Source organism: Rhipicephalus microplus, chromosome 3 (genome assembly GCF_043290135.1).
Source record: "Rhipicephalus microplus isolate Deutch F79 chromosome 3, USDA_Rmic, whole genome shotgun sequence".
Lineage (NCBI taxonomy): Eukaryota > Metazoa > Arthropoda > Arachnida > Ixodida > Ixodidae > Rhipicephalus > Rhipicephalus microplus.
The window spans coordinates 16,356,079-16,408,698 of record NC_134702.1 but is presented as its reverse complement, the minus strand read 5'-3'; the positions used below and the strand labels follow the sequence as shown (position 1 = coordinate 16,408,698).

The following is a 52,620-nucleotide window of genomic DNA, read 5'->3' as shown; positions in this document are numbered from 1 at the left end:
CATAGTATCAATGCTTGTCCGTTGTTCGTCCGGCACAGCATATTCATGAAGTAGGGAAGCACCCGCCGTGCCGCCATGCTATTGTCATTCTGCTGTGTTCACGTGGTATTTGTTCGTATTATATATATATATATATATATATATATATATATATATATATATATATATATATATATATATATATGAGAAGACGCCGAAGTAGATCTTGAACAACATTTATAAGAACAAGGAACTCGATCGACTATCACAAAGACTAAGCACAGAAGTACACACCAAAACTGCCAAAAGTCCAAGCGGCTACTGTCCAATCTACGTGCCTACACGATAGCTCACAGTTGGTTGAACCGTCGTCCCGAGGAGGTGACAGTCTACGCACGGCAATGCCCCTTGTCCGTAGCGAGCTCGGGCACGCATAAGGTACGTGCGATCGCAGCAGAAGACAAGGCCTCAGTCAGGCCTCACGTTCGTAGACGGCTTTCAGCCGTCTCAGGTGGCGGTGGCGATCCGGAACCCATCGTCCCTGTCGCGCATGCCGACGTAGCAGGAGCCGCAACCGGTGTCGGTAGCCATGTACAGGTACCTCTGCTCCCGGATTTCGATCCCCAGGAAACAGACAGGAGGATCTCTACGGACAGCGCCCTGGCCCGGCGTGTTCCAGCTGGAGCCATCGTCAGGACCACTAGGCGAGCATCGGATCCTCTGTTAGCAGGCCACAAGGACAGCGCCCTGGTCCGGCGTGTGATGATGATGATGATGATGATGGTTCCACAGCCATGGCTCGTACCCACTCAGGGGGATCGGCCAAAAATCGATGACTTAATTCAGTAAGATTTTTTTTTATTTCTTGAGCTAGGTCTTCTTCTTTTACCTCTTGTGTCACCACCGCACGTTCCACCTGATGATGATAATGATCCTTATGTTTTGCTGGTACTCGCCCTCAAAAGGGGATCCTCCAAGAACCGGGCGGCAGGATCATCAAGTTGTCGCTGGTTAGGCTTCTTGTCACCGTCCTTCTCTCCCTCGGGCGCCCGCACAAACATTTCGAAATTCCGCCAAAGTTCACACGCTCACGTGATTACGCCACACAAAGTTCGTCCGTGCATTACAAGAACAAAGGCTATTCGCTCTCACATTTATAATATTTTGTACGAAAAAAAAAATCATGAGAAAAAGAATGGCAGACAGAAAAAAAAGAAAAAAATTGCAGGGGTCACTGCGCTACGCGAGTGGCGTCGTCGTGAGTTCCTATCGCGTTCGGTGCGTTCGAGTGGTGGTCCCTTTTGTGTAAACGGTGGCCGGCTAAGGTAAGGGCTTGCGTGTCGCGGAAGCCCTTTATTTTTTGACCGGCCGTCACCAATCAGGCGTCGATGGCATAGGCTGTGGTGGGTCTATCGGTTGGCGTATTTCTTCTACCGCGTGTTACCGCGATTCTACAAGAATTGCGGTAACGCGCATATTTCAGGAGCTCAAGCCGCGCCTCCGCCAGTTCTTCCAACGATTCGTCAAATAAACGAACAAAAATTAAGAACAGCGTCGACTGCCTTAACATTTTCCTTACGAGTGCAAATAAATGCTATTACTACATGCGTGCAACGTTATCATTAGAAGCCTTAGATGCCACATCAAGCGCGAAAAGTGACCGTCAGCGTGGTCAACAAGAGTAACTAAAAAAAAAAAACACCCGATGACGTCACCTTACGCTCGTAATTGCGCCACTGGCCACCTAAATATGTGAGTCATCGTGGCTTAACTTATTACGTCTTCACACCGCACCATCACTTGGTCACTTGACCGATCTCGGAGGCACTGCAAAAGAGCCCTGGGCGCAGAAAGCTGCCACTTTCTCCGATCTCGGAGCCAGTGAAAACCACGTTGGAATATCGGAAAACTTTCAAGCGTGATCAATGCATTCTTCGGAGAAGATAATTAAGAAGATGGTTTTCACCTTCCGGTTTATTGGTTGCATAAATGATTACGCGATTGAAAAAAAAAAAAAACGATGTCGAAGACGACGGCAGTGCGTTTGGAGCGTGGTGGAGGGAACCGATGTCTGCAACACGAGACAAACATCCATACTTCCCAACCCGCGGAGCTGTTGACCTCCCCGTGTACACAGAGCTTCCGCATGCTTGCGCCTCGCATTTTTACGTTCAAGGACACAGTTTTCCTAGCTGACACGTACACAGCCAGGCGCGTTGTTGTCTAAAAGTGGCGCTGTAAAAATCAGCCTCTTCACACGTGCCCCGCACGTGAAGCTTGAGCCGGGTTCACTTGCGATGGCCGCCGGCCGTCGCGGTTCTTGTGACGGGCGCTATCAGGGCAAGAGCTTTTCTTTCCCATGTTTTCAGTCATAGTTGTGTACATACGTGGTCGCACTTTTGTGATGACGTAAAACAATAAGACGACAAAAAAAAAAAAAAAACTAGCTGCACGCTCTCGACTGTGCCAAAAGGTCAGCTTTGGCTAGTTAGACCGTTTGAACTAACTCTGCAGCAGAACAAAAAAAAAAAATGCCCCTTAACACGTCACGAAATGTTGACACATTAGTGCTATTATACCAAACTGCAAAATAAGTTCGGCTGGTATTTGAACTACTTTGATTTTCCTTAAATTCTCGGCAAACTTATCGTCCATCACGGCACAGTTCTCAAAAGCGTCAGGGGACAGTCCGGTTCCAGTCCAGCCTTTCTGACCGCAGTGTGGCAACTTGGGCTAGTTTGTATGACATGACGATTGTTATAGCGCGAGAACAGAACAACGACACAGAGACAAGAATGACACGAAGGAGACGCAGCTGCGTTCGTCGTTCTAAAGGTTAAGCAGGCGAAAGAGAAATGCGTTAGACCTTTTCACAGGAAAGAAAAAAAAAAGACGCCGACATGCAGGGCTGAGCACGGTTGTACAAGGGAGGACGTCACAACCTCGAAAGTGCACTTAGTGAGAAGGGGGGGGGGGGGAGACACGCCTGCTTAGCCCAGCCCAGAGAAGTCACGGAAGCGCTCAGAGAGCCGTCTGTGAAAAGTTAAACAGGAAAAGGAAGAACGGGCCGCTAACTTAACGCGAGCACATTGTTTTCAGGCAGTTTCTAAGGTGTTTATACAGACAGTGCCCCCCTTACCCGGTCGGTGCTCACGCCTATGCCAGTAATAATATTGTTGTTGTTACACGTAATACCTCGAAAATTATTATGATAATGAAGGCGAAAGCCTCACACGTTTCGGCACACAGCGCACAAGATCCGCGCTGCCCACTATGGATTTAGGTGCGCGTTAAAAACCAGACTGAGATTACCGAAGCCTTCCATTAAGGCGTCCTTTAACAGCATATCGTGGTTTTGGCACACCTGAGACTCACGACAGCGTACCGTTGGCGTACAGTCAAAAGTCAATCGGTCACAGTTTGCTTTGGCAAGAATTTCGCACAGCGCAGACGTCCCAAACGACGTTCGTAACGTCGCAGTGTTACAACAGCGAGTGAAAATGCACGGCGCGTGTCAGCGCAGATAAGACAGGCCCTTCCTTTTACGTCACTACTTGCTGTGTTGCCGCTCTTGGCTGCAGAAGCGTCGCAGTACCTTCACAACACCGATTCCCAGAAAGAAAAATTAATACAGCTGGGCACTCAAGCGAAACAATGTATCGGTTAAAGGGGCCCTGAAACACTTCTTCAAGTAGCCATGGAATGAATTCACCGGAAGAGCTCATCGCTTCACGAATTCAGCACCGCAAAAAATTTAAGAACCCGCCCAGTGCGAGTAGAGTTACAAAGATGGAATGAATTCACCGGAAGAGCTTATTGCTTCACGAATTCAGCGCCGCAAAAATTTTAAGAACCCGTCCAGTGCGAATAGAGTTACAAAGATGTGTCGCATGCTGCAACTGCATTCTTCCTTCTATCGCCCCGTGAAAGCGTTGGAAGCTAAGCAGGAAGGGATGGCAGGGCCACAGAAAAACGTCACGCGCGCCTTGTGGCCTTGAGCACTTTTTTTTTCTTCGAATGCAGGGCTTTTCAGTGCGATAGCGCGCGCATAGATGGATGGATCGATGGATGTGGCTGTACCCTTCAGATCGGGCGGCGGCCAACTCCACCTAGCCGTAATACTTAGTGAACTAACTATCAGATTTATCTTTTTTTTCCCCTTTATATAGTGAGGTTGAGGATTCGTACTTTGCAGTAAAGGGTTTCATTTTCACTCGTGCCTTGACTTTAGCCACCAATCAGATAACCTCCTTCTAGTTAAGTTTACCCGCTTAAAGACTATTTTGCCCTCCCTGTCCCTAAACCCCAGTGCTTTGAAAAACTCTGCGCCATCATCCTGAACTATAGGGTGAAGCCGTTTACATAACATTATCAAGTGTTCGACAGTTTCTTCTTCCTCTCCACACGCACTGCATACTGTGTCTACCTCTTCGTATTTGGCCCGATATGTCTTGGTTCGCAATACCCCCGTCCTGGCCTCAAACAGTAGAGAACTACCCCGAGTATTATCATAGAACCTTTCCTTGGCAATTTCCTGCTTAAAAGTTCAATAGATCTCTAGTGCGGACTTCTTAATCATGCCAATTTTCCACATACCGGTCTCAGCTTCCTTCACCTTCTTCTTAACCGATAATTCTATTTGGTTTCGCCACCTGCTGTTTTCTAAGTATTTACCAGTCAATTTTCTGGTTCGCTTCCTTCCATTTTGTATGGACATTCTTCATGTACAAGTAGCTAAATACCTTCCCAGCCCAACGCTCCTCCCCCATTTCTCTCAATCGCTTCTCAAATTTTATCTTGCTGCTAGCTTCCCTGCCCTCAAATGATATCCATGCCATATCACCTTGTACTGCCTGATTTGGTGTATTCCCGTGAGCTCCTAAAGCAAGCCTACCTATTCCACGTTGCTTAATTTCTAATCTCGCTTGAACTTCTGAACTCATGCACAAGACCGCATTGCCGAACGTCAGCCCAGGAACCATGACCCCTTTCCATATTCCTCTCACAACATCATACCTATTGTAATTCCACAGTGCCCTATTTTTCCTCACTGCTGCATTCCTGTTACCTTTAGTCGTCACGTATATTTTGTGTTCCCTTAGGTACTCGGTCCCATTGCTTATCCATACGCCCAGATATTTGTACTTATTTATTATCTCTAGCGTGACCTCCAGTATTCTAAGCTCACTACCTTCGCTATCATTAAAAATAATGACTGCTGATTTTTCTTTACTGAATCTAAAATCTAACCTATTTCCCTCATTACCGCAGATGTCCATCAATCTCTGCAAATCTTCCTTGTAGTCAGCCATTAGCACTATATCATCTGCGTACACTAATGCTGGTAGTGCCTGATCAATGAGTTTTCTTTGACTAAAGAGAGGTTGAAGCCAAGTCCACTTCCCTCTGATTTGGCCTCTAATCCTTGTAGGTACATCATTAATAACAAGGGTGACATTAGACACCCCTGCCTAAGTCCCCGTTTCCCCTCTGTAGGCTTGGATACCTGTTTTTCCCACTTTATAACTACCTTGTTACTTTTATAGATTTCTTTTAAAAGATTAGTGACTCCATCTTCCACACCCAGTGTGTCTAGTATTCCCCACAAGTCATCTTGAACCACGCTATCATACGCTCCCTTGATATCCAAAAATGCTAGCCACAGGGGCCTGAGTTCCTTTTCTGCTATTTCCATGCACTGCGTCAGTGAGAACAGATTGTCTTCCAACCTCCTGTGTTTCCGAAACCCATTCTGCACTTCCCCCATTCTGCACTTCCCTCATCCTCTATCCATGCCTGCAGTCTTTCCTTTATAATCTGGATCGCCAGCCTGTAGACCACTGATGTCCCTGCTATAGGACGGTAGTTGTTTACGTAATCTTTGCCCCCTTTCCTTTATCGATCATGCTCATCCTGCTAAGTTTCCATCCATCAGAGACTTCACCATCGATTATTGTTCTGCTCACTGCCTCTCTCAAAGTCTGTTTAGACTTCGAACCCAATGTCTTTATCAGCATAATTGGAATGTCATCTGGGCCTGTTGATGCACTACTTGGAACCCTCTTCTCAGCCCTTTCCCACTCTCGTTGTGAAAATGGAGTCATTGTGCCACTTGATCGATCCCTGTCTATTGTGGTGCATAAGGCACTTCTTCGTTGAAATTTTTCTGTCACCCTTGTTCTTATATATTCAATAGCATCGTCCCCTTCTAGCCTAGCACCTTGAGCTGTAGTCATAAACCTCTGCTCTTGGTTTGTTTCATTTCTTAGCGAGTTTAGATGGTTCCAAAATTTCGCAGCTGCCTTTCTGTCCTTTTTATGTGCGTCTGCCAGCCACTGAGCATCTTTTCTTCTAATCTTTTCATTGATCAGGAGAGATGCTTCCCTTTTAAAGCTTAGAAAGATTTCCCATTTTCTTTCAACATCATCTGTCGGTTCACCTCGTTGCTTAGCATGTCTTTGTTCACTAGAGGCTTCCTGACGCTTTGCTATGGCTCTCTCAACTTCCTCATCCCACCAACTCTTGGGCTTGTGTCTTCTTTTCCGAGGTGACTTGTCACGTGCCTTAGCAAGCTCTAGCCCAAACAGTCTAATTAGATTTGTCTATGTCCACACATTCTTATTATCCTCAGTGATTACTTTCTCAATTTGTTTAGTACATAGCGATTTCTATTTGCCTTTCTGAATGAAAATTTTCCTGTAGTTGCTCATCTTGTCTCCTTCCCACTTTCGCTGCTCTTCCAAAACTCGCGCACAAAACACGTGTGCAACTTGCACACACGTGTGCGCAAAACTCGCGCACACGTGGACATGTAGCGGCCTCCCACGGCGACCTCTGTAACGAGCGAGCGCGCCATGTTTAAATCAGCCAATGGCCGATAGATGGGCTTACTACGAGGGATTTTTGGGCCTATTGCGTGATTTGTCGAGAGAAGAGAAAGCAATTTTTAGCTGACTTTGATAATTTATTGTGAATTTTAGGCCGCGTGCTGCACTATATTTGGCTCGCGTGTTGTCTGGAGCCTCTACTACCAATCGGCAGAGTTTTCTGACCATGCTCAAAAAGTGTTACAGGGCCTTTTGTACTCTAGCAATTATAATATCCTTTATTACTAGCGCAAACTCCTGCACTAAGCTACATAATGAGTGTTATACACATTTCTCTAAAACAGTAATGAAACTCGTTCCTCCTTTCTTTCCAATTTTGGAATGAATTCCCATGACAAGCTTCTCAAATTCAAAGGAACTCGTTACAGTTATATTTTGAGAATTCGGAAGTGTCGTTACATTACCATTACAATCGACTTTTCAATAAAAATATATTGACGGATGATCCTGAGGTGAGCAAACTATATAAAGTGAGAAATATAAAGCTGGGATCTAGTTACATATATTATACAAATGTGACGTCCCCAACAGCAGGTTAAATGAAGAAAAACATTTCAAGAATTTCTATAAACACCACGGACCATACTACCGGCATGTCTAACTTTAACTTTCGTGTTCGTTCATTATAAGTGGAACTCGAGTGGCATTCTCCACGTCAGCTTGAAAAACAAAACAGTGCGAAATACGGTGCACTGGAAATGGGGGGGGGGGGGGGGGACACAAACGATATCGCTGACTTAACAGAAAACATTGACATGTAAAGAAATTGGTTATCGATGAGATGATTGCATGTGCAATGCAGATGGTTGGCAGTGATGAAGCCAATTGTTTTCTTTGATGATGAGGGTGACATTTTATACCATTTTATCATTGTATTCTTGTTTAGCATTGTTCTTTCTTCCTTTCGTTTAGATACACGGTAATATAAATTGCCCGGCATTGACGGATAAACATTGTTGTAAGTCAGCGGTGGTATTCGTGTCCTCGCCCCCCCCCCCCCCCCTTTTTTTTTTGTGCTCCGTCGTTCACGCTGTTTTACTTGGTTATATGTTGCATCAACATGCCCAAGCATCTACTTTACTTCCAGGTCAGTTTTCGAATAGGCAGTCTGGATACTGCGCTTCAGATATTTAAATCGACATCTCAACACATGCACAAATGTACTTGAACTTTTGCATGATAAGCCAAATGAAAAGGAGCAACACTTAAGCTTTTAATGAGATCTCATTCAATATTCCTGTATGAGAAGAAAATGATGTTCGGGAAACAGCAACTTTGTAAAGTACCCTGTTTGCAGTCAAAGCACATATTTTCGTATATTTCCTATTTTTTTTTCTTTTATTGTCCCCTCCTCTTCACCCTAACTTCCCTTTACTACACAAGTCTATGCTATGCTATGCTCTTTAGTGTGTGTGCATGTTGCAGAAAAACGCAGATCCATTATTTTCCTCGACGACCCACTTCAGTAGGATGGTCTCTCAGGTAACAATGGTATAAGAGTAAATGGAAAATAAGATGCAGTGGTATATTGCATAGGCGAGGTGTTAACTTCGATCGTGGTGTATAATTGGAAAAGCCTTTTACTTGATGTATTCGCTCCAGAGCTGGATGCGAATTCTTCACTGCTATATGTTTATTGTAGTACCTCTATAATAGCAGAATGAATAGTTCTCTGACTGTTTTGAACTTGTTTACAAGTGCCCTACTTATGATAAGTAAATACAACAAACTAAACAAACTAGATAGCCGAGTGGTTACGACGCTCCCATTCGGGCCGGTACGCAGATTCTAATTTCGCCTCGCCAAGATTTTTTTTTATGCTATGGATTTTTTCCTCTCTCTTCCTATATGATTCTTTCCATCTCTCTCTTAGTGGCAGTTCTCTCGCCCATCAGAGTTACTGCATCCCACATCGAACAAATTGGGACACATGTTCTGAGAATTAAGCAAAACAGGACGAAGGTAGCAAGTGCCAGTTCATGATCACGATAACTTTATATATATTCGACACAGGCCAATGTCAAGCATAACCGCTCCGTTGTAAAAAGCAAAAAAAGCAGAAAAAAGCTCTTCTCGATATTGCGCCCTTCCCTGCGCTTCCGGCAGGCACCTTAAAAAAAAAATAGGATGCACCATAGTCGCGTGACACGCGAGAAGCACATTTATTACGCCTCGGGCGGTCCCTCATCCGCACTGTTCTGCAAGATGTGCCGCTTTTGTGCACCTGTTCAATGATATTAAACATTCACAGAAGTAACGCCATTCCCTCTATCGTTCTTTCATAAACGTAACATGTCACCGGTAAAGTTCTACCGATCCTGAACGGAACAGTGGCGTTCCTCCGAAAAGGAACTTAGAATGTCGTTCTTTTGAATGCTGTTCCGTACAACACTGTACATAATACATAAAACTTGTTATGGCTAAAGAAACCAATCTGTGTTTTATAAAATAAATTTGATTGCATGAACTGTATTGAACTTTATGTAGTACTAAATTACAAGTTACTTTCTGCCTGTTTACTTAAACATATGAATTTGCAAGATGCAATTTGGGTTATCACCTAAATTCTGCTATAAGACGTTTCAGGAATTGCAGTTACGGTGACATCAGCCCCAAAATAAACAAAAAAAGGCCATCACACCGAAAACCAGCTGTGGCAGAAAAATATTTGTGGCTACAATCATGTTGCCATGTTAGAAGAAAGACTGTGGCTACAATCATGTTGCCATGTTAGAAGAAAGACTTCTTTATGTTGCAAATATAGCGACAAATCTATGAATCACTCAAAGATGTAGATAGACATAATATTTAGGTTGCTTAATGCATTTTATCAAATAGGGGCAGAGTAGCAACATTTTGTTGTGTTTCTGCAATTTGCAAGCATTGTCAGAGGTCTCTGTTACATCAAGTGCACAAGTATAAGATCACTGCATGTTAGATCTTTTTTCCCTCATTTCTGCAAACAAGAAGGGACAACAGGAGACCTCACATCCATATTCAATAACAGTTTTTACTCGAGATAAAGAACACGTCGTGTGCAGATTCAGGTAACAATCACTAGTGACGTCCATGCCCTTCAGCTTTATCATACACGTTGTATGTACACTGAAGCAGTCGAGATAAATTAGAAGATGCTATGCGGGGTGAAGCTTCCTTTCAGGATTCTTCGTCAGAGCTCAGCTCTTCGTCCTCAAGCTCGGGCATCGGGTACCTCAGGATGGCTGCCACTCCGGTCAGTTGGTCCAGCTCTGAGAGTTTTGAATTGAAACAATGTCAGAGGGCACACAGGCAAGCCTCAAATTGTGCCCAAGATTGGATGTTTAGCTACTATACAAAAGACGGGCACATTTCTATGCCGTTTTAATTGTGAGGTGCAACCCTAAAGAAGCTAGATACGTTCGCGCTAAGAAAAAATTCAATTATTTTAACACCAGTAATGTGATTAAAGGGCAGAGCTGTTATGCCCACTGTCTGTCTGGGTCGTGATGTAGACAAGAAGCTATCATCATCATGCTGGTCTGCACTTGCTTCATCACCTGCTTCACTCTCCAACTGTGCCAATTGGTCGGGCATGAGATGAAATAGCTCAGACAGGCAAGAGAACAAGGACGAAGAGGTAGAAAGGAAGAGGTAGTGAGATATGAAGAAAGAAAGGGACGGAATAGAAAAATCATAGAAAGAATGAGGAAGCAATAAGGAGTGAGAGAAATTGAAAGTAACAAAGACCTACAACCAAACATGGTTGGCACCTAGCCAATATTTGCGATTTACAATGCGATCACAAAAACAGTTCATGCACCGAGTTGTGAATGCACATGTGCTTAGTCATGCCAGGACCAGCAAAGTGCCGACCAGCTCTGCTTTGTCCAGCTTTGTGCAACTGAGTGCCAGCTGTACGAACTTTGTTCACTTTTTTTTTCTTTTTAGAACGAGTAATAGACAAAGATACTTTATGCCTTAGAAATACACAAATCCCGTTATATATATGTTTGCTAATAGGTTGCTCTCAATCACTTAGAGTTTGTTTTTGCATTGTGGCTTCTGCAAATAGTTCTGGTAGCCTACAGCCAAAACCAATTACAGAGCGCATGTTTACAGCGAGAAGTTCAAACGCGATACATACGAACTTAGACATCTTGCTGACCAAACTTGTTGCACAGTTTCCACACTTTTGCTTTTTGTGGGGGTGCTATACTCTCCAGTAGAGATAGTTACCATAAAGACCGGAATATAGATCAGACCAGAATATAAGTCGACCCAAAAAAGAAATTTTCGAAAATTGCGAAGTATCACAGCGTACCCTTTCCTTGGTAAATACACAACACAACCAGCTGCTCTGTGGTAACATTTCTTTTTATTTGGACACCAATCTTATGTAGCTAAACGCCAGAAGGCCACAAAGTGCTTTCACTCAGACTCGGCCAAAATTGAGTTCGACGACATCTGTTTTTCACTAGTGACGTCCTAGAGTGCATCGTTGCCCGTTCCATCCAATGCGTTACTGATGCAGCATTTGTGGAAAGACGGCAGTGCGACGCCTCAGCGTAAAGCTCTACCGCTTCATGAATCGGCGCACCCATAATAGTGATCCCTTGAATTGCACCCTCATGAGCCCAGAGTCACAGACTATCTCGATAGCTTTCGCGCGGTTGCACTGCGCTGTCACGAGTAGCAACCTTGCACGCAGCTCCCAGACGAATTCGGCAAGTAGCGTTTCCAGTTTGGGATGCACTTCAGGCGATACACGAAACGATGTTTTTTTTTGTTGTTGCAAGATGTGATGCACTGCTTTAGGCGCCTCTGGTATCGCATGCTTTTTTCCAACGCACTAAATTCTTGTCGTGCTGCCAGTCTGCCGTGCACTCTGGCATACTCTATAACTTTTTCTCAAACGACTACCACTCATCTCTGAAGGAAATAAAAAAGACAAAACAGCAGACTGACAGCAGATAACCAAGGCAAAATGGCGTTGCTAGAACGCTGTAGGCCTTGCCCAACGGCGCCTCTGCTGATGCTGATGATGGCAATGGAAGCTTTCGACTTCAGCTGCCCCTTATTGCGAGACTTGCACATTTTTTTTTCTGCCAATGACTGGTACATAAGACTAGGGTCGACTTTTCATTGCGCTTTTTGAAACAAAAAAAAAAATTCAACTTATACAGTCGCTGATTGTTTATCCAGACCCTGAAAATTCGGACATGCCCATTTATTTGGACATCTTCGTGGCACTGCCACTCGCCCCATTGATCCTAATGTAAACTCACGGCCGAAAACTCGGACGCCCCGCTGTGCGCCATTTGATTATTCGGACTCCGTTTGACTGCCCGGATGCGTCGCCGTACACCATTACCTGCTGACGGCGACGTTAACAATATGTTTGCTAGGTTGCCAGCACTGATATGCTGCACTTGCTATGGATGGACGTCGGGCCAGTGTCAAAATGCACGCAGAAATCTCCATTGCCGATCTCAAAGACTATGCATGGTGACACATTGGTTTTTTTTTTTTTTTTTTTAGCTAGTCGAGCGGCCAAGCCAAGCCACCTACAGAGTCTGTTCGCTGTGGCATTTGGTGTGTGTCAGCGTGTCAGTCAGTTGCTTCTGTGGCTAGGCCTAGTTCGTCTTGTTGTTTGTGTTCTCGCTCTCTTGCATGATCCGTGGCGTACCGAAATGGCTCCGACACCACCCGTTGCTGCGCCGTGAGGAGTGAAGAAACGCGGCCAATGTGGGAGCTACAAGACGGCAGACCACAGTCTGAAGTTGCTCGGGATTTTTCTATTTCCGAGCAAACCGTCTCGGGCTACTTAAAGCAGTAGGCTAGGATCCTGGAGGCAGCTGAGAAAGCGTCTGCGAGTACGCAGAAAAATTTTCGGGACGGCAGCCACCCGCATCTTGAAGAGGCGCTGAACATGTGGTTGTGTGCCACGGTGGCTAGGAAAATACCCGTATCTGACGATATGCTGAGACAAAAAGCAGAGAAACTTGCCCTGCGTGTGGGTATTACCAGCTGCAAGTTCAATGATGGCTGGTTGCGCAACTTTAAGAAAAGGTACGACCTGGCCTTCCAAGCGAATGCGCGACGAGAGTGTTTTCGTCGACCAAACGCTCGTGACCAACTACCGCGCCGACAAGCTGTGCGCACTGCTGCGCTAGTATCCTCCAGAAAACGTCTTTAATTGTGACGAGACGGGACTTTTCTATAAAACGCTGCCCGACAAGACGCTAGCTTTGTCTGGTGAATCATGTCATGGAGGGAAGCATAGCAAAGAGCGACTGACAGTTTTTGTAGGAGGCAAGATGACAGGGACGGAGAAACTTCTGCTTCTCGTGATAGAGAGATCAAAGAATTCGAGATATTTCAAGGGCGTCAAATTACTCCCTGTATGGTATGAAGCAAATTCGAAGGCATGAATTACGCAAAACCTCTTCGAACAGTACCTTCCCAAGCTCAACTTCCGGTACGAACAGCAAAATCGCAAGGTGCTGATGTTCATTGACAACTGTGGTGCCGATGGGCATATCGACAACTTGAAGGCTATGAAAGTGGAGCTTTTGCTGCCTAACATAACAAGCGTGTTGCAGCCAATGGACCAGGGCGTGATGAATTCGCTAGTTATGAACTTGAAAGTTCATAACTTTCAGCCACGGCCGGTTATGAACTTGAAAGTTCATAACCGGCCGTGTTTCTTGAATCGCATGCTGTTATGCGTCGACAGTAACAAAAACTATGTCGCGGATGTTCTGACGGCCATCAGCATGTTGTCCAATGCCTGGGAGTCAGTGACTCAGGAAACGATCCACAACTGCTTCCGTCACGCAGGATTTATGATTGTGACTAAGGAAGACTGCCACAGGTATGAACCCCGCGGTTGAGAGTCTGCCTATCTCAGCAGCGGACATTTTGGACGACCTCCGTGCTAGCGAGGTCAATGTGGAAGCGAGTAAGTTTGAAGAGTTCGCCAACTTCAACAGTGCCGTTTTGCCTTGCGCAGAGTTGGACGATGACGAGATCGTCCATCAGGTCTGCGAACCGGCGCTGGGGGACAGTGACTCCGACGATGACGCGCCACCCGCACCACAACCATCAAATGCGGACTTAGCGCAGGCCATATCGACGCTGTTGTCTGTCTACAGCGACGGCCAGACACTCGCAGAGGTACAGGCCGATGTGGCCGCGCGTAAGCATGCGTGTGTGCAGACGCACATAGACAGTTTTTTTGGGGCCATCGGACCTATAAAAGTGCTTTTTTCGAGTGAATCCGTTTTTTCGTACTCCTGATTATTCGGACTTTTTGGCGGTTCCCGTCGAGTCCGAACAAACGGTCGGCGACTTATTCCAGTTCTTACGATAACTTCGTCGCCGAGTAAGGAATGCTGCTGTCGTTGTGCAGTGGCACCGGCTATCTGGGAGCGTATGCGGGCACACAAAAATGAGCTCTATTGCTCTTTTAGGGCTTAGTGCGGGAGGTTCATGGGGACGATTTCATGCCTCAGTTTCAGTGGCTTCAGTGACGAGCCGAACATCAGTGATAATATGGTACATTATATGTACTATTAAGTTATTTGTGTGTGTAAGGTTCTCTGCACATTCTGAGAATGATGCTATTTTCAGATTCCAGAATCTGATGCATAAAACAGAGTATAAGATGGGCTACTATAGAATCATGCACAAAGTCAACAATCTATTGTCGATTACAGCCCAAAGTCTTAAGTCTATAGTCGATTACAACCTAATAAAAAATGCAAGCTCCAAACACAGCAGTGTGCCTGCTCTTCTCCTCCGAACGTCGTGCCAGCCTGTTTCCGTTCCAAGTGTGTTTCACAATATTTAATTGTACCAGTTCATTTAGTAAAGCATGCTTCATAACTAGCAGTGTAACAAAGAACACCAGATGCTGCAAATACAATGGCATAAGCACATTTATACATTAAATTATTGATTCCTGCAGTAAACATGCAGCTTACATTCAACCAATACCTGACAGTTGCATTTCACACAGCCCTACCAATAACATCATTTAGAGACGTTACTCACGTTCTCCAGATATGTGCAAGCTGGAGAAGATCTTCACATCGCCTCCATTTTCTCGCACAGAGTCAACAAGTGCAACATAACGTTTCCTTTGCTTAACATCCTGACAGCTGGAACAGGAAAAAAAAACTTAGATAGCTTCACATACTGTCATTTATTGAATAGCACTGTGATCAATGTTTTCAAAGTTAGGAAAAAATTGCTGACTGAAAACAGTAGCATGTCCGTACACATCCTAGAGAGAGCACCCTTCTGCCTCTCAAATAAGTCACTAAACAGCGAATGTAAAGGGCTGGAACTTCATCAATAATACCAGAATCTATTTTGAAAGAAGGTGCCCGAGGACTGCATGGGTCATATGACAGGCAAGATTGCTAAATGAAGACACTACAATCTTGTAAACACATTCGCATTATGAGCTCGTAGCACGCATAGGTGTGCGCAAGGTTCTACAATGCATGGGGAAAGCCACAATGCAGCCCCCACTCCTGCTATTCGAGTGGGACAGAAAAAAGTGCCACAATGGATGCAAAAATGAAAATGAAGCAATGATGCGCTTCGCACAATGACCTACTTTTGGTCCCTAGCTTTCAAGGTGTAAAGGTGGGAAGTGAACAGTTTGTGCAATTACAGCCAACAGACAATCAGGCCAAGAAAAGTACAGGAAATGTCATTTGTAGTAAGTGTCAAATAAATGTGAAGAAATTAAAATAAAATTAATTAAAATACAACTTGCCCCGGGCAGGGCCTGAATGCGTCAACTTCGAATAATGTGTCCGATGCCCTACCGATAGAGCTACACTTGCGGTTGTCTTCATGTACGCATTATTCGGTTTATCTGAGTGATTTATTAACCTGGGAATATTAGTCAAACCTGGGAGTGTCACGCCATCAGGCAAAAAATTTTTTTTCACACTCACAATCATTGCTACGATGTTCCCATGCTAAAAAAAAAGCACAGATAAGCCCAATAAAGTGAAGGTGAGGATGACCACAGCTCAATTGGACGCTATAATCGAAGGCTGCATTTGTAGGCTTTTTTTCAACTAGTGGTCCTTTTGCAAACGTTTTCCCAGTTATACCATTACAACAAGTGACTGCAAATTACATCTTCTATTACTAGAAATCACATCTGCTATACTTTCTTTGGTTTAATTGTCTGATAGTTCTAATAAACATTCTGTCTCACAAAGAAAATGGGCCCTTAAATTCTTCTTCCTAGTGCAATTCATGGAATGCTACACCAGCGGTCCTCAACTACCATTATTGTTAGAGCCTGCTGCATGGCCATAACTAGGCAGATGAGTAGGTCTGACTGAGTGAAGGAATGGGACAGACTCGGCACCCGCCTTCGAAGATTACACAAAAAGAGGGATGGGCTGCCCCCCTTGCGTGCAAGCCTATGATTGCAAGTTTTCCCATCTTTTGTGCTGTACGTAATACATTCATAAAAACACGGCTAAGAATGCAGTCAGTTACAAAGCTTGTAATGTACCACTTGTATATTGCAGTGTGAGACAACCAAAAAAGCCAACACCATTATAAGACGCACTGTAAGGTAAAAAGCTGTCGAAATGCTCACCGAAAAAGGTTGTCTGAAATCAGCAACGTCTCAATGGCCTGTCCCTCATTGGCACGCTCCACATGCTTGGTGCCATAGAAAGCTCGGCTGGGCTCATTCTGCAGTATCTGATAGAACTGCTCCAGGGCTTTCACTTCCCCAGCCGCTTTGGTGTCGCTCAGCCTGGACTGCACCGAGGGGTCTTGCAGGATTTCTGCAAACAGATCAGCTTATTATGCCAAAAGTTACACTTTCAAAAGCTTCTTGTATTCTAAAATAGTAATCTGCACGCAGTTTATTGAAAGTGAGGAAGCGGCAAGCAGTTTTATGTCCCAGAGAAACCACCTTTCCAGATGGTTTACAAGAGATAAAATACATCTACCGTAAAATTTTGAAGAAGCCCACCCCTTCTCCCTTATGGTGGAGATAACAAAGAAAGATTTCGATGGGAAGCCCCTGCTTCTAACGTAAGCATGCGTGAATATTCGAATGAATATTACAGTATTTGAATTAGCTTCCATTCAAATTTAAATTATTGACATTTTAAACTATTCCAAATGAATGAATACAGTTGATCCCAGATATATCGAACTCCAAGGGGACTATGAAGTGCCGTTCGATATACGGCACTTCAATCCTCGAAGGTCTTTACAAGCGCTAACATAAGAATTCGCTCACAGTATACTGAAAAACAAGGTGTGAACTGCATGTTACCACACTTTATTTCGCGCGAAAATAGTTCGTAAACTTGTCTTGCTTCTTGCGCACCATCAAGTTCCAGTCATCCTATAAATCATTGGAGCTTTTCAAATAAGCGAATTAAGCTCCTACGACCACAACAGCAATGATTAACGCAGAACGCCGATGCAAGCTTTGAAGCGCGGCGGCAGCAAAGGTGTTGGCATATCCATAACCACACCGGTAGAATTCCGCGGCACCGGCAATGGCAGTCAAGATCTCGGCATTGATGCGGTCAGAAACAGCTAGATCATGACCTGCATAGATGAAATCCCTCACTGTGCGAGATAGTGTCCGGAAACGCTGTGATAAGTCGCAGAATTCGCTGAGGTACTGTACGTCGTTGTCGGCGGCCATGACGCATTCGAATTGGTCACCTGGCCCGCAAAGAAAGTTCAAGACTGCGTGAAAATGTTAAATATTGGGTTTACTGTATAGCCGCAGACGATCTGAAGCTTAGCTGCTTAGTTCATGGTTTCCTCCGCGCAGTTGCTGGGTGCATCTGTGGAACGATACCTTTTCCGATTCCAATGCTTATTATTTTGTTTGCGCTTGGCCAGTGTGGTAACTAACGAGAGCGGCTGTTCGTCCGCATTATAAACAAAATCAGCCATCCGCGAGTGATGGATGATAGGAATGGCATAAAATAAGGCAAAAGTCACCGCGCCACGGTACCCTGCTGCCATCTCGGCGTTTTGACGGCGGACGGCTGCTGGTGTTAACGTGTTAATGCAACTGTTTGGTTCGTTCACGAAAGCGATAGTAGTCATTGTTTCAGCGTGCTTTTTACCATGGCCACGCTAAGCATGGGTGAGAATCGCATTGTGGCGCTGCTGGGATAGAATAAAGAGCAGCGGACACTTTTTGCATTCCGAGAATAAACGTTCCTTTGTTTTGCTAGTTCAGATCGGCTATATTTTCTCTACTTCACTACAACAAAATGCTCGCTTTAACGAAATTTTTTCTGTGCCCCTTCAGTTTAGTTGTAGCGGGGTTCAACTGTATTTGAATTCGATTACCAACTATTCGACTAAAATCATTACAGTAAAAGCTCGTTAATTCGAATTCCACGGGAATGCTGAGCAATTTCGAATTAAACAAAACTCGAAATAATGAAAGTGAGCAAAAATGGGTGGATTTCGGGGGTGGGGGCACAAAAAATATTTATTGGCCAAAAAAGTCGGTGAAGACCATCTGCTTCTTTTCTCTGAATGCCACAGCTGCGGCTCTCTGTTCCAGCGCGCGGACGCGGCGCAGGGAGTCCTCTTCACCCTCTTCAAAGCTGAAGAAGAGACGCGCCACATTAAGTGCCTCCATCACCGCAGAAGCTGACGGACGCAGGCGCTTCATCATTTTCGTCTTCCTCACCTTCTGGCTCTTCAGCATCAGGCTGCGCACCGGCTACATGAGCGATAATGTCCTCATCAGTCAGGGCACTACACACCGATGCACCGGTGTCAACTTCAACATAATCGGCAAAACTTACGCCCCGAAGAGTGCCGCGCAATGCCACTGGCATGAGCTCCTCAGCCCCATCCACGTCGACGTCACAACTATCCTGCCCACTTCCAGCTGCAAATCCACTGTGGGGGAAACAGTTTGCGATTGTGGTCGCGGTCACCTGTTCCCATGCGCGCACAAACATGTGCATGGCAGTGAGCAGCGTAATGCCGAAGTCCTTCCTGTCGCCCGCGCACAAAATCATTCTCTCCAGCACGTGACGCCTATAAAAGCACTTAATGTTCCTTATCACACACTGGTCCATTGGCTGTAGGGCCGCAGTCGTATTTGCCGGAAGGAACACCAACTTAGTTGCTCTCAGCTCAACGTCGACTTTGTGCGCCGAACAGTTGTCGACAACAAGAAGAACGCGTCTGCCACCCAGTTCCATTCGGCTGTCGAATTTCAGTAGCCATTTCCTGAATAGGTCACCTGTCATGCAGGCTTTCTTGTTTGCGGCGTACTCCGTCGGCAGTGAGCGAATGTTTTTCAAGAACCGTGGCTTGAGTGCTTTGCCAATGACAAAAAGGGGGACCTTTTCCGTATCGGTCATATTTGCGGCGACCAGAACAGTGACACGCTCTTTGCTGCGCTTGCCGCCAGCACAGCTGTCTCCCTTGTAGGTGATCGTCTTGTCTGGCTGCAACTTGAAAAATAACGCTGTCTCGTCAGCGTTAAACACATCCTGTGGTAAGTAGCTCTCCAAGTACTGCTGCAGGGTGCCGCTTCTCCAAGTAGCGCATGTTTCGGTGTTCACTTCCATTGCCTCGCCGGATAACGTGCGGAATACGGGATTGTGCCGCTCCCTGAAACGATAAAACCATACCTCGGAGGCGACAAAGCCTTCAATGTCCAAGCGCAGGGTGAAATCGGCTGCTTTGGCCACGATGATAGGGCCGCTCAATGCGATACTCTGGGCTCTCATTTCTTTAACCCAGATAATCAAAGCTGACGCCAGTTCCAGGAACTTCGCTGTCCTTAGCCTTTTTCGACTGGCACCAATATCCTCGGCTTCATAGGCGTTTTCAATGGCCGTCCTGTTGCAAATGTAGGTTGACAACGTGCTCGGAGGTATGCCGTGCTTCCTCGCAATTTCGTATTTGCTCGAGTTCCCTTGGTCAACCTTTCGCAAAATCTCCACCTTCTCCTTGACAGTCTTCGCGCAGTAGTTTCCCCGCGGCATCTTGCAACTTCTATGCGGAATAAGACATTTTGACGGCGTGAACTAACAACGTGCGCCTAGGACTGCTAGGACTACTCCGCCGACTCCTCAGCGTCTCGTGGGTCCCGCGTACAAGTGGCGCCAGGCGCTGAGATAGCGGGAGGGCTACGAAGAAAAAAAAAAATTGCTCCCTGGATTTTGGAGGCCATACTTTGCTCCCCCTTTGCTTGGAGGCCACTTGAAGCTCGAAAAAACTGGTCGTGTCAGCTATCGTTTGACTGTAAAAGCTTCCATTAGTGTTTGATGATGATGATGCTCGGCGGCGCGCGCTTCGGATTATCCGTAGAGGCAGCAATTTCTGTTCGAATTAACGAATTGTTTTACACATGGTCTCCTATGCACTGCGGACCGGACTGCGGCGACCATTTCGAATTATCCAAAATTTCGAATTAATGAGGTGTGAATGAACGAGCTTTCACTGTATTAGCTTCGAACTTAAAGTTCACTATTTGCACAAGCCTATTTTAACGAAACTCCTTATTGAATATGCATGCATTAACTGTCTTCCCTGCATTAGAAGGATGCTTCGTGTGAAAGTTCATGTGCTATAACACGGGGAGAAAGACGTTCTTGAAATGTTTCAATATTTCTTGAAATATAAGAATGCAATCTCGAGGCACTCACAGTTAAAGTATTACTATATTGTGCACATATCTAGAGACTCTCAGAACTTGGGTTCTCAGGAATTCATGCTCAAGATTTGGGAGTGGAAAAATGGTTGAAAAAAAAAAAAATGCGGGGAATGACACTTGCTTGGTGATTGGTGCATATTTCAAGTTCAAAAAAAAAAAAAAAAAAAAAAAAAAAAAAAAAACGCTCTTACTCAGAATTGCACAGATTGTGCAATTCAAATGCTTAGAAGCTTAGGAAATTCTAAAGCATACTGAAATGCCGTAACATTTGTTTGAGTACTTGAAATGTGTGAATATTTGCACAGGCCTATCACATTTGTCCAGAACAGAAATGCCAATACCAGCAAACACAAGCTTGCATACCTTTCAAGGAGTGCTTGAAACCCGACGAAGCGTGAGTAAGCACAAACTTTCCTTTGTTCTCGAGGAGCACTTTAAGGTCAAGCTTTGTCGCAGCTTGGGACATGTACTCGAAGAACTGATCCTGAAAAAGAGGCAAACATGAGCACATGGTTATATTAACGGCAGAACACCCTCAAGAAAGGGCTGAACAGGCACTACAGAATTCAATAGCACATTTGCAGATGCAACATTGAAAAGGACCAAAATAAATTTTTGTGCTGCAACTGAATAAATGACAATACGATGTGTCGCATGACTTGTCTCCTCATTACAAGAACTGAAATTTAGGCGAGCCTGCAGGAATTCATAACTGAACAAGTGAAGCAAGAGACGAGGACAGAGGAAAGAACAGGATGACCTGATTAGCACAACCTTAAACTCAATCATTTCTGTATCTACAAAAGAAAATACAAGAATATTTTAACATACCTTGACAAAACCAGGACTGGCAACTAATACACACTTCACAACTGAAAAAAAAAAAGCAAGAATATTGTAGCAAGACGGTGCAATGGTACTTTCATCAGTGGGCTCGTAGATGGAGAAATAACTTACCATCAAAGTTCACATGCCGCAAAATTGCTTGCATCACCGCTTCGTAAAATCTCTGCAAACCCTAAAACCAAGAAAGTCGGAGAGTGAGCCAAGAAAGGAACATAATTAACAGCATTCTCTTAGCTTCATGTGATGTAGAATTTATGCAGGAGAGCAAAAGCCACTTGATATAAGATTGTATGGACAAAATCAGGTGTTTTGTGGCAGCTGCAATCCTGCGTGGTATTTTCTGAGAAGCCACTACAGGGCCAGTAACTATCTCCTTTATATACTAAGTGGCACTGGTGTGACGATGCCAATAGTTCAGAACTGGCATTGTTTATCATATTGTCTACCATGTAAAAATGTCAGCGAAAATGATGTCCCTCTGAATACGCCCCCTACTGTACAGACTGCAAATAAAAAAACCCAAAAAGTCCTCGTTTTTGTCCTCCTAAGCGCATAACTAACAGGACCCTCGCTACAGACGTGTTCAGGCTTCGGTAACTGTTGTGGTCCCAGCGACTCCAATATAGTACCAATGTCCTGAGCTTATCATGCTGTCAAATTCAAGATAACTAAATGTATCTTCCTGACCTTGTCATGCTGCGAGCAGCTTCCCTTCCGTTTTCTAGGAATGCTGACGTCAATCTTCGCTCGCACCAATGTCATGGAAGACGTGACGAGACAGACATGGGCCAGCCCCTCTTGCATCACCACTGCTGCCAGGTCAGCGTGTTGAGTGACATCACATGCCATGTCTGGAACAAAGCAAGGAAAACATATGTTAAATATAATTCTTCAAGTTTTGTGTCCTAAAGCCACAATATGGTTATGAAGGGCACCATAGTGGAGTGCTTTAGAAATTTCGACCATCCAGTGCTGTTTTAGATGCACCTAAATCTAAGTACGTGAGCCTCTAGCATTTCTCCGCCATTAAAATGCAGCTGGCGTAGCCGGGATTTGATCCTGCGACCTTCGTGTCGGAAGATGAGTGCCATAACCACTAGACCACTGCAACAGGCACTCAGAGGACAAAAATGTATAATGTCCACCCAATATAAAAAGCAAAATATGAAGCCATATTTCTAGTAGTACAACAATGTAAATCAAAAAGACACCAGACCCCTCCCTAGTAAAGTGCAATTTCAGGTACCCCTTGGTGCATTTACTTGGCAACAAACTAAACAGCCTCTTTGATGAGGTGTCTTCATTCGTATTCCACCCCAAAAAAGTAGTCAAAAATGAAAAGTCCAATCAGAACTTCTGTGCAAACATTTTCCCTGCAGAGCCAACAAGTACTAAATGCTGTAAGGACATAATAATTTGCTGTATATACTCACGCAGTAATCAGATCTTTTTCTATAAAAATTGACTGAGATTCGGGAACATGACTATTATGTGGTACAAATGAAAAAATTTTGTGTGATAAATCAAGCCGCAGGTCGTAATTCTTACGACCTGCAGCTGAGTATGCAAAACGAAGGATTCTGGCTAAATAAGGCCTTTTTTTTTTCCAGATTAAGGCACACATTCACTGCACTTTGCATGAATTGTTTCATAGATAGCACAGCGCCTACATGGGCGATCGCAAGAACTGGAAAAAATGGCAGGGTAATAAACCACCCTTTTTGTCACCTTCATGACGGTGCATCTAATTTCACCAAAGGAGAAGCAATGTAGGACAGTCCCTTCCATGAGCGCCATTTTAATAGTTTTCAACATCCCACGTGAGTACCGCACACTGAATTCATGGCACAACAGGGCAAAGCAAGGTGCGATCGCTCTTTTTCACACAGTGGCCGCCCTACAAAACAGTGAACATGTGGCATCATAACAGAAATACCCATGGGGTGCAATAATTATGTGTGAAGAAAAAAAAATTTGGTAACAACATTCAGGGGTGCCATGATTATGCAAGTAGATATGGCAAAGCGATATGCAATAATGCCAGCATTATGAAGTTTCACTACGCGTCCTTTTAATGAAGCACACGTGGCGTGATAAAAGTTGTCTAGTACAGGGCTACTGTGTTGCGGCAATTAATAATGTTTGTAATAAATGCTGTAAATACCCATTACTAAGTTGTACTCTGCTTTCATTTCTATCACTTACAAGCACAGCTGCCATCTGAAAATCTTACCGTTATCTACAGGGTTTCAGAATAGCTCAAGCATTCCTTTAGACAGCTCTTATGATGATGCCCATTATCACACTCTAGCCCACTAAATTATTGATAATGCCCATTATCGCACTCCCACTTAAAGCCCACAAAATTATTAAATCCTTGACAACGTCACAGCAAGTAGTTGATTACATTCAGAGTCTTCTACGTAGTACAAGGATTCAGCCTTACCTAGCCTCTCTAAATGCACACTGTCCCAATGTTGTTTGGCAAGGGTGAACTTTCTGTTCATTTCTAAGTCCAACGTATGATAAGCACCCATCTGCAAGAGTGACAAATAACAGTTGTGAGTATAAACACCTTAGTAATATCTTCTAAAGAGTCCAGACACTCGGAGCGTAGGTCAGAAACTGAAGCCGTACCTTGACGTACTGGTTCTCCTGAATATTGCGGCCCTTGACGCGAAGCACACATGCCTGTGTGTCAAAATCAATGCTCTCGATGCAGATGACGAGTGTAGTCCGAACTCTGTTGCTTCCGGTACTTCCAGTTGCCGACTCTGTAGTGACCTTTCTGCAATTACAGAACATTTCGGCACTGTCAATGAATAACTTTTGGAATAACTTTTGTCGAAAACAGTTTAAAGCTTTCTCCCCAATTCGGGTGGCAGTGATTTTACGACCTGACCACCCAACTTTGTGGCAAGTGTATAGCACAACTCATCTGTGCATGACTAGTGCGCTAGCTTCTGCACCTATGGCCCACTATGTCTGGAGCACACGGGAGCACAGAGGGTCACGCAACATTTTCGTTCCTACATGCGAGTAACACTTTAGCCGCACTCTCCAATGTATTATTTGCCTTAACTGTGGACCCCACGCAGATGCCACATGGCACTGGATAATGTAGCAATTTGATGCAGAGAATTTAAAGGTTTGATAGATGGCCCAATGAAAACTGATAGAACATAGATGTGAACAGAGTGCTGTTCACTTCTTGAAACTTGGGCCATGTTCTACGAACAAGCTCAATTGTTCAACATTCTGATATTCTTGTACATCAGGCTCATTTAATCTTAGCGCACAGTTAATTTCTACATTTCCTTCGTTTTGTGCTATCGATCAAAGCTTATGTCAAGCCGTAGCATCAAGCCTAATCGCTTACTGTTCTAGAGGGTGCTTTACACCTGACATGTGAAAGAGGCAACACTTCACCTACAACTCTATGATCAACTGCATAATTCCATGACCAGTGACTATTGTGCAGCAGGTTGATGGCAAAGTCTACAAAAACAGCCAGTCAACGCTTAGAAAGAGATGCTGGCAGCTTAGGCTGTTCTAAAAATATAAAAGCAAGTGTTTCAGAATGTAGCAGTTCTTGCTACACTATATAGTTGTACTTTTGGTTACTGTTGCATTCCTACAAAAAGCGAATTAATTTTTCTGGCATGCGAGTGTGAGCTCTGGTGTGGTAAAACACTGACTTGGGGTGTGTGCGGTGGTGTTTATGTGTATGTGTTTGGTATGCAAGGCTGATTCGAAGTGCACGAGAATCGCTGTGATGGTTATTGTGGCGTGGAGTTGAAGAAGCGAGACTATGTGTGTGGTCGTGCACGGGCTTCGAGAGAAGGGCTTGAGCAATGGAGATAGCTCGGCGAGTAGCAGAGACGCATCGGATATTGAACACTAAAGATTGAACATTGGGCCAAAGCCCAACGTCTCGATCCGACCTGCTGGTCCGGGCATGCCCCATCTGTCTCCAGATGATGTCTCATGCGAAGTTCCAGGCAGCTGGCTCGCGTTGTTCCTGCCGCAGTTCGAGGCGCTGTCCGAGGAGTTGCCCTGGTACTGTTCATGGCACCTTTCCTGACACTGTTCCCGTTGTCACTCCAGGCGTGGTTACAGATGTCGACTGGCGCGCCACGATGTTTCCTGGCATTTATTTTCTAGGCCGGACAATTCCTCGGTACTAACTAAGAGGAGCTCAACGCACCTGCCTCCTGGCGCTGAGTGATTGTGCCCCTGTCTCTACCACTAGGAGACCCCACCGTGCCCACCATCGACTCGATCCTGAGCGCAAGTGTGACCCACTCTCTGTTCCGGCAACGCCAGACGAGTGCTCGGAGCTTTCCCTTTTGACTAAACCGATTGACGCACTAAGACAGACTGCAGTGTAGTGTGAGTGGTCAAACTTAAATGTTTGGCCACTCCCTGCATAAGCCCGCGAACCTGCATGTGTTCGTGTAGTGTAGTTTTATGGCTGTTGATTTGTTCAAAAAGATGTGTCTCTTTGGTGGTCCCCATGCACGTCTGGCTAGCCTGCACCCGCACTTGCCCACACTAGTAACAAGCGTACAATAAAGAATTACAGCCCAAAACAAACCTGATTGTAGAAGCCTTGAGACTGTCTCCCTCGGACATCAGGTTGTAGGCATGCCACATGTCCTCGGCTTCTTCGGGAATTAGGGTGACATTCCTGAAATCACACCATCATCAGACTAGCAAAGGTAAACACACCTGCTACCATAAACGCTCAAGCTTCTCGCAGCCAATCCCAGTACTGTGACTGGATATGTACTCCCATTTCTGTAACAGTGCCCGGCACTTTTACAAAGATGTAAGGCGAGAAAGAATATGCATCTGTTTAGCCAGGCGAACATGTATGTTTCAGAGGCACCATAGACAAGAACATAAAGTGAGCACTAAGAAAGGATGTAGCAGGAATGGAGAGACAAGGTAGGAAAGTGACTAAACTAAAAATGTTTACATTCCACTTTGCGTAAAGAAATGATTAATAATGAGGAGAAACGGCTCCTTTTTACAAGGGGATGAAGCACAAGTTATAGCGTGCAGCCTGGTGTCTGCAGCAAAGGGTACAAGGAAGAAAGTTCATCGAAGTGCACCTTACGCAGTGCGGCAATAGCAGTTTCAGAAGTTATGAAGAAAAGAACAAACTACATTCATAGACTCGCAAAACTAGGTGACACTATGTAGGCTGCAATAATACGACGTGCACTGATCATATGGTTCCATAAAAAACATTGACAGTGGTTTACCCACTCCTCAAATGAGAAGTCCTCAGGGTAATCGAACCTCAAACCTTCTAACCAGCTTTCTTTAGCAAGGCTGAACTAAAGTAACGCCTTTGAACCAGATAAATGAATCGTTTAGATTACTGAACATTTAAATCAGAAACTTGGTTAACGACGTATCCTAGAAGTACCTACATGTTCAGATCCTCGCAAGAATTTCGAAAATTATAATTCGCGGCAAAAGAGTAGCGCTTGCAGTTAAGATAGATGTAAACCGATCCGCCTGTCAAGCGACCAATTTACGACTGGGATTGAGATAGTCGCTTTACCAGCGAAATGACCTTGGCAAAGCGTTACTTGTCAAGTGGCGTCACTACGAATATGTACAATGCTTAAATGTTCGTGTACAGAATCGCTTCCACAGTGGAATTAACGGGTTGTTAAAATTCTGACAAAAGGTGAGGAGTATGGGGGAGCTCGGGGTCTACGATCGTGTGTTGATCGAGCGCAACATAAAGCTATCAGTTTCCGACCAGCTGGCCACGTAAATATACAGGTAGCTACAGAGTGGAGTTTTACGTATAACACCACCGCCCACATTTTTTTTCGTGATTTGTCAGAGTACAGTGCGGTAAATCAAGTCCCGGCTGCCACGACTCCGGCGATGGTGCCAGTCCGAGATGGCGATTTTTCGGATTCGCTTACCCGCTTCCGTCCTTTTCGATAAACTTGTGAACAAGCTTCATCGTTGGGAGCTTTGAAGCCTTCGTCAGTCTATAAACAAACGGTTGAACCTGATGAATGGGAAGTAGATAAAATCAGTTCCGAACGTCAGGCGTTTACCGAGCTCGCCAACTTCCATGATTTCTGCTCCACGTAGCCGCCTCGTGGCGAGCGTCAGAGGTTTAGAAACAATTTCGTTAATTTATTATAGGTGCTAATCAATAAATAAAACTTTTTCACTGTTTATACTTGTAGTTTGAGTACACAAGTAAGGGTAACTTTTAGTTAACATAAAAATTTTATTTTCGTCTAAAGCGCGAAGTTTGAATTTAGTTACGGGAGACTAGTTCGTTGACGCCCGTGAACTCGCCCGTGAACTACGTACGCTCAGCGATGTAATTGTGTTGCCTTGAAATTTATTTATTCCTTTAAAGCATGAGACGTCGTAATCAGCCCACACTCTGACACAAATATAGGATGCGACGTATCTAGCACGAGAACATACACACCATGTGAAGCCGAGACTTCATTATCCGTTCGCTTGACATGAATGAAAGTTACCCAGAATGTAAGTTACCCAGATTCTTCAGCTAACAGGACCAAATAAGATATCGTGAAACACAGGGCAGCTGTATAATGTCTTATTAATCGGGTTATTACAGATACCCTCAGAATAGACATGAGTACATTTTGCAGGGAAGGAGCAACACAACGCCCAGCTTAATACTCTTGAAATATAATATCATAACACAGTAGGTTTTTTTTTTTCAGAATAAGTTTACCGAGACTTTCATAGCATATTTATAAAGGATACAGGTTAATAATAATTATTGTTGAAGTTTAACGTTTCAAAACTCTGGTATGATTAAGGCAGAATATTAATAAGATCTAACAGATAATGCAAGGAAAGTATAGGGGAAGTTATTAGACCTAATTGTAATGAAAATGTGAAGGAAAAAAAGTGGCTCAAAAGATAACTTGCCGTGGGCATGGACCAAACCTATGGCCTTCGAATAACGTGTTCGATGCTCTACCAACTGAGCTACCACGGCGGCTATAGGCGAATCTAAAACAGATCCCGCTTATTTACTTTATATATGCATTAAACGGACGGACGGACGGACGGATGGACGGATGGACCGATGCACGGATGGATGGATGGATGGATGGGTCGATGGATGGATGGATGGATGGATGGATGGATGGATGGATGGATGGATGGATGGATGGATGGATGGATGGACGGATGGATGGATGGATGGATGGATGGATGGATGGATCCGGCTGTGCTCGTCTGATCAAACAGTGGCTTACGCCACCTAGCCATAAAATTAAGTACTATCACTATGTGTTTAAGCCGGGTGCACGTTAAAGAACCCCAGGTGGTCTAAATTTCCGGAGCCCTCCACTACGGCGTCTCTCATAATCATATAGTGGTTTTGGGACGTTAAACCCCACATATCAATCAATCAATTATGTGTTTAAGCATTGAGTTTCACTCGCGCCTTGATTGTAGCCACCAATCATTTAGCCTCCTCCTAGTTATTTCTACCCGTTTAAAGTCTATTTTGCCTTCACTGTCCCTAAACACCAATGCTCTGAAAAAATCCAAGCCATTATCTTGGACTATATAGGGTGGAGCCCATTACAGAACATTATCAAATGTTCAACCATTTCCTCCTCCCCTCCACACGCACTACATACCGTGTCTGTGCCTTCATATTTGGCTCGGTACGTCTTGGTCCACAACACTCCCGTTCTGGCATTGAACAGCAGAAAACTACCCCGAGAATTATCGTAGATTTTTTCTTTTGCAATTTTCTGCTTAAAAGTTCGGTAGGTCTCCAGTGATGATTTCATAAGCATTCCAGTCTTCCACATGTCTTTATCTGTTTCCTTCACCTTCTTAACCGATGTTGCTTTTTGGCTTAGTATTTTGCTGTTGTCTAAATACTTGCTTGACAATTTTAGAGCTCCCTTCCTCCATTTAGTATCAACGTTCTTCACGTACAAGTATAGCTGATAACTTTCCTAGCCCAACGCTTCTCTCGCATTTTTCTCAATCGCTCCTCACATTCTATCTTGCTGCTAGCTTCCCTGCACTCAAACGATGTCCATCCCATGTCACCCATACCCCCTGATCTGGGGTATTCCCGTGTGCTCCCAAAGCAAGTCTACCTATGCCACGCTGTTTAATTTCCAATCTCGCTTGAACTTCTGATTTCATGCACAAGAAGTGATTGCCAAACGTCAAACCCGGGGCCATGACACCTTTCCGAATCCCTCTCACAACGTAATACCTATTGTAGTTCCACAGTGCCCTATGTTTCATTACAGCTGCATTCCTGTTACCCCTAGTCATTACCTATCTTTCGTGCTCCCTTAGGTTCTCAGTCCCGTTATTTATCTATATACCCAAGTATTTGTATTTATCCACACGCGGGAGCATCAGTCAGCGCCACCAGTAGCCATGGCGGCGAGTGTGGAACACTCTTTTGCTGCCTGTTTGGCGTCACGTAGTAACACGTGATCTCATTACGAGCTGGCAGCTGACCAATAATCTCTCACACTTATTATTCGAAGTTCGCAGGTTAGGTTCCTGCCCGTGACAAGTTATCTTTCAGTCAACTTTTCTATCTTCACATTTACATTACGATTACTTCTAAGAGCATCCCCTACGCCATAGCCCCCCGATACTTGACCATGTCTTTACTTTCCTTTACATTAGTGTCTTGTTTTTTTTTTGTTTTGTTTCCCTGGGAGGTTGGCTCATACCCACTCAGGGGGATTGGCCAAGAAAGTGTAGTGCAGTTTTTCTGTGATCATTTTAACTATGTGTAATGAATTGGTATTATAATAAGACTAATGTAAAAATAAAAACAACATAAGGAGAGCAAACGAAAAAAAAATCAAGTTGAGCAATTTTGAGATTTGAGGTGTTATGATTACCACTCAGCTGCGTTTACTTCACTCCGCCCTGGGGAGTAATAAATAATTTTCTTGATTGAAGATCACAAAGCTATACGCTTGTTTGCCTGAATATAATCGCAAACGGCATTGAAAGCATCCCTGTGGCAATGTCCCAAAGCTGAGGCGCCAAAGCTTAGCGCCGTTTCCGCCGTCAATCTAAGGCCTATTTTCCGAAATGGCATAACTAGTAACCTTTTTCTAAGTATCTCGTAGCGGCGACAGTCCGATCACAGTAATACCTCTTCTTTTTTCTCCCGCTGCGCGTGTTCTTCATTGTTCTCTTGGTGCTGCATATTCAATGCGGCAATATTGTGTCTAACAAAAAACGCGAGCCCTAAGCCGTACACTTCTTTATTTCATTGGTATGATTATGAGAAACACTATAGTAGATCGAGGGCTCCGGAAATTTCGACCACCTAAGTTCTTTAACGCGCACCTTAACCTAACTGCATGGGTCTCGCACCCTTGCCTCCATCAAAAATGGGGCCGCCGCATTCGCGATTCAATACCGTTACCTCCGGGTCAGCAACACTAGGCCAAAGGAATACAGGTTCACATGATAATGACACTTACTTGTACCACTATGATTGCACTATTGCTCGATTGTCGCGCAGTGAATGAGTGTGGGCTTGTTACAACAGTACTGAAAGTTGGGCAAGTTGGTACTCATTCATGACTTCTTTGCGCAAACACGTACACGGACACAAGGAAAAGAGGCAAACAAGGAGTTTGCGCCCGTGTTGTTTGCCTCTTTTCCTTGTGTCCGTGTACGTGTTTGCGCAAAAAAGTCATGAGTGGGCTTGTTACTGTGTTTTATCTGATTGCACCAACCTTGTGGTGTCATCTTTTTTTTTGTTTTTTGCTATGAGCTTAGGTGTGTGACGCAGGGTGAACGCACAACATGTGCTGTAAAATCGCCTTAGTGTCTTGGGAGCGCATCCCCCATCTTTCTGTTCGGGATTATTCTTAATGCGAAAGCCTTAGATGCCGAGTCATCAATCGCGCAAATTGAGCATCGGGGTCAACACGAGTGATGCAAAAAAAAAGAAAAAACTTCACGGAATGGCGTCACCTTATGACAACATCGTGACGTCACAGATCGCATTAAAATGTGACGCACCCTGGTGGTGTATTGACATGTCATTGTCGTTTGGTGGTCCGATCACCGAGGTGATGCAAGGTGACGTGCGGAACGCCTGCGATGACTCTGTTCGGGGACAGTGCAAAACGCGTGGAACAAAAAGCTTTTTGAGGGGGTAGGGACGCGGGAGGATAACTACGATCGACATAGAACAAGGAGACAACTTTCTCATTTGAGCCATCTTAGACGAATGCATATGATACCTTTCGAGTCCTTCTGTTTCTGTTGTTTTGTTTTTTCGTAAGCGAATAAACCCGCCTACGGGTTCACGTACGCTCTCCAAGAACATGTCCGTGCCGTGACTCAGCGATTCTGCGCACCTTCATGACTCGTAAAACTTTCCCATAGTTCAATTTCCGCACGTAGTACACATTTATGTGAAGTACAAAGAATACGTGCTCGCCCGAATTGGCGCCTCTGTTTTGTCGTTTGTCCGAAAGGAGATCATCATATCAAAACACCTGTTTCTGACGAAGCGTGGCGCAATCTGGGGCGTCCCGCAAACACGTCAACTTGTGTGCTTAAAAAGGCGTCGCACGATGTTCGCTGCTGTAGTGGTCACGTGTCTTATTTCGCGCACATCGCACCCTCACCGTGTGCCGATATTTATTGAGCGTTGTTACGGCGTACATCCACCAGCCCGCATCTGCGGTCCTCTCAAAGGCAACGTTACAGCCAGGGTGGAAAGAGCCGAGTCTCCCGGCGTTGTGCAATCTGAGCTGCTGTGATCGACTCTTCAGGGTGCACAGGTTGTTCAATAAAGTGACGCCGTGAGTAAATGGGTCCTGCAAAGTGCGTTTCTGTATTGGCTGGATACACTTTAATCCCAGTTAAACAACTAATGTCTTAGCATTATATGCTTCATTAGGCACGACATTCAATTACAGTAAAATTCGTCGATTAATTATTTACAAAGATATCGATAAATCAAATGGTGGTTTAAATATGTAACGAAAATACAAGCGAGTACTATTGAACTTGGTTGGGATTATTAACTGTTTGCCTTCTATGGACTCTCTGGAGCTCGAACTATGGCCTCGCAGCTGCATCACTTTATTTTCGTTTATTATAATTCATATAGGGAATATAAATGAGGTAAATGTTCGGGGAAAGATGAAATTATTAAGCTATAAGAAATCATTCGAACACTGTTTGTCGCTGTAGCCCATTTCGACTAGCGGACTTGCCTTGATTAAGGGGATGTTTTGAGAAACATGATGCAACCAGCGTTCAATGTGGTATTTGGCGTTGCTACAAACTGACTGCCTACAAACTGACCACAAACTGATCTCTAAGTGCCAGTTGTCAGCCTGGGCCCCATACGTCCTCTGTGCCCTTTGTATGCTTGTGTTTACATGCTACTACTACTACTACTACTACTACTACTACTACTACTACTACTACTACTGCTGCTGCTGCTGCTACTACTACTACTACTACTACTACTACTACTACTACTACTACTACTAATAATAATAATAATAATAATAATAATAATAGTAATAATAATAATAATAATAACACGAAGAAGAAGTAGACGATACTCGGACATTACTGCAGCCGCCATGACCGTATTCGCTTAAACCAGTGTTTTGTAGTGTTACGCAAGATCCGATCAAAGAGAGCTGCTAGCCTTCCGATTGGCTGCTATCACAGTCATTGCTTCGCCCTCGCGGTGGGGGAGATAGAATGAACTTTTATTGCGAGCAGGTGCACCGTGCATTCAAGGTAGGCGGCCTCCTTATTCAAAGTATAGTCGCGGGCGTTCCCCATCTCCCGCGCCCGTGGAACTAGGCTTCACCGACTCTTGGCCTGGCAACTTGGCCTCCCGCTGCTCTTGAGTCAGAGTAGCGGTGCCAGGGTTTCGTCTGTATCCCCATACCATACGTCATAGGGTGTGCGGGACATAACAACGGTGAAACTAGGATTTTTTTTTTTAAATAAAGTGCACAGAAGTCCGACAGTTCCCAGAATGATCGATTATGCGATGAACCGTTATCGAATTTTCTGAAACTGTGTAGCTGCGTCGAGCTCTCATCCGAGCGCATTCTATGCATCGTAAGATGTGTTGCCTTCTCGCAGCCAGTTCGTTTCACGTGGTTACATCGTTAAAAAAGAACGCACGTGAAAAGAGAGAGCGAGTGAAGGTCTACACGTGCTGGTATAGGCCACGAGGTTTATCTTCCTACGCGGGTTCATATCAGCATTCGTCACACTCTCTACCTCGGTCACCGTACCTTTCTTCGCGGTTTTTACGGCGCGAAGGCCCGGTTTATCAACATCTGGACCAGCGTATTTCGGCTTCATAACCTAGGGGGAATTTATCGGGAGGTTCTGTTTAGACGGTATACACTTGGTTCTTTCGTGTGCAGTGGGACGGCCACAGTCGAGGCGTTGCTGGAGAGGCAGTCGATCCCAACGTGCGAATAAAGCCCGCCAGAGTGGACCAACCAACGATGATGAACTGGAGGAAGAGTCTACTGCCGGCGGTTCGGCTTTGGAGGAGAATCCTGATGGTCGCCATTCCGCTCTTGCTGCTCCCCCTGTTGTACATGGAGGATCACGTGGTGAGTCGGTTTTTCTTATTGCGTTTACTTGCATGTGTTGCATGTGTCTTGTGTTAACTTTTTTCTTTATTTGGCGACCTTACATAAGAGATATATAAAGAAGCCCGATTGTCCAACCGACTTTCGAGTTGCGTCCCTTGCCTGATGCTCAGTCCTTTCTCAAATGTGGAATTCCCCCCCCTACCTCTCTCCCTCTATACTTTTTCATTTTGAAATATTTCTGAGCTAACCAAAATCACTTTGAGTGTTGCGATCTATCCATGACCCAAATTGTGATGCAAACGTTAAAGAACCCCAGTTGGTCGAGATTTTCAGAGCCCTCCACTACGGCGTCTCTCATAATCATATAGTGGTTTTGGGGCGTTAAACGCCAAATATAATAAATAAATAAATAAATAAATAAATAAATAAATAAATAAATAAATAAATAAATAAATAAATGAAGAAATAAATAAATAATTTCAATTCTGAATTATAAGTGTCCACCTCGTGTTTGTTTAGTAGTAACACGAATCTTTACAACAAAAGCCACATGACTTACTTCAAACCGTAAACCGTACTTCCTGTAACTAACTGCCCAATACTTTACTGTCGCGAAAGTGTGACCGTATTTAAAATGTGATCCGGAAACTGACTGATATTTCCGCCCCAGCTGACGCATTATGACTCCTCCATGGGTTCACGTGATAAAAAAGTCGCAGGTTTTCTACAAATTCGGCAAAGCAATGCCGAAATTTCTCAAAAAAATGGAGCGTTCGTTATCGTTCATTGCCAGCAGCAAAGTCCACGGCGCAATCGCGAGTTCGTGCAGAATGTGCCGTTCTCAAGCGTACGCACACGTGTAAGAGTAGTAAAGTTGTTTTCTATGGGCTTTAGTGTTTGCGAGACAGAGAAGAGAGAAAAAAAAAAAGCATTAAAGAGATAGCAGCACACGTGGAGCGCGCAGCAGCACTCTTCGGGTTTCTTTGTATAGCCACCGAATCGGTACCGCCTACTCAAGCTAAAATAGCTTGAGAAGGGCGACAGAACTACAGTGTTCTAAAGAAATTGTCACAGATATATGTTGGACTCCTTCGGTTACTTGGATAACAGCGTCAAAGACGGTACCAATAAAGAGAAGACACATACGATGCTACTTGATACTGAGTTTATTTGAAGAAAGATTTTGGCTGTTTTAAGCCGTGTACAGAAGCATATCCGCATGCTCGTTGTGAAAAACAAAACTGGTAAAAACGTGAAATTATCAAAACATTGTCTCATACACCCATGTGCGCGAAACGCTGACGTTAAATTTGCCGATTGTCATGAATTTTGACCAAATCGCACAGTCTGACATCTCCTTCAGTTTTCGCCTCTTTGGCATGGTTGTTGTTCTTTATTTTAGTTTTACTTGCGCAAGCCGACAGCCTCAGCCTAAAGCTGTGACACGATCAATGAAAGAATACAGAAAATTCAGAAATTCAGAAAGGGGTTGACAATTATCGCTACTCAGGCATTGCAATCGAGAATAAAATCATGGTATAAAGAATGTTGCCGGTAGGAGCCTTCTTTTCGAAAACATTTCCATACATGTGATTCCTCGTATGCCCACGCTTGTGTAATATTTTTTATACATGTCCGAACAGGGGTGTTATTCCTGAGAAAAAAAAGACAAGCATACTGCACTCTGCCAAACAGTGTTCTGAAAAGAATAAATAAAGCTTTATTCAAGTATACTCAACCTTCAAGATCATTGGTTCAAATCTTTCTTCATACAGCTTTGTCAATGCATTAATTTTATACGCACTCAATCTAAGGGCATTCTATAGGTGAACCAGGCAACAACTGCGCATTCACTACTGAAACAAGTGTACTGTGACTCAAGAGAGGTTTGTAGAAAAAAGTGAACAATAATAAGCTCAATTTGTGTATCTCCACCGTTGTTCAACATCGCCTTTTTTTCCCCTATTCTTGCTTTTTAGAAATCTCGCTGCGCCTACGTAGTCGCCGTTGTGGGACTCTACTGGATCGTGGAGCCGATCCCACTGGGAGCGACGTCCCTCATTCCCATCGTGCTGTTCCCGACGCTCGGAGTACTCACCACGGAAAGAACCTGCCAGCTGTACATGAACGTAAGCTATTGAGAACGCTAGAGAAATGATATGATGTGCCACATTTGAATGGAAGTCAAGGTTTTCCCTTCTGACACTTCATTATGTTATCATCTTCGAAAGACTATAACATTAGGCTGTCTTAACGTTATTGTCGAGTTCTGTACTGTTGAAGACGAAGAAAATCCTATATTGTGGCTCATTACTGGTGCTAGATATTAAATTTGTTTTAATCCTCACACTCGTTTGTACCTGTTAACTTTTTTTTAAAAACAATGACGTGATGTTGTGGCCTGCTTTCTATTTTTTTTTCATTTCAGGACACGAACATTATGTTTGTGGGTACTCTGATCATGGCCATAGCTATAGAGCACTCGCACTTGCACGAAAGAATCGCCCTCAAGACGCTTTGTCTACTCGGAACTGGGATAAATACGTGAGCAAGTCATTTGATTTTTCATAAACTTCCTTACTCTCCTATATCCAGAAATTTATGCATTAAAAAAGCTTTATTTTTTGGTTAGACTTGGTATTATTACTATCTCTATAGTCCCTTTTTTGTGTAAGCCGTGAAGTTGCTGTTATTGTGACGGCTAATTATTTCTCATATGGACATACGAGAGTATTTGACGTTGTCACATATACCATGACATTCTTTGATAGGGGTGCATCACGTGAAAGTAATGCTGACGTAACGAATATCTGAGGACCATTTTACCCTTTTTGGCGTCTTTTAGTCTGGCTAGAAATCTAACTAGATCTGGCTAGAAATCTAACTAGAAGCAATGGAAATGTAGGTTTCATAGTACATGTTCGCCTTATGCGACTCGATTACGAATCGCGCAGGTTGGTGTTCGGGCTCATGTTCATCTCCATGTTCTTATCCATATGGATCAACAACGTCGCCATCACAGCAATGATGATGCCTGTGGTTGACTCATTACTGCAAGAGCTACTGCAGGAGGGCTCAACCAATCTTTCAAAACAGGGCGCACTCATCGAAGAAATAGAAGGTACATGTCGCAGAGTCTTTCATTCGATACGCAAAGCTATAATCTTCTGAATATTGGGGCTTGACTTCCATGCGGGTCCTTTGTGCTTTCAGGGACAGTCTTAGTGAAAGGTCTCGAATTTGTTTCGACACGTAAATGGCTTGCATAACTTGTTGAATATTAAACATACTAGCTAAGAAAAAAACTGTTTTACCCTAAACGTAAAGCTGTGACTGCAGTTACGAATTGAACCAGGATACCCATGCTCGGAAAACTCAGGGGTCCTTTTCGCATTAGCCTAAGGTGACTGGAAGGTGAAAGTCATTTTTTTTGTTTTGTTTTAGTCGATGTATCGATCATGCCCGTCGCTCCTCCGAATGCTTTCTGAACATAACATAGTTTCACACTGCCTCCAGGATTAGGGGAATTGAACGATGTTTGTACTTCACCTGATCTTGCAATGCCTCGATAGAGAAAATAATAAAATTTATTTAATGGTTGCGTGAAGGGGCGAGGAAATTGAAAAGTGACTTTGTCTCTTACGAAAGGTGTGATGACACTGAGAATTTTTTAAATAAACTGAATAATTGCTAAAGTTCACATCTATCGAATAAAACCCGACTAAAGGTCCAGATACATTCAATAAAACGATCTAAAAGTGAAGTTTGCAGAGTTCCAGTAACTGAAGTACTGAGCACCAGGAGGCAAAATCTACTGCCGATTTCAGAGACTGATTTTAGTCGAGGTAGAATAAAAAATGGTTCACATGAAATTTATGTTCAGGGTAGTCAAAATTAATATACTGTGGCTTTATGAATCGAGAAGCGTTAAGGGTACGGCAGAGTGATATTTAGCGCATGCAAACAAGCCGACCATTATACAATGATCAACTCTGGATCAGTATCTTTTAAAAATAATGGTTAAAACATCACGTTATGATTTCTTGATACCAACGGGAAAGCAGCCAATATGCTCTGCGACAAGAGGTCAACAATACTTTTATTAATTTCATGTCCACAACTTCTGTTGCAAATTTTCCTGTCACTGACCGAAGGTCTGACTGAACTACACGGCAAGAGTGCCATCGCCAGCGAAAACGCCATCATGTTCTCCAACCAAAGCAGGTGCGTCATATGTTTTGTTTATAGTTATTTAATTAAGGGAACTTAGCTGCGGGATCACATCGCCCCCATCATCGTGTTTGCACATCTGTTCGCAGTTTGTGAGTGATATAATATAGCGTCCTCCTAATTGCTTCGCTAGCTGTTGCGAAATGGTGTAATAATAGTCACGGCCTATAGCTTATTGCGAATGTTCACACTGGCACGCAGCAGTGCCATGCTCAGAAGCGATTGCCACGTATCATTTGTATCATACGGAACCTGAATGTAAATGTATTTATGAAGTTATCGGGTGGCATAACATTATTTCGCCGATATGGCTAGTAAAGGGGCCCTTCAACCCCTTTTGAGCATGGTAAAAAAATGTTGCCCATCTTTCGTTTATTTATTTATTTATTTATTTAGTTCTTTATTTATTTATTTATAGAGTACTGCTACCCTCTAGATGAGGGTGTAAGTAGAAGTGAGTATTATGAAGCGCATAACGAAATTTACATACGTAAAGAATCAAGATAATACAATCATGTGCCATGTCACGTGAATCTAGAAGAAAAAGAAAGGAAAAAATCATGAGAATAAAAATACAAAATATATGCACAAAGCTATCAAAGGTATGCGTAAACTGATTGCTAAACATAAAAAAAAACCTTACAATTTATTCTCCCTTAAAAAAAATCAAGACACCACAAAAATTTTGCGGCAACTGACGAAAACAAAAACTCGATAGAAGAAACAATAGACGTGCGAGCTGTATGAATAAGCTTTCAAACAATAATGACTGCAATTGATTGTCAGAGTGATTACAAGTGAGATGCATCAAACTGATTTAAAACTCCATAACGCTGCCTAATGGAAGGTACCAATCACAAATCATCGCCCTGTGTAATAATAAAACATTGAAATATATAAATCACAGTTCGCTCGCGCATACATAGTATGTAGATTCATAATCTGGCTCAATGCTTAATCTGGCTTAATTCTTAATTCCAGCGAGAAGTCAGCAGTTCTCGTGTTGCCGATCACTACACGCGCCAAGGAAAGGCGAAGCGAAGAAGAGCCCCAGAAGCGGCGTATTCGAGTGCTGCTCTACCTGAGCGTCATCTACGGAGCTAACACGGGCGCAATCACAACCATCACTAGTGCTGCCTCCAACATCGTCTTCAAGTTCGTCATCGAGGAGTGAGTGTATACATTTGCCAAGCGGGCGACCCACGTCATGGCCTCCCGATATTCGTGTTATCAAATGGGGCGCATGACGTTTAATCCCGTACATATAATGATGCTATATAATTTTACATTATACAACAATGGAATCCTATATATATATTTTAATCAGTCATACAGGGAAGGACAATCCTTAATACATTGCCTCGCGTGCTCGCACTTCACCAGAATGAGAGCGCAGATTACCCAGATTTGTAAGGATAAGTACGTTTTCTCCACTCTACTAATTACCACCTCATATGATCCCATCGTCATCATGACCACCGCTGCTTATTAGAGTTGTATCGACTGCATATAGTTGTTACTGTATATACTACAGGTTATGCAGTAACTCTACTCCTTATCATGCACGAGCGCTATATTTCGCTCGCCTGAACACATACTAGCAATGGAAGGGCCCTGAATGATAAAGTTTTATCATTTCACTCGTGGGCACGAATACTTTTGTAAACAATATCTAGATTTTTCTTAAGCTTTATTCGCCACTCGTGCTGAACTCATAGCGTCAAAGATGTTTGTGCTCCAATGTTACGTTTAAGTGCCTTCGCTACTTGTACTTGTATTTTGCGTGCATTATAATAATGTATTTACAATTTCTACGTACATGGTCGAGCGTGGTGAACTTGAGCGTGTATCCCGTATTTATTCATTCATGTTCTGATTTTTTATTTTATTTTCTGAAATTATGCGCAAGAAACCACTTCTGTAGCAAGGTATTGCATGCCGTCAGCTATACGAGGCAGCACAAAGGAAGAGTATTTTCAATCTTCTACTGCAGCTTATACGAAGAACGGGCCCCTGTGGACTACGCACTGTGGCTATTCTTCGCCCTGCCAGCCACCATTATCAGCACCATTATTATTTACTTTACCATAATTCCGGTTTTCTTTCGGTGTAGAAGGTGAGTTTGGAAAAATGGCAGTTGCTGGTTTAGTGAGTAGGACTGATCACAGGTGAAAGTATGAAAGGAGAGTAAGCGAGTGAGTGAGTGAGCGAGCGAGCGAGTGAGTGTGACAATGGTGTCTCATCCCATGAATAAATGTTACAACAAAATTTGTTGTACAGTTTCGTATGAATGTGTAACAATGTACAAACGTCAATCTATGTGGTACATCAGCCTTGAGACACCTCAATGATGGACAACTTTTGATACGGAAATGCGCGTGTTTGCGAGACCCCGTCAAACGAGAAGAGTAGGCAAGCCGGTGCACCGAGAGAGAGAGAGGTAGACAGAGAGAGAATAAAGTGAGAGAAAGGCAGGGAGGTCAACCAAAAATTGCAGCATGCGGTTGGCACCCGTTGCTTAGACTTTGTGCTTTAGGTCTAAACGTACATGTCTTGGCTCGCAGCTACACTGTTGCTGCTTCCATATCTTTTCATATCATCAGTAAATAAACCAATTTCTTTGTAGTGATACATTTGATTATGCTCACGAAAAAAAAATTAAAATTATCTAAAATGAGTTAAGAAATCATGATCTTGTAGGCCGAATGCAAAGAACTAAACACTCTTATACCGAATACACATAAATGGGGCCACTACGCATATTTAGCGAAGATAAACTGATAATAAATAAAGAGAATCATTCAAGTACACCATGAAATTTGTGACATAGCACAATAGATCTGTTTGTCATGTTCGGGCCTTACTATCATAGCGTCGTAATTATTGTTAAGATAAAGGCTTTATGAGAGCAGTAGCGATGCCTAATTTATTCTCTTGACACACATTAGTTGAAACTATAGGTCTGTTATGTGCATTAAGTGGTGGGAAGTGCTATGTGAGATTTTTAGAAAAATGACTGATTCCTACGTTGACTTTTCGGTTGTTCTTATGCAGAACATTTCCTTTAGATGTTACACATGACGCCTCTCATCTGATCTGAGTGTATTTGAATGTCATTTGGGATGATGCAGACCGAATCTTGACAAAGAAAGCAGCAGCTCTGCCATGCAAGCCATTCGTCGCAACTACGAGGCACTCGAACCGATCAGGTAGGCCAGCGATTGTGTGAAGCAAGGCTTTTCGGTGGACTTCAAATGTGTCCATTATCTACAACTGAGCAAGAGCTCCGTTTTGCTAGCGAAAGAGGACCTTCCTTTTTGTGTAACTATTAAGTAACGGAAGTAATGTACAGCAACCTCGGAAGAGAACAGTGCTTCGAGATAGGTAATAGCGCACTTGAAGTTGTAAAAGACCATGTCTACTTAGGACAGGTAATAACCGTGGAGCCGAACCACGAGACTGAAGTAACTAGAAGAATAAGAATGGGATGGAGCACATTTCGCAAGCACTCTCAAATTATGACAGGTAGATTGCCACTATCCCTCAAGAGGAAGGTATATAACAGCTCTATCTTGCCGGTACTTAGCTACGGAACAGAAACCTGGAGACTTACAATGAGGGTTCAGCTTGAATTGAGGACGACGCAGCGAGAAATGGAAAGAAAAATGGTAGGTGTAACCTTAAAAGACAAGAAGAGAGCAGAGTGAATTGGGGAACAAACCGGGGTCAAGGATGTCATAGTTGAAATCAAGAAGAAGAAATGGGCATGGGCCGGGCATGTAGCACGTAGACAGGATAACCGCTGGTCATTAAGGGTAACTAACTGGATTCCTAGAGAAGGCAGGCGGGTTAGGGGGAGACAGATGGTTAGGTGGGCAGATGAGATTAAGAAGTTTGTGGGTATAAATTGGCAGCAGCAAGCACAGGACCGAGTTGACTGGCGGAACATGGGAGAGGCCTTTGTCCTGCAGTGGACGTAGTCAGGCTGATGATGATGATGATGATGATGATGATGATGATGATGATGATGATGAAGTAACGCTTTTGATAGCACCAATAAAATCGATTTTATCTCTTCATGTCACAGATTCCACGAGGTGGCCGTCTCTCTGCTCTTCACGCTGCTGGTCTTTCTCTGGCTGTTCCGAGACCCCATGTTCGCTCGAGGGTGGGCGACCTTATTTGGATCCATGTGAGTAAAATACTACCGGTAACTTGCGACACTGTTGCGCAGCTATAGTAATAAGTTTAAGCACCAAAACGTATCGAAGTGTAGTCCGGTGCTCTATTCTTACTAGTACATTTTGCGAAAACTCATATTGTACGCAGCAGTAGAATTCACTTTCATGTTTCTGTGCACCTCGAGACAAATGCACTGCGGCATTTTTAGAAATATCACCTCATACCACTGTTGCGCTCGTCCACTCTTGGCTTCTATTTCTCCTTAACCTCTCTGCGGCGTGTGGGGTAGCAAACTGTAGTTTGCAATACTGGATGACCTCCCGCTTTCTCTCAACTTTTACCTCTCCCTAATTTCTCTGGGAGCTTAGCAAGAAGCACACTGAAACTAACTGAGGCTAAAGTTGGAAAAGCAAGAAGCTTTGTAGTAGAACATGATGATGATGATATGTGGGGTTTAACGTCCCAAAACCACCATATGATTATGAGAGACGCCGTAGTGGAGGGCTCCGGAAATTTCGACCACCTGGGGTTCTTTAACGTGCACCCAAATCTGAGCACACGGGCCTACAACTTTTCCGCCTCCATCGGAAATGCAGCCGCCGCAGCCGGGATTCGAGCCCGCGACCTGCGGGTCAGCAGCCGAGTACCTTGGCCACTAGACCACCACGGCGGGGTGCTTTGTAGTAGAACAAATAAGAGCACTAGATGCATGAGAGACAATGAATATTCAATGCACACGTGAAAGTAGGAGGAATAGTTTCAAAGTAGTACCCGCACAAAGTTCTTGAGTTTTCCGCAACACAGGCGAAAAGTTTAATATAGCATTAATTTGTAGACGGTAATAATATTTGTTCACATTGCACGCGTAGTCCAATAATCCTCGTGAATTGTGCACTACATGATAGTTTAACGCATCTATAACCTAGCATAATAAGTCATTCCTTCTTTTCTATCTCTTCACCCTCTCGTTAGGGGGCAGGCCATGGCTGGAAGGCGCTCCGTGTAAAAGTTTGCATTTACCTGCCCCACCCAGCACGATGCCAAACATACCCCCTTTTCTGCTTTTTCTGTTCTGTACAATTATTATTATTACAAATTCCAGCCTACAGGTTTTTTATAGGCATTCTGGAAAGAAATAACAGTGACGACCGTCCTTCTTGTGGTCTCATTTATATTTTTTTCATTCGCAATTCAAACTTTAATGTGGTGAAATGTGCAGGAAACCAAAAGACGCGACTGCTGTCATGATTCCGGTAATCCTGTTGTTCATGATTCCCTCCCGACCGACCGAGGGAGCGAGGAGTCCTGGACTGGTCACTTGGCCAGTGGTGCAGGCGAAGCTACAGTGGAGCGTCATTCTGCTCATAGGCAGTGGCTTCGCCGTCGCTGAAGCCATGAGGGTAAAACCAACATAAGCACACAACGGGACCTGACAACATTTTCCCCAAGTAATCACGAAATGGCCTTACTATCAGAGCTTACTGCTTCACTAATCGGCTGCCGCAAAAAATGTTTAGAATGCTGAAGTATATATTCCCGAGATTTGATGCACGCTCTAAACGCTTTCTCTTCTTTCGTCCCACTGAGTGAGCCGAAAGCTACACAGGAGAAGCAGAGGGGTAGGGGGGATGAAAGGAAAGATTTTATCTTGTTTTTTTTTTTTTTGAACGCCTGTGCTGCCAACGTATAAGCATCGCGCGCGGCTCATCTGTTCACGCCGCGCCGGATATTTCGCGACACATTGCGGTGGCCGCGGTAACTATGCAGGCCGCGATATCTAAAACAGCCGATATCTGTGTCCTTTCAGTATGTGACGCAGCTGAGTTGGATACATGGCGTCGTTTGTCAAGATAAGAGAAAGCGATAACTATATATCATCATCATCATCAGCCTGACTACGTCCACTGCAGGACAAAGGCCTCTCCCATGTTCCGCCAGTTAACCCGGTCCTGTGCTTGCTGCTGCCAATTTATACCCGCAAACTTCTTAATCTCATCTGCCCACCTAACCTTCTGTCTCCCCCTAACCCGCTTCCCTTCTCTGGGAATCCAGTCAGTTACCCTTAATGACCAGCGGTTATCCTGTCTACGCGCTACATGCCCTGCCCATGTCCATTTCTTCATCTTGATTTCAGCTATGATATCCTTAACCCCCGTTTGTTCCCTAATCCACTCTGCTCTCTTCTTGTCTCTTAAGGTTACACCTACCATTTTTCTTTCCATTGGTCGCTGCGTCGTCCTCAATTTAAGCTGAACCCTCTTTGTAAGTCTCCAGGTTTCTGCTCCGTAGCTAAGTACCGGCAAGATACAGCTGTTATATACCTTCCTCTTGAGGGATAGTGGCAATCTACCTGTCATAATTTGAGAGTGCTTGCCGAATGTGCTCCACCCCATTCTTATTCTTCTAGTTACTTCAATCTCGTGGTTCGGCTCTGCGGTTATTACCTGCCCTAAGTAGACATAGTCTTTTACAACTTCAAGTGCACTATTACCTATCTCGAAGCGCTGCTCCTTGCCGAGGTTGTTGTACATTACTTTCGTTTTCTGCAGATTAATTTTAAGACCCACCTTTCTGCTCTCCTTGTCTAACTCCGTAATCATGAGTTGCAATTCGTCCCCCGAGTTACTCAGCAATGCAATGTCATCGGCGAAGCGCAGGTTACTAAGGTATTCTCCATTGACTCTTATCCCTAACTGCTCCCATTCTAGGCTTCTGAAAACCTCGTGTAAGCACGCGGTAAATAGCATTGGGGAAATAGTGTCCCCCTGCCTTACACCCTTCTTGATTGGTATTCTGTTGCTTTCTTTGAGAAGCACTATGGTAGCAGTTGATCCCCTGTAGATTTCTTCCAGAATGTTTATATATACTTCATCTACGCCCTGATTCCGCAGTGTTTGCATGACGGCTGATATTTCTACTGAATCAAACGCCTTCTCGTAATCTATGAAGGCTATGTATAGTGGTTGGTTATACTCTGAGCATTTCTCTATTACCTGATTGATAGTATGAATGGGGTCAATTGTTGAGTAGCCTGTTCGAAATCCTGCTTGTTCCTTTGGTTGATTGAATTCTAATGTTTTCTTTACTCTGTTAGCAATTACCTTTGTAAATAGCTTGTATACTACAGAGAGCAAGCTGATCGGCCTGTAATTCTTCAAGTCCTTGTCATCTCCTTTCTTATGTATTAAGATGATGTTAGCGTTCTTCCAAGACTCTGGTACTCTTCCCGTCAGGAGACACCTCGTAAACAGGGTGGCTAGTTTTTCTAACACAATCTGTCCTCCATCTTTCAGCAAATCTGATGTTACCTGATCCTCACCAGCAGCTTTGCCCCTTTGCATGCTCTCCAAAGCTTTTCTCACTTCTTCTATCGTTACTGGTGGGGTGTAATCTGGGTTACTGCTAGTTCTTATAGTATTAAGGTCGTGGTTGTCTCGGCTACTGTACAGATCTCTGTAAAACTCCTCCGCTATTTTAACTATCCTATCCATATTGGTAGTTATTTTGCCTTCTTTGTCCCTTAGTGCATACATCCGACTTTTGCCTATCCCAAGTTTCCTCTTCAACCAACCAGTGAGGAAACCAACCTTAGCGTAGATACAATGAATGATAATCTGACGAGTATCATTACGGAGTGTGCAGTGGAAGTTGGAGGCCGGGTAGTTAGACAGGACACTGGCAAGCTTTCCCAAGAAACGAAGAACCTAATTAAGAAGCGTCAAATCATGAAAGTGTCAAGTACAACAGACAAAATAGAACTGGCAGAGCTTTCGAAGTTGATTAATGGACGTAAGGTATGCGATGTAAGAAGGTATAACATGGAGAGAATTGAACACGTTCTGAAAAACGGAGGAAGTGTCAAAGCATTGAAGAGGAAACTTGGGATAACTATATATACCTAACATCTAAAGGGGCCCTTCAACATTTTTTTCTAACGAGGTCAGAAAACGCTACCTATTGGTAGTCGACGCTCCTAAAAACACGTGTGCCCAGAAGTTACAATCAATTTTCATGGTCAGCTTGAAATCATGCCCTCTGCTTTTTCTACAAATGATGCCATTTACCCATATTCACGACCATTGGCTGATTTGAGCGTCGTAAGCTGCGAAGTTACGTCGGCCGCCACGTGCCCGCGCTCGCGATCACACTTGAAATAAGCCACACGTTTGATGAAAAAAGGAAGGAAAAAATGCCCTCAAGGTCATAACACGGGAAGATGTAACTTCCTTCCCCATGTCGACTCTCCCTGTTTTGTTTCCAGCGCGACCGTCGAGACGAGAGAAGAGAGAAAGCAGTTGGAGCGTGCGACGAATTTCTAACTCCACCCGTACAGGACGGATTCCAAGAATTATTGCGGTGGTCAGTTCATGTTGCAATAAACTTCTTTAATGAAGTCACGCTATGTTTAATTGAAAAAAAATATCGCATGGCCCCTTTAACTTTGATTGCAATTTCCCTGCCACGCGCCACGTCATAACGTTTAGCTCACACTATCGCAAAAGCCTCGAGTACCGATCGGCAGCATTTTCCGATTATGCTCAAAAAGTATCGTAGGGCACCTTTTAAGAAAACGCATATTTTGTGGAAACTTGTCTGAGAGACTTTTGAAACCTGCATTTCAGTAATCGCCATTATATCTCTGCACCACTGCACCACCGATCTACAATAACAGATTACTGACATTGCTCTTACGCTCTAAAAAACAATGGTGTAGCTGGGGGCTAGTTCTGACACGCAACAATAATCGTTATCTGACTTGCTCGCGTTTTCTTTCTTCAAAACCCGGCGCAGGCCACTTTCTTGTCAAGAATGGCTTGTCACGCTGAAAACGCGCGCGCCTTTTGTGACCGGGAACAGCCGTAACCATGGTGATAACGTGAGAAAAATACACGAAGTAGATGACGATTGTTGTAGCATGACAGAAATACTCCCCAAATACTCGCTCTTTTCTTCGAGTGTACGAGACATATCACTGAAAGAAACCTTCACACAATGTCCTTGCACTCGCCTTTCTTCAAAATATATCCAGTGGCTTGCCGATATTGTATTCAATCAACTAAGACCCACTCTTGTATTTTATTGGTGTTTTAATCTTGGCCTGTATGCAGTCTTTATGATTTACCCTCACTTTCCTCACTTGCGAATCTGATTATGTTGCTAAATTTTGTATGTAATTATTCTGTCATCTCCTGTTTCACCAAACTCAGCTGTAATTTCCGTAGCCCTCCACTACGACGTCCCTCATGGTCATATAGTTGTTTTGTGACATTGACCACCAACATATGTTCTTATATATTTTCCGTTATTCTTCGCAGGTCTCTGGTCTTTCCTTGCTGCTCGGCCAGCAACTGGGTCACATGTCCCATCTGCCTGCAGGCGTTCTCATGATGTGCCTCAGCATCTTGTGCTCCTTCATGTCAGAGCTCGTCAGCAACGCCGGCACCGTCACGGTTCTGCTGCCCGTATTCGCAGCTTTGGTGAGCACGTGTGAACAGCGCCAATTCCGTGCTTTATCGTGCAGCATGCATCGCTATAGACTGTTCAAGGCCTTGGTGGTGTTCTCTGTCTCTTTGCTGAGTATTTGAGTCTTTTAAGCTGCAATTGTGCCGCATGTCACGTAACACTGGCCATCTTTCGAAAATAATACCAACAGCAAGGAAGAGGAGACAACGGGGTTTTTGTCAGAGTGCAGAAAGCCATCTAGTGCAGCAAATGCATTTTTTCATAGACCGAAAATGTTTGCTGGCTTCACGATCTATAAGAGGCGACGTTCTGTAGAGCTTCCTAAGCGCAGACCGAGAGGAACTTGTATAGCATTTTTCAATTTACGAAGTTGCATATGCACGGATTAAGACAGCTGCAAAAATAAGCTGAGTTTTGTCATGAAATGGAAGCGTGTGAGAGCTAAAAATATATTTCACGTATCGTGATAGACCTGTTGTGTGCCGACATAAAGGCAGTTTACGAAGTCTGATGGTGGTGGTCGTAAATGTTTTTACTCGAATACTGGCTAGGAAATTGCTGTCAACTCCATTTTTTTGAAAGATGAAGTCCAAGCGAAACTCTGTCTTGAGCGGCAGGGCAAAAATAGGCTATAGAAGTGCACAGAATGTTGGATTCGAGAATAGAGAAACGTCACTGATCGCAACTATAGACAAAGTCTAAACGTAGATTTCGGCGAAAGTGCGATTCCTTACTCTGTAGTGTGACAAAACCTGTTTCACTGTACAAAGACCATTTTATAGGCTATGGTCACGGTAACCATTTTCTTTCGAGGTACCAGCGGAAAAATTCAAGAGTGAATTATAGTCTATGATTCATGTAATCTTCACGATAACGCTGTTTCTTTTTATTACTGTTCTTCAAGGCTGAAGACCTGCACGTAAATCCGCTACTCTTAATGATACCGGCGACCCTCACCAGCAATTTTGCCTTCATGCTGCCAGTGGGTACTCCGGCGAATGCCATTGTTTACGAGCACGCAGGGCTGAAGGTATCCGATCTGGTGAGTTCACCTCATAATTGATTAATTGATATGTGGGGTTTAACGTCCCAAAACCACTATATGATTATGAGAGACGCCGTAGTGGAGGGCTCCGGAAATTTAGACCACCTGGGGTTCTTTAACGTGCACCCAAATCTGAGCACATGAGTTGACCTCATAAAACGGAAATGCTGAATTAGCGGAACCCACACATACGGGGCATGACGGTAACGGCGAAAGCCCGTCCCGAGTGTCCATGTAATTGATATCACAATAAAGTAGACCATGAGGAAATAAGAGACCGGCGTTTCAATATCAATGTACAGGTAGAAAGATCCGTGATATGTGGGTTTGTCAAACCTTTAATGTAGAGTATCTCTACTCTTGCAGGTACTCCCAGGGATTCTGGTGAAAACCATCACAATCTTCACCACAGTGGCCGTGACTTTCGTGCTCGGCGACCCGATCTTTGGCATGTTCAGCGAAGCGGACTGGTTGCCACCCGCCGTTGAGGTCAAACTCAACAGCACCGCATCACACGTTAGCCGTTTGGCGCGCAGCATGTCGTTGTTATGACTGTGACAACAAGATGCACACGAAAAGACGTGTGTTACCAACAGTGTTTCCAGCGAGGACGCTCGTCCGAAGTGCAAGGCAAACTCTACATGAGCAAACCAGAACCTCGCACCAACGCGAAGCTGCGGTGACACTGATCCAGAAATCGGCGAACCCGCGTAATTATGTATATAGTCGGTCAAAGTGTGCCCGTTCGTGCGTTACGCAACACGCCGTGAGCGTACGCTGTAAATAAAAAAAAAATCCGGAGATTAAAGCCAAGAAACCTACAGTAGAAATGGGGAAGCCTCTTTCGTGGTTGTCTTTTCGTCAGGTACAGTACCTTTGCGCCGTTTAACAATTACATGCTCCCACCTGTTTAACCAAACTGTTTAACCCACCTGTTTAACAATTACATGCTCACTTCCTTCCTATAGCTGCAAAGTCGCGAAACGCCTCGTGATCTTGGAGGCTCTCTATCTGACGATACAGGCAGCTTACCGACATTGCCTATGCCTTGAGGTGCCAAATATGTTTTCAGTCCGAGAGATAACTCTCGACTCAGAGCTTTCATGCTTTTCCGTGGCATGCCAAAATTTAGCTGGCACCTACCGGTTGAGGAAAACATCGCCTGCTAAGGTGACGTCATCTGGTAATGAGAATATGCCACATTCCTCGTCACGTGTGGCAGAGGTTATGGGTTCGGTTCCTGCAGGCGACTTGCTCCCCCACCCTCTTCCATTTTTTTTTCTTTACCTTAAAATTGTACTGCACTTAATTAAAAAATTGCGACTAACGCCAAACAATATTTTCGTTGGCTTCATTATCTCTTGGCGTCCTATGGCTAACGGCTTAACTAGATTGTGAACTTTTACGTACAAGAAACAGGCTACAAGTATAAGCATGCTGTAGTGAGATACTCCACACTAATTTTCAACGCATGAGTTATCTGAAGGTCTGAAACCACGTTAGAAATTTTTGACTGTTCTGTTTTGCTGTTGAGAGGTTGATGTTCATATTACCGCTACTCTACATCAATAAGTTTTGCAGTGAAAAAAATAATAATAATGAGCGGTACTTAAAATGAACATTCTGCAAAAATAAAAGAAAACATAATATCACACTGAGAAAAGTTGAAATATTATGTAAATGTACATTTTGCTTGCAGCGGTTCTCACTGTCATAGAACATTCACACGCAAACCTTTCTACTCGAAGCATAAGTACTACGACATCATTTCAGATATCTCAACCCTTAGCTGTATGTCAAAAGCCCTCACCCAGTCCAGTCTTCATTAACAAGTCTTCGAGGAACGTATTCGCCTTTTTCTGAAGATGCACCTCAGCCAATGATCCAAGTAATTTCTTTAATGTAAAAGGCCGTCTGTCCAAACTTGCTATAGTTTCTTCTTTAATATTTGTCTTTAATTTGTGTTGTTTACACACCCCCCAAAAAATATAGCGAACATATTCATCTGCATGACCACAGTGGCATTGCGGTGAGTTGGATCGATGTATTTTGTGCAAGCGAATGTTTGTGTTTGCTACTTCCAGTCGAAGTTCGTAGATAAACATTTCAAAGTGTCTTCGGAGATCTGTCGCTATTGAAAATTTTCCGTGTGGGTCAACTTCAAAAATTAATGATTTCTTTGACTTAGGGCAATCAAAGCACTTCTCCATAGAACAGTGGTTAGCTCCTTGCGTTACAAAACTTTGAATCTTCGCCACAAACATAGGTATTCCGCAATCCCGTCCTTCGTTCGACGCTTTCTTGGCGAGGCTGTCTGCCTCTTTATTACCCCTTAGTTCAATGTGGCTGGGTATCTATCGGAATAGGAGGTTGAAGTGGAGTGTTCTATTTCAGAGCCATGTCAGTGCGTTAAGCTGATTTGGAAAAAGACCTTGTGCAGGCATCATCTCGGCCGAGAAGTGGCACTAAGAGTTGTAATACTGCGTGACACTCTGAAGAGCAGAATCACCCCTGAAGTGAGTAAAGGCATTGGCAACGTGAGCCCGCCGCGCCATCTCGCCCCTAATAACGAAAACGTGCTAAAGTATCAAAGCTTTGAGGAGCACTGAACGGTACATTATGTATATAAATGGCTTGCCGTTAGCATTCTAAACAATGTACGCTCCGTGGCGTAGTGATTAGCGCCACGCGCTGTGAAGCGAGAGGTTGTTAATTCAATCCCGCACGAAAAATACTTGCCTTAAAGTTTTTTTCTTTGCAATCTCTTAGTATATTCTCAACGTCACTTCCGTGACAGAAGTACGTCATGGAGACTTGGTGAACCCCGGCCCCGGCACAAAACACTTTCCTGCTAAAGAGTATATATATATATATATATATATATATATATATATATATATATATATATATATATATATATATATATATATATATATATATATATATATATATATATATATATATATATGAGATCTAACAGACAGTAATGCCAAGGAATGTACAGGGGAAGTTATTAGAACCAATGGAATGTAAATAAGAAGAAAGAAAAGTGGATGAAAAAATAACCAGCCATGAGCAGGTTCGCTCCCGGCTGGTTATTTTTTCATCCACTTTTCTTTTTTCTTATTTACATTCCATTGGTTCGAATAACTTCCCATGTACATTCCTTGGCATTACTGTCTGTTAGATCTCATTAATATTGTGTTAAAACACGGAAAAACGAGCCCTTAGGTATACACTTCTTTCCCTTATATTATATATATATATATATATATATATATATATATATATATATATATATATATATATATATATATATATATATATATATTGTGATGAGCGAGATGCGTCAGATGCTACTCGTTTCGTTGCCGGATCCACCATTTCCTGCCCTGTTTTCTAAAATGTGGTGAGACAAAGGAAAGCGTTCTGGGATCAACCTGCGACCATGTCGATCCAGTCGGGGCCGCCCGCCAGAACCATCTCCAAGAAAACAACACCACCGCAGGAAACTTCTACCACGAGAATGCCTGCTCGGTCCACCAAAGGAAAACCGGAGTCGAACTACTTTCTCTGAAAAGTCGCAGCGTGGCCGAGGCTGTAGACTGCCACGCGACAGTCAATGTCGTCCCGCGGAGTCATCATCAACAAAGGGACCAACCAGGACCCAGTCCC

The 52,620-nt window shown here is 43.9% G+C and overlaps 2 protein-coding genes across 3 annotated transcripts; one reads left to right on the top strand and one right to left on the bottom strand.

Moving 5' to 3' along the window:
• Nucleotides 1–9,856: 9,856 nt before the first annotated feature.
• pelo (pelota mRNA surveillance and ribosome rescue factor) lies at nt 9,857–27,520 on the bottom strand. The gene is made up of 11 exons (XM_037432725.2): nt 27,348–27,520; nt 25,994–26,086; nt 24,034–24,184; nt 23,843–23,933; nt 22,084–22,247; nt 21,508–21,568; nt 21,382–21,422; nt 20,914–21,034; nt 16,480–16,672; nt 14,901–15,007; nt 9,857–10,114 (listed from the first exon to the last, which is right to left on the bottom strand). Exons 1-11 carry the CDS (start codon nt 27,386–27,388, stop codon nt 10,023–10,025), a joined length of 1,155 nt encoding a protein of 384 aa, XP_037288622.2. The 5' UTR covers nt 27,389–27,520; the 3' UTR covers nt 9,857–10,022.
• A 6,213-nt stretch (nt 27,521–33,733) lies between these two features.
• Nucleotides 33,734–49,777, top strand: LOC119163768 (Na(+)/citrate cotransporter). Of its 2 annotated transcripts, XM_075888959.1 has the most exons (13): nt 33,735–34,043; nt 36,005–36,154; nt 36,454–36,569; nt 36,980–37,146; nt 38,180–38,249; nt 39,237–39,425; nt 40,249–40,371; nt 41,387–41,464; nt 42,343–42,447; nt 43,657–43,837; nt 47,753–47,914; nt 48,805–48,942; nt 49,312–49,777. In XM_075888959.1, exons 1-13 carry the CDS (start codon nt 33,933–33,935, stop codon nt 49,495–49,497), a joined length of 1,776 nt encoding a protein of 591 aa, XP_075745074.1. In that variant the 5' UTR covers nt 33,735–33,932; the 3' UTR covers nt 49,498–49,777. The 2 variants fall into 2 exon arrangements, with proteins under 2 accessions (XP_075745075.1, XP_075745074.1); XM_075888960.1 differs by lacking the exon at nt 40,249–40,371 and having other exon boundaries at nt 33,734–34,043.
• The last annotated feature ends 2,843 nt before the right edge of the window (nt 49,778–52,620 follow it).

Excerpts from the sequence above, each read along its gene's own strand:
- LOC119163768 (XM_075888959.1), top strand. The coding sequence starts at position 33,933 with ATGATGAACTGGAGGAAGAGTCTACTGCCGGCGGTTCGGCTTTGGAGG. Across the intron at positions 34,044-36,004 it reads TGTACATGGAGGATCACGTG|AAATCTCGCTGCGCCTACGT; the intron begins GTGAGTCGGTTT and ends CTTGCTTTTTAG. Across the intron at positions 40,372-41,386 it reads GTTTTCTTTCGGTGTAGAAG|ACCGAATCTTGACAAAGAAA; the intron begins GTGAGTTTGGAA and ends GGGATGATGCAG.
- pelo (XM_037432725.2), bottom strand. The coding sequence starts at position 27,388 with ATGAAGCTTGTTCACAAGTTTATCGAAAAGGACGGAAGCGG. Across the intron at positions 26,087-27,347 it reads ATCGAAAAGGACGGAAGCGG|GAATGTCACCCTAATTCCCG; the intron begins GTAAGCGAATCC and ends GTGTGATTTCAG. Across the intron at positions 10,115-14,900 it reads CTTGCACATATCTGGAGAAC|AGCTGGACCAACTGACCGGA; the intron begins GTGAGTAACGTC and ends CAAAACTCTCAG.